The sequence below is a fragment of the Bos grunniens genome, chromosome 18 (assembly GCF_055505025.1).
Source record: "Bos grunniens cultivar Pamir isolate PY7600 chromosome 18, Bosgru_T2T1.0, whole genome shotgun sequence".
NCBI classification, from domain to species: domain Eukaryota; kingdom Metazoa; phylum Chordata; class Mammalia; order Artiodactyla; family Bovidae; genus Bos; species Bos grunniens.
The window spans coordinates 62,312,731-62,374,312 of record NC_141182.1 but is presented as its reverse complement, the minus strand read 5'-3'; the positions used below and the strand labels follow the sequence as shown (position 1 = coordinate 62,374,312).

General features: G+C 58.7%; 5 protein-coding genes, 2 long non-coding RNA genes and 1 pseudogene across 19 annotated transcripts; 6 read left to right on the top strand and 2 right to left on the bottom strand.

Annotated features, from left to right (window-relative positions):
* The first annotated feature begins 8,791 nt into the window (after positions 1-8,791).
* Positions 8,792-14,464, top strand: LOC147354606 (uncharacterized). Of its 3 annotated transcripts, XR_015146499.1 has the most exons (3): positions 8,792-9,121; positions 11,283-11,635; positions 13,145-14,464. It is a non-coding gene; the product is annotated as an uncharacterized LOC147354606 (long non-coding RNA). The 3 variants fall into 3 exon arrangements; XR_015146498.1 differs by lacking the exons at positions 8,792-9,121; positions 13,145-14,464 and adding an exon at positions 9,137-9,208 and having other exon boundaries at positions 11,283-11,906; XR_015146497.1 differs by lacking the exons at positions 8,792-9,121; positions 13,145-14,464 and adding an exon at positions 10,729-10,942 and having other exon boundaries at positions 11,283-11,906.
* A 2,681-nt stretch (positions 14,465-17,145) lies between these two features.
* Positions 17,146-19,827, top strand: ZNF580 (zinc finger protein 580). Of its 2 annotated transcripts, none has more exons than XM_086354400.1 (2): positions 17,146-17,782; positions 19,114-19,827. In XM_086354400.1, the coding sequence occupies exons 1-2, from the start codon at positions 17,375-17,377 to the stop codon at positions 19,642-19,644; spliced, it is 939 nt and encodes a 312-aa protein (XP_086210526.1). In that variant the 5' UTR covers positions 17,146-17,374; the 3' UTR covers positions 19,645-19,827. The 2 variants fall into 2 exon arrangements, with proteins under 2 accessions (XP_086210526.1, XP_086210528.1); XM_086354402.1 differs by lacking the exon at positions 17,146-17,782 and adding an exon at positions 18,833-19,019.
* Positions 19,828-19,917: 90 nt separating this feature from the next.
* Positions 19,918-24,196, top strand: ZNF581 (zinc finger protein 581). The gene is made up of 4 exons (XM_086354403.1): positions 19,918-20,129; positions 20,712-21,350; positions 23,946-24,012; positions 24,128-24,196. Exon 2 carries the CDS (start codon positions 20,731-20,733, stop codon positions 21,325-21,327), a length of 597 nt encoding a protein of 198 aa, XP_086210529.1. The 5' UTR covers positions 19,918-20,129; positions 20,712-20,730; the 3' UTR covers positions 21,328-21,350; positions 23,946-24,012; positions 24,128-24,196.
* CCDC106 (coiled-coil domain containing 106) lies at positions 23,873-26,892 on the top strand. 3 transcript variants are annotated; one of them, XM_086354398.1, is made up of 5 exons: positions 23,873-24,012; positions 24,128-24,235; positions 24,351-24,500; positions 25,492-25,704; positions 26,076-26,892. In XM_086354398.1, exons 1-5 carry the CDS (start codon positions 23,991-23,993, stop codon positions 26,390-26,392), a joined length of 810 nt encoding a protein of 269 aa, XP_086210524.1. In that variant the 5' UTR covers positions 23,873-23,990; the 3' UTR covers positions 26,393-26,892. The 3 variants fall into 3 exon arrangements, with proteins under 3 accessions (XP_086210524.1, XP_086210523.1, XP_086210525.1); XM_086354397.1 differs by having other exon boundaries at positions 23,946-24,012; positions 24,324-24,500; XM_086354399.1 differs by lacking the exon at positions 23,873-24,012 and having other exon boundaries at positions 24,124-24,235; positions 24,308-24,500.
* On the bottom strand, positions 26,848-28,540 carry LOC147354602 (uncharacterized). The gene is made up of 2 exons (XR_015146500.1): positions 27,705-28,540; positions 26,848-26,996 (listed from the first exon to the last, which is right to left on the bottom strand). It is a non-coding gene; the product is annotated as an uncharacterized LOC147354602 (long non-coding RNA).
* Positions 28,400-41,398, top strand: U2AF2 (U2 small nuclear RNA auxiliary factor 2). Of its 6 annotated transcripts, none has more exons than XM_086354394.1 (13): positions 28,400-28,540; positions 31,742-31,860; positions 32,079-32,214; positions 32,680-32,724; positions 32,968-33,071; positions 33,166-33,317; positions 34,413-34,529; positions 34,665-34,803; positions 37,575-37,654; positions 37,778-37,900; positions 38,061-38,147; positions 38,256-38,504; positions 40,658-41,398. In XM_086354394.1, the coding sequence occupies exons 5-13, from the start codon at positions 33,050-33,052 to the stop codon at positions 40,790-40,792; spliced, it is 1,104 nt and encodes a 367-aa protein (XP_086210520.1). In that variant the 5' UTR covers positions 28,400-28,540; positions 31,742-31,860; positions 32,079-32,214; positions 32,680-32,724; positions 32,968-33,049; the 3' UTR covers positions 40,793-41,398. The 6 variants fall into 6 exon arrangements, with proteins under 6 accessions (XP_086210520.1, XP_086210519.1, XP_086210517.1 ...); XM_086354393.1 differs by having other exon boundaries at positions 38,061-38,159; XM_086354391.1 differs by lacking the exon at positions 31,742-31,860.
* A 579-nt stretch (positions 41,399-41,977) lies between these two features.
* Positions 41,978-52,863, top strand: EPN1 (epsin 1). Of its 3 annotated transcripts, none has more exons than XM_086354388.1 (11): positions 41,978-42,221; positions 44,692-45,024; positions 47,932-48,181; positions 48,760-48,884; positions 49,278-49,352; positions 49,777-49,860; positions 50,593-50,896; positions 51,085-51,195; positions 51,304-51,390; positions 51,945-52,202; positions 52,278-52,863. In XM_086354388.1, exons 2-11 carry the CDS (start codon positions 44,797-44,799, stop codon positions 52,484-52,486), a joined length of 1,731 nt encoding a protein of 576 aa, XP_086210514.1. In that variant the 5' UTR covers positions 41,978-42,221; positions 44,692-44,796; the 3' UTR covers positions 52,487-52,863. The 3 variants fall into 3 exon arrangements, with proteins under 3 accessions (XP_086210514.1, XP_086210513.1, XP_086210515.1); XM_086354387.1 differs by having other exon boundaries at positions 48,760-48,890; XM_086354389.1 differs by lacking the exon at positions 49,278-49,352.
* Positions 52,864-55,878: 3,015 nt separating this feature from the next.
* Positions 55,879-57,225, bottom strand: LOC147354599 (vomeronasal type-1 receptor 4-like; annotated as a pseudogene).
* Between the last annotated feature and the right edge of the window lie 4,357 nt (positions 57,226-61,582).

The following is a 61,582-nucleotide window of genomic DNA, read 5'->3' as shown; positions in this document are numbered from 1 at the left end:
TAGATGGACTTTTGTCGGCAAAGTAATGTCTCTGATTTTTAATATGCTGTCTAGGTTGGTCATAGCTTTTCTTCCAAGGAGCAAGGGTCTTTTAATTTCATGGCTGCAGTCACCATCTGCAGTGATTTTGGAGCCCCCCAAAATAAAGTTTGCCACTGTTTCCCCATCTATTTGCCATGAAGTGATGGGACCGGATGCCATGATCTTAGTTGTCTGAATATTGAGTTTTAAGCCAACTTTTTCACTCTCCTCTTTCACTTTCATCAAGAGGCTCTTTAGTTCTTCTTCACTTTCTGCCATAAAGGTGGTGTCATCTGCATATCTGAGGTTATTGATATTTCTCCCGGCAACAGGGGAAGAGATGCTAAACATGACGATCATTCCTAAATTCTGCTTCTCCTTCTGGGAACATGATAAGTTTCCATTTTCCTTTGCAATTAGACGTGGCCTTGTGATTCTGTTTGCCCAATGAAATATAAGTGGAAGAGATGTGTGTCAACTTCGGCACAAGGTAAGAGCCAGCTCAACTATTGATCACTTTCCATTCCTGCTGTTCTGTGCTTGGGGACTTGTAGGGTGAAGTGAAGTGAATTCATCAGCCTGAATTCCAGAATATGTGTCTACAGTGACCAGAACCTGATGCTTATCTTCCTTAGATATATAACATTTAAAATAATCATGTGTTATTACTGCAGAAGGATCTATTGACAGATGAATATAGGGAGTCTTTTATTAATATTAATTTTATCTGGAACCATTTCTCTATACAAAAAAATATCCAGAATCATAAATAGCTCCCTGTTCTCACTAATAAACAAAGACTGTACAACTTTACAGAAGCAGTCTAAGCCCTCTGTGTACCCCTCCCCATCGATTTCCTCCTTCCCTTCCCTGAGAGAGGTTATTAGATTCTGCATCTTTTGTTTACCATTCCTATGCATGTATGTCTTTCTATTTTGCTACATACATGATGCAATGTGATACTGTCCTGCACATTTAACATCTCTAGGATAAATGGTGTCTTTCAGTGTAATCTTTTCTCCCCTCAACATTGCTTTTTTTGTATTTGTAAACATCCATAGTGTAGTGTAGTCTAGTCATTCATTGTCAATGCTGTTTTGATAGCTGACTGATGATGCCAGATTACCTTTATTCATTCTCCTGGTGGTGGACATTGGGTTGGTTCCAATTTTTTTCCTTTTTACTGAAGTATAGTTGATTTACAATATTGTGGTAGTTTCACTACAGCGAAGTGGTTCATATATATATATACACACACACACACACACATATATATATATATTCTTTTTTGGATGTATATATTTTTTGCTTCTTTTCTGTTATAATTTATTACAAGATATTGAATATAGCTACCTATCATATACAGTAGGTTCTTTTTGGTTATCTCTCTCTTTTTTATTTTGTTGTTGCAAAAACCTGTATTATTTCCCTTTGATGGAAGGCTCCAGAGAGGTCTCCAAAGTGGTTAACAAGTTGCCTAGTGGAGCTTCCCTGGTGGTCCAGAGTCTGTCTGCCAACACAAGGGACACAGGTTTGATCCCTGGTCTGGGAAGATTTCACACCCTGGGGCAACTAAACCCCTGCGCCACAATTTCTGAGCCTGAGCTCTAGATCCTGTGCTTGCCACAGAATAGCCCCCGACTCGGCAACTAAAGAAATCCCTTGAGCAGCAATGAAGACCTAGCACAGCCAAAAATAAATAAAATACAACCAACCAAACAAACAAAAAAAATAAACTGCCTAGTGGCAGAGAGAGGCTTCAGGCAGAAGCCCTGCCACCAGAAGGGCTCCTCAAAGGCCGCTGGGCTCCAGAGGCTCCTGCTGCTGCTGCTGCTAAGTCACTTCAGGCGTGTCCGGCTCTGTACGACCCCATAGACGGCAGCCCACCAGGCTCCTCTGTCCCTGGGATTCTCCAAGCAAGAATACTGGAGTGGGTTGCCATTTCCTTCGCCAGTGCATGAAAGTGAAAAGTGAAAGTAAAGTCGCTCAGTCATGTCCGACTCTTAGCGACCCCATGGACTGCAGCCTACCAAGCTCCTCTGTCCATAGGATTTTCCAGGCAAGAGTACTGGAATGGGTTGCCATTGCCTTCTCCCCCAGAGGCTCCTAGCGGTGCTTTGGAGGCTGAACCTTTGCAGGAGAAAGCGGTCCAGCCCGGCCGGGGACCAGGCGGCCTGCTGCGCTGGTCAGGTGGGCGCCCACCGTCGTGATGAGTTTCACCCGTTTGTCCAGGGCGTGACTGCAGGAAGTCACGGAGGTGGAGTCGGGCGGGGAGGACCCGGGGCCTGCGGGTCCACGAAGGCCTGGCTCGGGTTCTTCTCTGCGAGCAGGGCGGCCCCAAGGCTTCCGGGGTCTGAGCCCCTCGTCCTGCCCTGGACGGACGTCCTGGAAGAGCGCGCGGCCACAGCGCTGGCTCTGCAGGTTCCATGGAGCTCGACGCCCTCCCCCGCCTCCCGTCCCCCGTTTCTCCCCCAATCCGTGGGGAGATGGCCCGCCCTCCAGAGCCGCCTGGTCCTAGTGGTCTGGGAAGCCCAGAGAGAGGTCGGGGCGGGAGGCGGAGGCTGCACGTGGACCGGGTGGCTGGGGCGCCTCCGCCTGTGGGAATAATTCTCGGGAATCTGGGAGCTCACGGGTAGCCGGAGACAAGGAGCCAAACTCTGCAAATGGCGTTGGCTGGTCCTGGGGGCCGAGGACATCTGGTTGGTTCCAAGGTTGCCACTGGAAAAATGGTTGGAAGGTGGTCGGAGGCTGGAGGAAGGGGCGTCCCTGGGCCTGTTCTGTCCGAGCACCGTGGAAGGAGAGACACGTTCGCAGTGCTGCCCAGCGCTCTGACGGTTATCTATATACAGTACTATGATTCTGTTAGTCACATCCTCCCAATTTATCCCCTCCCCTACTTTTCCCCTTTGGTAACCATAAATTTGTTTTCTACTTCTGTGGGTCTATTTCTGTTTTTTATATGTATGTATAAAAAGTTCGTATGTATCATATTTTAGATTCCATATATAAGTGGTATCATATAATTTGTATTTCTCTGACTTACTTCATTTAGCACAATAATCTCTCCTCCATTCATGTTGCTTCAAACGGCATCATTTCATTCTTTCTTAATGGCTGCGTAATACTCCATTGCTGGAGGAAGAGATGGGAACTCACTCCAGTACTCTTGTCTGGAGAATCCCCATGGACAGAGGAGCCTGGTGGGCTACAGTCCATGGGGTCGCAAAGAGACACCACTGAAGCGACTTAGCACAAATGCAATACTCCATTGCATATTGATATATGCCACTTTTTATCCATTCATCTGTCACTGGACATCCTGGTGCAAGTTTTTTGTTGTTTTTTGTTTTGCTTTCTTTTGAGCAGTGACTAATCTAACGACTCTTTGAATTGTCAGTACTTACTACTCAGGAAATATCTTGTGCAAGTGAGGAACCCCTGAAGCTTAAGGTTCATTAGATTCATGGTAAACCCACCTCTGCAGTTATGCTTAACTAATTTTATAGCAAAGAATTCTATGTGCTTTGCTACGTATGAAGAAGAATCCTTGTAGATGGGGCAGAATATCAGATGGAACTTGACTGTGAAGGCCCTGCATTCCTCCTTTAGGAGCCGTGCTGTTACTATTTACTTCACCTATTTTCTTTCTTTTTAAAAAAATTATTTTTAAATTGAAGGATAATTGCTTTACAGAATTTTGTTTTCTGTCAAACCTCAACATGAATCAGCCACAGGTATACATATGTTCCCTCCCTGTTGAACCTCCCTCCCACCTCCACCCTGCCCCATCCCACCCCTCTAGGTTGATACAGAGCCCCTGTTTGAGTTCCCTGAGACATACAGCAAATTCCCATTGGCTATCTATTTTACATATGGGAATGTAAGTTTCCATGTTACTCTCTCCATACATCTCACCCTCTCCCCAAGTCCGTAAGTCTGTTCTCTATTGTCTGTTTCTCCACTGCTGCCCGCAAATATATCCTTTGGTACCACATTTTTAGATTCTATATATATATATACATTAGTATACGATATTTATCTTTCTTTTTCTGACTTACTTCACTCAGTATAATAGGCTCTAGGTTCATCCACCTCATTAGAACTGACTCAAATGCATTCCTTTTTATAGCTGAGTAATATTCCGTTGTGTATATGTACCAGCACTTTTTATCCATTCATCTGTTGATGGACATCTAGGTTGCTTCCATGTTCTAGCTATTGCAAATAGTGCTGCAATGAACACTGAGGTGCATGTGTCTTTTTAAATTTTGCTTTCCTCATGGTATATATATACCCAAGAGTGGGTTTGCTGGGTTATAAGAAGGCAATGGCACCCCAGTCCAGTACTCTTGCCTGGAAAATCCCATGGACGGAGGAGCCTGGTAGGCTGCAGTCCATGGGGTCGCTAAGAGTCGGACATGACTGAGCGACTTCACTTTCACGTTTTACTTTCATGCATTGGAGAAGGAAATGGCAACCCACTCCAGTGTTCTTGCCTGGAGAATCCCAGGGACAGAGGAGCCTAGTGGGCTGCCGTCTATGGGGTCGCAGAGAGTCGGACACGACTGAAGCGACTTAGCAGCAGCAGCAGGGAAGCTCCACATGTCAGGTGCAGATGAAGGGGGGAAATTATAAAGAAAGAAAAATCAAGTTTGCAAACTTAAAGAAAAAAAAAGAAGAAACGAGGAGCAGGGAACTCCCCTAGAGAGTGATCCTTTTGGGATCCCTCTTATTAGAGCCTAAGCGCAAAGCGGAATCTTCCTTTCTGGGCTTCGTGTTTGCAGCCCGAGCATTTTTGCAAAGGGCCTGAATCGCGCAGCTTCTAGCAGGGGTCTCCCCTTAGAAGTCCGGGTCGCTCCCCGCCGGGCCTCCCGTAAAAGCACCACCCCACTGTCCGCCGTTCCCGCTCGACCTGAGCAGAAAGGGAGCTCAGAGGACGGATCTGATGGGTGCGGGAGGCTGATGGCCAATACTGAGGAGTTTAGACTCTAAACTTTAGAAGAGGAGCGGATAAATGAAGGAGTGAGAAGGAGGACCATAGAGAGGTTGGCGGCAGATAGAGGGGTCCAGGGTGGGAGGGAAACGAGAGAAAGCGTCTGGCAAGAGCGGTAGGAGGGGAAACCGTAGAGAGGCGCTAGAGGGAGGACTAGAGGGGCCATGCTGGGCGGGGAGGTGGGTAGGTATGAGGGTAATTGGCTTCTAATGCGGACAGCCGAAAGGACCATTTCCTTCGGTGTTTTGGGGTGGTTGGGGGCGCGGTGGGGGCTTGCCTGGTGGCTCAGTGGTAAAGAATCCGCCTGCCAATACAGGAGTTCCATCCCTGGGTGGGGAAGATCCCCTGGAGAAGGGAATAGCAACCCCCTCCAGTGCTCATGCCTGGGAAATCCCATGGACTGAGGAGCCTGGCGGGCTACAGTCCATGGGGTCACTAAGAGTCGGACACGACTGAGCGACTAAGCGCGCGCGCGCACACACACACACACACACACATTATCTCTCTAGAACTCTCAGCCCCACCACCCCTTCTGTAGCTCAAATCTCGTTTGTTTCTCAGCTAGATTTCGGCCCCAGCCTCCTCCCTACTCTCTGAACTTTCACTCTCTAGCCCGACAACATAGGCAGAGAGACCTTTCTAAACTCTCATCCTTTCCTAGCTCAAAATCCTTCTGCACTCCCTCTTGACTCAAGACAGAAATCTCAACTCCTTTTGCCCTGCGTTGGAAGGCCTTCATAACGAAGTTCCCGCCAAGCTCGCTGACCTCCTCTCACCCCTTTGTGCATCTTTCAAACACAGCATGTCATAACCCCCAGTGAAACCCTCATGCTTTCATTGCTCCAGGTGCCAGGTCTTGGACTCTTCTCACTACCCAGAATAACCTTTCCTGGGGGATCCTGGCCATTTCATCAGGCCTTAATTCCTCCAGAAAGCAACCTCTGACTCCTGCCTAGTTCCAGATCCCAGGCTGACTGAGGCACTCCTTCAGGCTACCGGTTTTACTGGAATGCTTGTAAAGCCCTCATATGACAGTTCCCTCATTAACTCCCAGCTCGCCCCGATGCCTGCGACACGAACTCCAAGTTCTTCAAGCTGGTCCCTGTTGATGTCTCAGCTAGCATTGTCCCTGGCTGTGCACATGATGCTCGAAGCTGCTGCTGTGCTTGTGATGTGCTGTGCTTAGTTGCTGAGTCATGTAGACCACCAGAAACCTCTGTCTATGGGGATTCTTCAGGCAAGAATACTGCAGTGGGTTGCCATCCCCTCCTCCGGGGATCTTCCCAACCCAGAGATCGAACTCAGGTCTCCTGTGTTGCAGGCAGATTCTTTACTGTCTGAATCACCAGGAAAGCTCAAGAATACTGAAGTGGGTAGCTGTGGTTCTTAAATGTGTCCAACTCTTTGTGACTCCATGGACTGTAGATTGCCAGACTCCTCTGTCCATGGGATTCTCCAGCCAAGATTTCTGGAGAAGTCATTCCCTTCTTCAGGAGATCTTGCCAACCCAGGAATCAAACCTGCATCTCTTGCATTGACAGGCAGGTTCTTTACAACTGAGCCACCAGGGATGTTTCATCACCCTGAAAGAAGAATGGTTCTTTAGGCTGTTTGCGGTCCTGGCCTTTGCCTCCACTTCACTGCACTTGTAACTGCATTCACGATTCCCAAAGGCGGGCTAACTCTTTTGTCCACATCTGAGCTCAGATGTTTCCTCCAGGAAAACTTTCTAATTCTGCACCCCTCCCCCCACCCCAGTTGGGTCATGTGCCCCTTCTGACCCCCTGGAATGCCTCATCACCGCACTTGTGACCCTACTTTGTAGTTGCCTGTTTGTTAGTTGGCCTCCCGTAGATTAGTGTCTCCAATATGGAGGCCACCAGCCATGCATCGGTATTGAGCACTTGAAACAGGATTAGTCCAGGTTAAGGTCTAAGGTGGCAGCTGCTAGCAGATACTGTTTTGAGAATGGCAGGTGCTGGCCTTGAGTCTGATACAGTTCAGAAAATTCAAGTTCTCAGTAATGGAACAGTGCATCTGAGACCACGTCTACAATGACTACCCAGCTCCATTAACAAAAAAATATGTATTTTTTGGCTGCACTGAGTTCTTCTTGCTGCACAGGCTTTCTCCAGTTGCAGCAAGCAGGGGCTACTCTTTGTTGAAGTGTGGGACCTCTCATTGCCGTGGCTTCTCTTCTTGTGGAGCACGGGCTCTAGGTGCTCCAGCTTCAGGAGTTGCAGCGCATGAGCTCATTAGTTTCGGCGCACAAGCTTAACTGCTCCTTGGCATTTAGGCTCTTTCTGGACCAGGGGTCGAACCTGTGTCTCCTACATTGGCAGGTGGGTTCCTATTGACTGTGCCACCAGGGAAATCCTCCAGCTCCATTTTTGATGCCTAAGCCACAGTGACTCCATTTTTATTTTACTTACATTCTTTACTGGTTATAGAAGATGTACGAAGACAATGTATGCTTGACAGGCCATAAAACAGGCTGTTCTGGTCAGCATAAAGTTCAAGACAGACCATGTATCAGCCAGAAGGACTTCCCCATACATCAACATCTGAAAATTTCTTCTTAATCTACATCTGAATATAGAAAAGTAAGATTAAAAGGAAAAGCAAAGAGTGTCTAACAGTGCATGACAGATGAGGAAACTGAGTCATCACATGCTTTTCAGATTTGCCTAGAGACAGGAGTTCCCTGGCGGTTCAGTAATTAGGACTTGGTGCTTTCACTGCAGTGGATCTGGGTTCAATCCCTGGTGTTGGACAACTAAGATCCCATAAGCCAAGCAGCCTGGAGAGCGGAGGGGTGGGGAGGTTGGCCTGGAGAAATTTGAGGTCTGATTGATTTGAAACGAGAATTGGAATCCTGCTGTTTCTAAGCTCCTCATTACAATCTGATCTTTGCCAGGAAACATGGAATGCCCACTCTTTCAAGACAGTGGGTACTGAGGCAAGAAGGCGGCCGTTTGTGAATTCCCAGCGCTCTGCGTGGGTAGGAGCTAGAAAGCCCAGCCTTCTGGTTTTTCCTGGCCAGCACCCACAGCCAGCCTTGAGGGCTGTGTCACATTCGGACAGCTCTTTCCCTAACCATCTTTCAGCTGCACCCCTCTAACTCTCAGGAACCATAGGACACGTTCCCGAAAATGACGGTCTGGGGATGAGAAAGTGTAAAGACCTCCCGGATTTAGGATGTAACCCTGGCTCCGGCACCCACTTGCTGTGGGACCATCAGCCTCTCACTTAAACTTGCGCGTCAGTTCCCTCATCTGTAAAATGCTAGGACTGAATCTGACACCTTCTTGTTCAAGGTCTCTTTTCGGCATATATCCGATTCTTTAGTGATGCTGACTCGTCGTTGTTGAATTTGTCTCTTGATTGTCATCCCTACCTGCTTCTCCTAGGTGCTCGGGTTCCTGGGAAGATGTCAATATTTTGGTCTCTGTCGCCCCCAGGAGGCTTAGGAGAGTTCCTTGTTGCAGCAGGTGTCCAATGCAGATAACATGTGTCGCCTCTTAAGGTAGAGGAAGGCGGGGACTACCTAGGTCTGGTTGGCTCACGCTTTTACCCCCATAAGCTGGTATCTAAGAGCCATTTGTGTTGAACAATATACAACAGATATGTGTTGAACAAAATAACTCCGCTTCAAGCCAACGGAACTAAAGGTCCTTGGAACCATTCCTTTGAGGGGTATGTTTCCGGGCGGAAGGCTTTTCGTGACCCCCCCCTCCCCCACCCCGCCCCTCTGCTCGGTGGTCGGAGCCCGTGTGTCCCCACTTAGGGCTCCCGGGTAGGGGGTTAATGTTTTCGCCTCCTGCACTCCGGGATCGGGCTTTCGGGAGGCCATTCCTCATAACGGACGAACAGAAGGGTCACGCCCGGAGTAAGGGCCCTGGAGCACGAGACCAGGTCACCAAGACCGGACCTGCTGACCCACTGAGGGGACATGGTGCTTGCAGCTGCTGCTGTGCTAGTGATGTGCTGTGCTTAGTTGCTGAGTCATGTCCGACTCTTTGTGACCCCATGGACTGTAGCCCTCCAGAAACCTCTGTCTATGGTTTGTGCCGAGCCTCTTGGGAACAGAGAAGAGGCGGAAACCAGGCAGGTCTTGGGGCGGGGAGCGGGGGAGGTGGCTTTGGAAAGAGACGGTGGGGAGGTGATGGGATCGACCGAATACAGACTCTGGAGGTGAGAGGCTTCATTGGCGGCCGCGGTGGGGATGGTGGGGGTGGGGGGCAGTGGAAACACTTAATTGGTGTCGCAGGACCTGCATGAAAGGAAGAGACCTTGGAGCTGGAGAGAAAGATACTCCAAGGGTATTTAACCGTCTGCTTTGCCCCTTCGCTCTGTCCTTATCAATCCCTGCTCACTGACTGGACGGGCACAGACGCCGTGAGTGGGGAAGCCCAGTAACACGGCCCCACCCAGCGCGCGGCTGTCCCAGCTGCCCGCCGGCTTCCAGGAACGCGGCCTGTCTCAAGGCCCACGCCCTCGCCCGTCCGGACGTCCTGTGCTTCATTTGTGAAGCTTGTGGCAAGGCCTGCAAAGGACCCCGCTGTCTCTGCCCGCCCCGTCTCACCCACCGAGCTTCCTGCCGCTGCTCCTGCTGCTCCTGGCAGGTCAGCCTTACCAGGGAGCCGGTCAGCACGCCCTGGTGTATCAGGGCAGACTGGGTCTCCTGCTAATGTGGGCACAAAAAGGGAAAGATACAGTGAAAGTCTCTCAGGCGTGTCTGACTCTTTGCGACCCTATGGACTGTAGTTCATGGGATTCTCCAGGCCAGAATACTGGAGTGGGTAGCTGTTCCCATCGCCAAGGGATCTTCCCAACCGAGGGATTGAATACTTGTCTCCCGAATTGCAGGCGGATTCTTTACCAGCTGAGCCATCAGGGAAGCCCATGGTGGATGCATAGGGAGGGAAGGGCACAACAGGCATGCCTTTAGGGGGCCACGTCCTGGGAATCCTGCCCCAGGCCGCCAGCATCCAGCTCGAGGGCTGTCAGTTGCAGAGCTAGGCCCTGGCATCTCTGAAGGACAAGGCAGCATCCTTTTCTGTGCTGAGTCTTTCTAACACTGAATGATCTTCAGCCTTCGGGTGTGCTGCGAGTCCGTGGGTGGCAGGGGAAGCAGGAGACAGTATCATGAAAGATGCATTCACCTCCCAGGGCGATTTCTGGTCTCCTTGGCTCAGATGGCAAAGAATCTGCCTGCAATGCTGGAGATCCCTGGGTCAGGAAGGTCTCCAGGACTGGGAAATGGCAACCCACTCCAGTTTTCTTGTCTGGAGAATCCCCATGGACAGAGGAGCCCGACGGACTGCAGTCCATGGGGTCATAAAGAGTTGGACACGACTGAGCGACTAACAACACTTTTTCCTATTGTAGAATGACTGGTTCCTTCTCCAGCCTAGAACGATAAAGTGACTTTTATTTTTTATTTTTATTTTTGTTGATAAAGTGACTTTTAAAGGCAAGTCACTTTTCGGACAAAAGCTATCTCTTTTGTCTTCCCTCCCTCCGCATCTGCCGCGTCTCCGAATAGTGACTTTATACTGGCTAGGTATTTTCTTTTTTTCAACCCTCCGATGGCAGAGGTGAGGCGCGCAGGCACCCGGAACTGTGGTTCGCGGGTGTTTGTTTCCCGCCGGGACGGATGCCTCGGGCCCCGCCCGGCCGCAATGGGAGCCGGAAGAGGGCTTCGGGCTCTTAGAGTCCATCTCCACCGCGCCGCGGACAGACGTCCCGGGGCCGCGTCTCGGGCCATTTCCCGCCGCGCTCGGACCCGAGAGGCTCCCGCACCGCCAGCCGGCGCCGGGAGGCAGGGCCTGAGCTCCGCACGGCCGGAGAGGCCCGAGCGGCGCGGTGCGTCCGCTGGGGCGCCCGCTCAGACGCAGGCACGCGGGGCGGAACGACTCGGAGCTGGTGGGTTCCGTGGAAAGAGCTAATTTAGAGGATCCTGCGTTTGTCCGCCCCTCAGGCTCTCAGAGGGCTCCTCGACCCCGAGCCTCTTCGGGGGCCATGGGCCCTCCTTCCCTAGGATGGACCCTGCCCACCTCGGGAGGCCCGTCACCCGCTCACCGCCGGGGATGGTGTTGGCCCGGTGTGGCCGGAGCCCAGGCGCTCCTCCTGTCCCCGTCCCTCCCCGGGAGCTCCCCGCATCGCCGGAGCCACAGCACTTCCCGCTCGGAGGTCTTCAAGCACGCCAGCGAGGATTCGGAGGCGTCGCTTCATACACCTGCCCGCTGTGCTCTTGTGTTCTCAGGAGGCCCGGCGGCTGGCCCAGCACGTCCAGGACCGCTCGGCTGGAAGGGATTTCCTGGACGGTGGAGGGACCGCAGGGGCCCCGTAGAGGCTCCCGTTTCTGGTACAGAGGGTAGAGTGCAGGGTCTGGGCCCCCTGCTTACTTGCCCTGTGATCTGAGGCTGCCTCGCTGGGCCAGTTTCCTCCTCCTGAAATTACTTGTGACCTCCAGCTATCCTGGCCAGCGGGGAGAAGCAGGAGTCTCTTGTTGGACCCCTGACTCTCCCACAGTCTCTCTTCATAGCCTGGGATCGATCACCACCCATCCTGGACTCAGTTTCTGTGAGATGGGACAGAATGAAGCGTCCTTATCAGGTGAGCTGCAAACTCACCTAATATGAAGGTAGCACACAGTGTGGCATAACTTTTCTTTTTTCCCTTTGACCGAGCAGAACAACTCGCGGAGTCTTAGTAGCGCCTTGGCGGATCTTAGTATTAGTTCCCAACCAGGGATGGAACCTGCGCCCTTGGCAGTGAAAGCCAGGAGTCCTAAGCACTGGACTGCCAGGGCGTTACCTTCATCACTTCTTTCTAGTAACTCACGGTGCCTGCCGAGGCAGATGAAAATAAACGTTCGTTAGTTTGAGTCCTTTTTAAATTGCAGTGGTAGGGCTGGAACCCAACCAAGGTGGGAACCTTTCCTTTGTGGGTGTGGATTGTAGGCTGGAGTGCTGTCCTAGGAGTAGGTCCCTCAGTTGGGTCGGAGCTGGGTGATGCCACATGTGGCTGGGCCACCTCAAGAAGGTCCTCAGATCCCAGGCGGAGGAACTTGGGGACTTGGTCCTGAGGGTCACAGGGGATGTGCATATGAGGCAGCTGTGAGATGAGTATCGGGCCAGGGTGGGAGGAGTTCTGGGGGCCAGGGTACCAGGGAGAAGGCTGGTGCAAGGGCCCAGGTGGGAGGAAGGAGCCAGAGCTGGAGCTTGGGGGGTGGAGGAGGAGGGAGGGAGCACTCGGTGCCTGCCCGGCTTTGGGGAATGGGGGTGGGGTGGGATGGGGACCTATGGGTGGATGTAGGGTGTTACCGTGACCCTGTCCCAGGAGAGAAGCAGGGCATTTTGTTTGGGTGGGGGAGATGAGCTTTACCTTCGGGCAGGGTGACTGAATTCCATTCATTCAATCATTTAACCAGTATTGAATTCAGCTGCTCCTGGCTCCCCAGACCTTTTCTAGAGTCTGAGGATAGACTTGCCCAGGACAGAGCAGGAAAGGCAGGCAGGAAAATAGCAAATCCGTTAAGGAGCAAGACCCTCACTGACCATAAATCGAGATGCAGAGGAGATGGCCCGAGGGGCAGAGGGGGGCTTCCCCTCCCCTCCTTGGCTCTGATATCACCTGCAGCGCTCCAGTGATGAAGGGTTACTTGAGTTCCCACCTGGCCAGAAAGGATGCATCCTTGTAAGGGGTTGGGAGGAACATTACAGAGGGAGGAACAGCACATACAAGGCCCAGGAGGTGGGAGAGGTTGGCAAGGGGGCACCATGGTGCTAGGGGCCAGTCCACACAGGGCTGGGGCGCTTCTGGGGTTTAGTCTAAAGTGCAGCAAGAAGGGTTTGGGGTTAGGGAGTGACATGTTTTGGTGGGTTTACAAAATTGCTTCAGTGTTGCCATAGGGAGAGGGGGCCAGAGGAGGCACAGGGGTGGGAGGGGAGGCTGTTACCATGGCAGCAGTGGGCTGGGGACAAGCCCGAGGTGCCCGCAGACAGTGGCCATGACCTCTGACTTGGGTCAGGTAGAGGCAGTGCCATCCTGGCTCCCCCACCTGAGGATGCATGGCTTCCGGCCCATCACGTGACGTCTCTGAGCTTCTGTTTCATCTATAAGGTTGGGATCCTCAAGACACTTCCCGTCTGGGTCTGCTCTGAGGACTTGGTGCATCTAACGACCACAACCACTGGCACCCTGCTGTTCAGTCCTGTCCGACTCTGCGACCCCATGGACTGCAGCATGCCAGATCTCCCTGTCCATCACCATCTCCCAGAGTTTGTTCAAACTCATGTCCATTGAGTCTGTGATGCTGTCCAACCATCTCATCCTCTGTCGTCCCCTTGTCCTCCTGCCCTCAGTCTTTCCCAGCATCAGTGTGTTTTCCAGGGAGTCAGTTCTTATTGGGTGGTCAAAGTATTGGAGCTTCAGCTTCGGCATCAGTCCTTCCAATGAATATTCAGGGTTGATTTCCTTTAGGATGGACTGGTTGGATCTCCTTGGAGTCCAAGGGCACCATAGGAAAGGCCCAATAAATGGTAGTCATTGTTACTATTTCGAGATGGGTGTGGTTCTCACCTACAAAGCTAGTTTTCTGGATCTGAAACTTAAGAAAGGGATCCAGGGGAGAGATTCACGGGGGTGTCTCTGTAGCCCAGGATCTGTGTTGTTCCCTCCAGGGACATTTGGCCAGACCTGTTGTCACAGCCGGGTGTGAGGTTTGGGTGGGGGCGGGGCTGACGGTGCTTCCGGCATCTGAAGGGTGGCACCACAGATGCTGGTCAACCTCCCATAGTGTGCAGGACAGCTCCACAGCAAAGAATGGCCCAGCCCCCAGAGGTCAGCAGCGCCAAAGCTGAGATGCCTGGTGTAGACAGAGGGGTGTTGGCCCCTTAAGCCGGTCTGCTGCTGCCACTGCTAAGTCGCTTCAGTCGTATCCAACTGTGCGACCCCGTGGACTGCAGCCTACCAGGCTCCTCCATCCATGGGATTTTCCAGGCAACAGTACTGGAGTGGGGTGCCACTGCTGGGCACACTCTCTCAATCCACCAGTTTCCATCCATTTTCCCTACCACCTGCCATGAAACTAGAGGAGGAAGAACTTGTAGGACCAACGATGTACAGTAGGGAGCCACACTTTAAAAAGTGAAAAGGAACAGCTGAAATAATTTTAAGGACTCATTTAATACTTAACCCACTCAGTTTACCCAGAGTATCCTTTCTCAGTGGAATCCACACAGACATCATTCACGATGTACTTTACACTCTTTGTACTCAGTCTTCAGAATCTGAGGGGTGTCTGCATGGCAGCCCACCTCAGGTCAGCCTGGACACGTGCCAAGTGCTCTAGAGCCACGTGGTGGCCAGTGGTTGCCCTTCAGGACTGTACAATTCTGGAGGATCTTTGTTTTTCTAATAAAACTTTTATTGAATAAAAAATTAAGACAAACACCAAAGTTATTCTCCAAATCACGTAAGATATAGTGATGCCATACAGTAGGCCCTTGTTGGTTATCCATTTGAAATATAGCAGTGTGAACATGTCCATCCTAAACTCACTATCCTTCCCTCCCCATCCTCTCCCGCTTCCAGAACCTAAGAGCCTTCTTTTAAGTTGGTGAGTCTGTTTGTTTATTTTTTTGGGTTGCATCAAGTTTTAATTGTTGCATGTGGGATCTAGCTCCCTGGCCAGGGATTGAACCCCGGCCTCCGCGTTGGGAGTGTGGAGTCTGTCACTGGACCACCAGGGAAGTCCCTGTGAGTCTGCTTCTGTCTTGTACGTAAGTTCATCACTATCATTTAAGATTCTGCATATAAGGGATGTCATACAATGTTTCAGTTTTCCTGACCACTCAGTATGACAATCTCTAGGGCCATCCATATTGCTGCAAAAGACATGATTTTGTTCTTTTGCTGGTGGAGTAATATTCCATTGTATCTGTGAATGACATCTTGATCCATTCATTTGTTGATGGGCCTTTAGGCTGCTTCCATGTCTCCTCTATTTTAAACATAGCTGCAGGGGAGGATCTTTAGCCTGATACCACAATTGTTTGGTCACTTGCAGGTTTCTTGAAGGTTTTCTGAAGAATGTTTCATCAGTTCCAGCTTACTGTTGCCCCACCTAGAGACTTTTTTCTATTTCTGGGGATTTGTGTGTGCATTTTCTGGCATTTAGATTCAGTTCAGTTCAGTCACTCAGTCATGTCTGTCTCTTTGCAACCCCATGAATTGCAGCATGCAAGGCCTCCCTGTCCATCACCAACTCCCAGAGTTCACTCAAACTCACGTCCATCGAGTCGGTGATGCCATCCAGCCATCTCATCCTCTGTCCTCCCCTTCTCCTCCTGCCCCCAATCCCTCCCAGCATCAGAGTCTTTTCCAAGGAGTCAACTCTTCACATGAGGTGGCCAAAGTACTGGAGCTTCAGCTTTAGCATCATTCCTTCCAAAGAAGACCCAGGGCTGATCTCCTTCAGAATGGACTGGTTGGATCTCCTTTCAGTCCAAGGGACTCTCAAAGAGTCTTCTCCAACACCACAGTTCAAAAGCATCAATTCTTTGGTGCTCAGCTTTCTTCACAGTCCAACTCTCACATCCATACATGACCACTGGAAAAACCATAGCCTTGACTAGATGGACCTTTGTTGGCAAAGTAATGTCTCTGCTTTTGAATATGCTATCTAGGTTGGTCATAACTTTCCTTCCAAGGAGTAAGCGTCTTATGGCTGCGGCACCATCTGCAGTGATTTTGGAGCCCCCCAAAATAAAGTCTGACACTGTTTCCACTGTTTCCCCATCTATTTCCCATGAAGTGATGGGGCTAGATCCCATGATCTTAGTTTTCTAAATGTTAAGCTTTAAGCCAACTTTTTCACTCTTTCATCAAGAGGTTTTTTAGTTCCTCTTCACTTTCTGCCATAAGGGTGGTGTTATCTGCATATCTGAGGTTATTGATATTTCTCCCGGCAATCTTGATTCCAGCTTGTGCTTCTTCCAGCCCAGCGTTTCTCATGATGTACTCTGCATAGAAGTTAAATAAGCAGGTGACAATATACAGCCTTGATGTACTCCTTTTCCTATTTGGAACCAGTCTGTTGTTCCATGTCCAGTTCTAACTGTTGCTTCCTGACCTGCATATGGGTTTCTCAAAAGGCAGGTCAGGTGGTATGGTATTCCCATCCCTTTCAAAAGGGAATGGGAAACCACTTCAGTATTCTTGCCTTGAGAACCCCATGAACAGAATGAAAAGGCAAAATGATAGGATACTGAAAGAGGAACTCCCCGGGTCGGTAGGCATTTAGATTATTGCCCAGTAAAACATATTTGCGATCCAAGCCAAATATAACTGAACCCTCTGTGGCCCGCGGGTCTCCGGTTTGCAACTGGCTGAGTGTGGTTAAGGAGCTGTACCTCAAGGTGGGTAGCCACTAGCCACCTATTTATTTAAAAAAGAGAAAGAAACGTTTTAAAGTCAGGTCCTCAACCACGAGCCACCTTTCAGATATGCGGCAGTTCCCCTGCACAAAGAGCAGGTCAGAGGATTTTTTCCATCACTGCAGAAAGTTCTTGTTGGCAGTTCTCTCAGAGGGAGCTCTGGCCCAAGCCGGGTCCTTGGTCGGGGCGCGAGCTTAGTGCCGGTTCTCTCCGCTCTGTGCCCCCAGCTACCACGCTGGCCCCACGCAGCTCTGGTGCCGGCGGCGCGTGGCGTTCGCTCCCGGATCATCGCGCAACCGGAGGACGAGCTGCGGGCGCGCGGAGTGGGGCCTTGCGCGCGGCTCCCAGCGCTGCTCTCCGGGTTCCAACTCCTCGCGTGCTCCGCCTGCGCCCGCCTTGCAGCGCTGCGGCCACCTGGCTGCCCGGAGCCGACCCCCGCTCTAGGTCCCGGGCCGGCCTGGATGCCCTGCCACCCTCTGGTCATCGGCACCCCCCCCCCCCAATCCTAATCTCCCCACCTGGGGACTCTGGTTCTCTCCGGTCCTCTGTCCCCTTCCCCATCCCCCCATGAGAAGCGCCCCCCCCCCATCTCCCCATCTCGGGACTCTGGTCCTTTGGACCACCCCCCCCCGTCCCCCGCCCCAACCCACCCAATGAGAAGCCCACCCCTCCGCATCTGGGGGCTCTGGTCCTCGGCTCCCCCGATATAACAAGCCCACCCCTCCCCATCTGCCCATCTGGCAGGCTTTGGGCTTCTCTGGGCCTCGGTTTCCTCACTTTGTGGGCGGGAGGATCCCGGCGGGGACACGTTGGCGCCCAGGCTGGCCTCTGGACCTGGGACCTGCATCAGCCCCGCGGGCAGAAATGTCGGTCCTCCCGCCCTCGGCCTCGCCGGGCAGCGGACGCAGGCGGGATGGCCGGGGCGAGGGGACGGCCTGGGCGACCCCGCTCCGGCGGGACTTCGGGCAGACGCAGCCCCGCCCACCTTCGTTTACCCTCCGACCTTGGTTCCAGGCCCCGAGCAGTTCCCGGCGCGGGCGGTTGCTGCGGTTCCCGCGCTCTGGCCCCCCTCCCCGCTCCCGACCCCCAGAAGCTCAAGAGCGGCGGAACCTTCGCTGCAGCGCGCGCTTCCGGCCGGCGCCGTTTCCCAGGGACGCCGCCGCCCCTCGCGCCCCCGCGCCCCCCGCGCCTGCGTTCCCGGCGCCGCCGGCCCGGAGCTCCCCGAAGCTTCGGCCCCGCCGCCGCCGGCCCTCGCGAGGGGAAGCCCGGGCCGCACGGGACCTCGGCCCGCTGCTCCGGACCCGAGAGGCCGCTGCACCGGGTACAGGGGTCGGGATGGAGGGAGGAGCCGCGCCGGGTCGGCCGTGACCGGGATGGGGGTGGGGCCGACCACGGCGGGGACGGAGCGGCAGGGGCAACGCGGGTCCTGGGGGAGCGCGGGAAGCTGAGCGGGGCGGCGGGGTGGCGGCGCTGAGCCGGGCACAGCGCGGGGAGGGATGGGGAAGTAAACGTGCTGCATCCCGCGAAAGGGAGGTGCTTGGGAGGGGGGCTCCGACAGCTATGGAGAGGGTCGGAACGATGTCACGGCCTATGGGTAGGGGTCGGGCCAGAGAAGGACCCCCGGGAACGGGGGAGGTGGGGATGTAGCAGGTGTGAAAGTTCACAAGGCGACGCCTGCGCAGAAGGCTGGCAGTTGAGGTGTCCTAGCGATGCGTACCTGAAATTCGGAGGTTAGATGATGGAGTGAAAGTCGCTGAGTCGTCTCCGACTCTGTGCGACCCCAGGGACTGTAGCCTGCCAGGCTCCGCTGTCCATAGGATTCTCCAGGCCAGAATACTGGAGTGGGTAGCCGATCCCTCCTCCAGGGGATCTTCCCACCCCAGGGATCGAAACCAGGTCCCCCACGTTGCAGGCGGATTCTTTACCGTCTGAGCCATCAGGGAAGCCCCTAGGTGATGGAGGAGTATGTTGAATCCTTAAGGTGCCAAGTGGAGGAACAACTTAGAGGAGCTCCGGGTGGAAAAGTGGGGAACTGGATTAGTGGGACTCTGGGGACGTACCTTGGGAGGAAATTAAGAGCAGCCATAGACGTATCCAGGTTTGGGAGGCCTTCCAGGGAACTAGTGGGCATGGAGGTCTAGGAGGTCTGGAGGCCAAAGAGAGGCCTCTGCGGTGGTCCTGGGGGTGGGGTGAGGGGTGGGGAGAGGATGCATCCTAAGTTGTGGCCGAGGAAGCGACACGTTAGACAAATTCTGGAGGCAAGACTCCTGGCGAGACTCGGAAGAAGCCATGAAGATGTAAAAGACAAAATAGGCTTGGGATTTGATTGGCTGTCGAGGAGTGAGGGAGGCGGGAAGCAGAAGGAAGGCGAGGAGGAGGAGGAGGAGGGAAGAGGCCGGGTGATGCCCTCGGGTCCCCTGGGGGAGGAGAGGAGGACTCGCGAGGAAAGGCAGGTGGAGTCTCTGAGCTGCTGAGCTTAGCCGGAGAAGCCGTCGAGGCTGCCTGGTGCGGCCGAGCGACTCGGCCTGGAGGCAGCCCCCTTTCCCGTCAGGGAGGAGGTCAGTGGGACAGAGGGCCGCGAGCGCTGAGACGGCGGGGACACTGTCCCCGGGCAGCGGCTCTGTTGACCTGTCTCCCCTCCGCCGCTCCCAGCTGCCGCTCCGGATGCTGCTGTTGCCGCCGCGGCCCCCCCACCCTCGGGCCTCCTCTCCCGAGGCCATGGACCCGCCGCCCCCCAAGGCGCCCCCTTTCCCCCCGGCGGAGGGCCCTGCCTCCACTGCGTCCTCGGCGGCGGGGCCCCGGCCCCCGCGGCTGGGCCGCCACCTGCTCATCGACGCCAACGGGGTCCCCTACACGTACACGGCGCCGCTGGAAGAGGAGCCGCGCGGCCCAACCCCGCGCGAGGCGCCGCCTGGAGAGCCCGGGCCGCGCAAGGGCTACAGCTGCCCCGAGTGCGCCCGCGTCTTCGCCAGCCCCCTGCGGCTGCAGAGCCACCGTGTGTCGCACTCGGACCTCAAGCCCTTCACGTGCGGCGCCTGCGGCAAGGCCTTCAAGCGCTCCAGCCACCTGTCGAGGCACCGCGCCACGCACCGCGCCCGTGCCGGGCCGCCGCACGCCTGCCCGCTCTGCCCGCGCCGCTTCCAGGACGCCGCGGAGCTGGCGCAGCACGTGCGGCTGCACTGAGCCGGCGGGCGGCCCTGGCTCCCCTCCTCGCGCCCGGCGCCCCAGGTGCCGCTCCCGCGTGGTGAACACCTGCTGTCTGCGCGGGAGGGTCGACGAAAGGCTGCGTCTGCAGCCTGGTTCGCTCCTGCGTCTCCCCTCGCACCCGCCACCCTCACCCTCTCTTAATAAACATTCCGCACTTCGCTTCAGGGCTCTTATTTGCGGCGCTGGGGCGGGCGCGGGTGGTGAAGCCAGACCGTGAGCACGTGGGAACCACCGTCCCGGCGCGCGTTTCCGGCCGGAGCCGTTTCCTGGTTGCCCGGGCGCCCCGCCCCCACCGCTTTGCCCTGGACCCTCTCCTCCGTCCCCCGGTCCTCTCCGCCCCTCCTAGGCGCCGCCAGCTCCCGGGGGACGCCCCGAGCGCTCCGGCCTGCCGCCGTCTGCACCCACGCGGGGAGCCCGGAGCCGATCAGGATCCACCCGGATCCGAGAAGCTGCTGCACCGGGTACGGGGGCCGGGAGGCGGGCGGGAGCTGAAACGGGCCGTGGGGCGGGGCGGGGCCGGGCGCGCGGGCCCCCGAGCGCGGGGCGGGGCGGGGCTCGTGGAGAGGCCGGGGCAGAGGCCTGCGGAGCGCGGGCAGGCTGCCGGGAGTGGGGGCGGGTGGGCGTGCCCCGGACGGAACGCACAGGGGCCCCGGGGCGGGGGAGGACACAGGGCTCGCGACGCGGCCGCCCACCCGAGAGGGCTCGGGCACAGGCCGAGGGGGCGCCCGGGGCGGGCACTGACCCCCACGGCCGGGTCAGCGGCCTGGAGGCCTGATGGGTGGGGCCTCCGGGCGACTTGTGAGCTGAGGGAGGGCACACAGGGGGCAGACAGCCACAAAGACATCCCGCGCCTGCGGTCGGCGGTGGGAAGGAACGGAGAGGTGTCTCGAGGAGGGGGCGCCTGGGAACCTCAGAGGGTCACGGAGTCAGGGTAGCGCTGCAGAGCGGTCCGGAGCAGGGCACGCAGAGCGGGAAGGACGGAGCTCGTGGGGCCGAGCTTCCCGCCTCCGCGTGACCTCCTCGTCCTGTCTCCCACCCCCCAGGCCTCAGCCACCCCTCCGGATGCTGGTGCTGCCGGCCCCCGGCCCCCGGCCCCCGGCGTTTCCCTCCGCTGAGGCCATGCAGGCCCCTCCCCCTCGGACAGGCGGGTCCCCAGAGCCCGGACCTTCCTGCTCCACAGGATGTCCCCAGACCTCGCCCTCTTCTTCCAGGCCCAACCACTACCTGCTCATAGACACCCAGGGCGTCCCGTACACCGTGCTGGTGGACGAGGAGTCGCAGAGGGAGTCCGGGCCCGATGGGGCGTCGGCCCAGAAAAAATGCTACAGCTGCCCCGTGTGCTCCCGGGTCTTCGAGTACATGTCCTACCTGCAGCGACACAGCATCACCCACTCGGAGGTGAAGCCCTTCGAGTGCGACACCTGCGGGAAGGCATTCAAGCGGGCCAGCCATCTGGCGCGCCACCACTCCATTCACCGGGCAGGCGGCGGGCGGCCCCACGGCTGCCCGCTCTGCCCTCGCCGCTTCCGAGAGGCGGGCGAGTTGGCCCAGCACAGCCGGGTCCACTCCGGGGAGCGCCCTTACCAGTGCCCGCACTGCCCGCGCCGGTTCATGGAGCAGAACACCCTGCAGAAGCACACGCGGTGGAAGCACCCCTGAGCCAGGCTGCGGGGCCCCCCCAGGTACCGCGGGATTCTCGGGGGGGGGGGGGGGCGGTGCACATGGACACCTGTTGTCCTCAGACAGCCGGCGAGCACCAGGGGGCCCTGGACACAAACAGACCCACAGCTGTGGGGAGGCTGATCTCGGCCTTAAGGAGAAGTCCTGCAGTCATCTCCGGGTGTTTGGGAGATAGGATGAGAGCAACACCCCACGTTTCCTGAATGGAACCCTCTAACCTCAGAGACACCAGCGATTCCACGACTGATCCCTGACTGCCGGGGTTGGGCCGGGTTAGTCTGGGCCCGATGGGGCGCAAGAGTGCCATGTGTTACCGATCTCGGGCCTGAAAACTGTGCCTGGGGGCCATCAGGAATCTGCACTGTCTTCCTGAGACCCGCCCCCCTTCCCCCACAACGTGCAATGCTGGGGGAAAGGGCCCCAGACTTGCCTCCCACTCCCCAGCCAGAGGTGGAGACTGGACACTCACTCAGTAAACACGTGGTCCACTTTCAGCACCCGAGGTCGGTTCTGGGAGACTATCTCTGCCCACTGCCTGGCAGGGAGACTTTGCAAGTGCCTGGCCCACCTGGCTGGGGAACGGGAAGGTTGGCCTGTGATGGGGCTCATCCGAGCTTGGCTCCTGACCACCTGTGTCATTGAGGCAGAATGTTTTTAATCTTTCTAAAAACCACGACCCATTGTAAGAAACACATTTTATACGGCAACCCGGTATACAGGTACACAAAATACATGCAAAACAAAGGTTTAACAATAGTTACTTCTGCGTGCAGGCCTCTCATATTTTTTTTCCATCTATTTCATATCTGCTGTTACAAATTTCATTCTACCATATTAAATTTTCTGCGCATGAATATGTAGTTTGAAAGACACCGAACTAGGGCAGGTGCCTCCCCCTGCACGTTTTGACACCGGTAGTGAAGTGAGGGGCGTGTGGCCAAGACGGTTCGACTCTCCAAATGTAGGGTTAAAAAGCACTGCTCTCTTAAGGGCCGGTAGGAATTCTGGAGCACGGAAGCTACCGGAGAGAGGGAGGAGAGGCAGGTGGCCCTGGGGCAGAAGCCGAATAAACACCTGTCCTCTCACCGAGTTTTCTTTGCGTGTCGGAGTTGTGTCAGGCACTGTGCGGGGCCTCATCTCTTCCAACCTCTTGTTGGGTGGAGGAGAAAACCAGTTGTCTCTACTCCCTAGAGAGGGAGCATCCCATAATCTGACTCCAGATAACATTCATAGGGTCCCGAGCTTGAGTTCTGGCCCCGGCCAGGCGCTGGGCTGAGCGTCGTATCATTTTATCCCCACAACAGACCTAAAAGGGATTATAATCGCCCCACTTTACAGGTGAGAAAACCGAGGCTGCGAAGGAGCGGCCAGGACTGGGATCTAGGTCCCGAAAGTTGCAAAGCCAGCTCTTAATAACACGTGGGCAGGGACTGGTTTTTAGGCCTTTATTTTCGGGGAGAGGTAACTCACTACTCTAAGGGCCCCGGGAAGCCTGGGGTCCTGCGTGCTCAGCCCAGGGGAGATACAGGAACGGGTCGCGGGGGTCCACTCCGGCCAGTTCTCAGCATCTCTCTTAAGGGGATCCTCAACCTTCCCGGCTGTTCCCTACGTCTCCCTGCCTCTCCCAAACCCGACCCGGCGCCTCCTCACCCATTCGGGTGACCCCGGGCGCCGCCAGCTCTCCAGGAATTAGGAATTTCGTGACGTTCCCTGACCAGGCTTCGCCGAGGGCGGGGGGGAGTGCTGCAAGGGGCCATCGCGCAAGTGCGGCCCGAGTCTCCGCCGCAAACGGCCGGCTTAACGGGGACCCGGGACTCCGAGAGGAGGCAGGCCACCTGCGCACCGGGAGGCCCCGGCTGCCGGCTCTCTTCGTCGCCCGTCTCCGAGACTCACCGCCGCCTCCGCCCCGCCCGCGGGTGGGTGGTCGCTTCCTTTCGCTCCCTGTCACACTTTGCAGACGCTCCCCGGCGCCGGGCATGGGCGCCGCCGCCGTCGGTCCCCGGGCCGGATTCCGCGCGCGGGTGGGTGAGCGGGGGGCCCCGGACAGCCCGGCCCCGGGCACTGGGGGGTGGTGGCAGCGTCCGCACCTGCGGCCAGGCTTATTCCCCGCGGGGACCACTCGCCGCCGCCCGCCCTCCCGCCCGCGGGACAAAGGGCGGGGGCGGCGCATCCCCACGCGTGACCTTCTCCCGCGTCGCGCGCGCCCAGCCCCCCGCGGGCGACAGGCCGGTGCTCGCCCGCACGAGCCTGGGGGGTTACCCGTGGGCGGGGAGGCCCGCCCGTGGTTGGGGTCTCCACCCAGCGCCTGGAAGTTGGGGCACTCTCCTAGGCCAGTGACCTGTGTCGAGACCCTGTTGGCCTACTTCGACCAGGAGAACCCTGCTCCGTCGGCCCCACGGGTCCTCCTTCCTCCAGCTCCCCACTCCCTAGAGCCTGGGAGTTTGTAACCCCAGGTGTCCTCAGTCTGCCCGCCTCCGTCAAACCCACGAGTCCCGGCCTTCAAACAGCCCTCCCCACGTCGAGAGCCCCAGGTCCCCCGGAATGCCCCCTAGAAGCCCGTCTGTGTTCCTCCATCTGTGGCTGCCCTTTTTGTCCAGTGGCCCTGAGGCGCTCAGCTGCCGGGGTCTGCTGAAGGCCGCACCATGAACAGCCGGAGGAGGCCAGGTGAGGAACCCGGGCCCTGCTCCACCCACCCCGGTCCCTGCCCTTTCCTCCCTGGCTGGGGTCTGGTCCGAGGCCCCAGGACCTCCCTTGGGTGAGCTTAGGCTCTCTTCTCCAGTGAAGAAGGACAGCGAGGCCTTGGAGATTTCCATCCCCTTCGATGAGACGCCCCACCTGGACCCGCAGATCTTTTACAGCCTGAGCCCCTCTAGGGGGAACTTCGAGGGTGAGTGGACTGGAGGGGGACTGAGTCCCGAGGGGGTTCAGCCAGGGTCACTGAGTCCTGGGGTGTGACCAGGGCCGACCGCCCCTAGAGCCGTCGGAGGCTGCCTCCCCTACAGCGGCCCTGATGAACGGCGTCCGGGCCCAGCTGCACCTGGCCCTGGAGAGGAACTCCTGGCTGCAGAAGCGCATTGAGGACCTGGAGGAGGAGCGGGACTTCCTGCGGTGCCAGCTGGACAAGTTCATTTCCTCTGCCCGCCTGGACGCAGGTGAGGGTGTCCCCCCCTCCCCAGGGGGCCCAGCTCCACCCTTCTCAGGGACATGTGAATGCTCTTGCATTCACACTCCTTTGGTGGCTCTCCGTGGGCTCCAAGCCCAGCCTCCTTCCTGCTTGAATTCTTCTGCTGATGGGCGGGACTATGGCCTGCTTGTCTGGGTCCTGAGCACTGCCCCGACCCCTCCCCACGGGGGCTTTCCTGCCCTGCATCTTTAGCAGTGGCCTGGAGGATCCAGTCTCTCCTCTCCCTCACTGGTGGTCAACCCCTGGCTGGCTCCCTCGAAAGCTTCCCTCTCTGGGAAGTCATCTGAGAGTTAGGGCGAGGGCCCTGCGGTTTTTCTCAACACCTACCTCATTGGGGACCCCTGTGCTCTGGCGCCACCTCTAGCCTGGGTTGCTGGGGCCTACCACCATCCGTTCCGGATGCTGGGGAAACCCACACAGGATGGTCAGGGGCAGGGGCCCCTGGACTTTCTTCGTGGGAAGACCAGCACCGGGCTCCGAACCCGCTGTCAAGAGGGAGGGCCTGCATCAGAACCTGGGCAGCTTCCTGGTCTGGGTAAGGGCGGGGGCATGCCCTTCCCAGGTAACTAGACCCAGAGACTATTTCTTTTGGGGTATGAACCCCACACCCTCAGCGAGGCCTTGCCTGCCTCCACTTTTCTGGAGGCCTCACTGGGTCCCCAGAAACCTCCTCCACTGTGAGAACCCCACAAAATCACTCTCTCCTGAGGTCCCCGTGGTACTGGCCTGGTCCACTGGGCCCCTCCCCCAGACCTCTTGCACCAAGTCTGAGCATCCTCAGGCCACGCCCCACCCAGGACCCCCAAATCCCGGCCTAGTGTACTGTGTTCAGCTGGGCGTCTGTGCTGCACTTCCTCCTGGGAGACCCCCTTTCCTGGGGACTCTGTGACCTGCCACCCGCCCCTCGCTGTCCTGTTCCCGCAGTTCATGCGTGTGCGTGTCTTCCCGCCTCTCTCCAGACGACCACTGCCGGGGGAAGCCCGGGCCTCGGCGGGCCGAGGGGGACGGCCGAGGGGGGACCGGGGGCGAGGCCTCAGACCCCGAGTCAGCTGCCTCCTCCCTCAGCGGAGCATCTGAAGAAGGCAGCACCGTGGAGAGGAAGAGGCAGAAGCAGAAAGGAGGCCCAGGCCGGCGGCGCTTCGGGAAGCCCAAGGCCCGGGAGAGGCAGCGGGGTGAGTGGGGGACGCGCGGGGCTGGGGGTCTGTGTGAGCTTCCCTCTCCCCGCCCCTCCATCGGCAAACAGACCAGATCAGACCTGGTTGACTGACTGGGCCTCCGTGGGTGGTCCTGGTTTATAGTCCTGGAGTTACGGCCCACCCTCCTGAGCCTCAGGCTCCAGGGGAGGCGGCAGTAGCCCAGGAGGACTGGGAGGAACGCAGCCCTTCCCCGCACTCGAGCCCTCCCCGGGCCTGCTTGTCTCCCCTTCTCCCATCTTCTGTAACTCACAGCTAGCCTCCTGGGATTCCTGCTTCCCCTTTCTGCCTCCCACTCCCCCCGCCCCGTCTCTGTACCCCCAACTCTCTCCCCTGCCCTCGGCTTGCAGTGAAGGACGCAGATGGGGTCCTCTGCCGCTACAAGAAGATCCTGGGCACCTTCCAGAAGTTGAAGAGCATGTCTCGGGCCTTCGAGCACCACCGAGTGGACCGCAACACGGTGGCGCTGACCACGCCCATCGCGGAGCTGCTCATCGTGGCCCCGGAGAAGCTGGCCGAGGTGGGCGAGTTCGACCCCTCCAAGGAGCGCCTGCTCGAGTACTCGCGCCGCTGCTTCCTGGCCCTGGACGAGGAGACCCTCAAGAAGGTGCAGGCCCTCAAGAAGAGCAAGCTGCTGCTTCCCATCACGTACCGCTTCAAGCGGTGATCCCACCCCACCTGGCCTGGCGCCCGCCCTCCAGCTCCTGCTTCCCTCGCCCGGCGCTCGGGGCCCGCGTGTGCACGGGCGGTGGGCCCCCACGAGGGCGGCTCGTTTCCGCTCGGACCGCCACCCCCTCCCCAGGCCCCCTGTATATAGGTCTGTCCCCTGGGCCTCTCACAGCCCTAGAGTCCACCCTGCCCTCCGCCTTCCCTGGGTTGGGGGCGGTCCTCGCCTAGTCCCGCTTCCAAGAGAACCACCATCCAGGGCCCGGTTCTGTCTTCCCTGACCACTGGCACCCCCGCATCTGAGCGGCACCATCCTGCCCTCGCTGGGCCCTCCCTCCTGGGAAGCTGCGGGACCCTGCGGGGCGAGGCCACTGTACATACCCCGTCCGCACCCCAGCCCCGCAGCGAGCTTCCCACCCGCCTTCCGAGACCGCCCGAGTCCACGTGAGACAGAGCTATTAAGATAATTTAAATTAAAAAGATGATAAAATTTGGAATAAACTAGGCCCCGGCCTTTTCCTGGGCAGGGGGTGGCCGTTGCCGCGGAGACGGTGACGGGGGCTCTGGAGGATTCGGAGCGCGGACCGTCAGGCGGAGCCGGGGAACTGGGCGAGACAGGGTGTAATTAGCCCCCCGCAAGGCAGGGGTGGGAGGGGAGGCAGCTGTGCCCTGGGGAACTCGGGGGCGGGGCAGCACTCCAGGGAAAGTGCGTGAGCACTACCCGCTGGGCTACTGGGACCAGAGGCGCGGCGGCAGGAGGAGGGACTCCATGACCTCCAACGGAGGTGGCCGGCCCGGGCAGCCGGAAACCTCCGAGCTGACGACTCCGTTAGGAGGCGGTATCGCGAGATTATCCATCTCCCGGAAGTGTCCGCTGCGTCGCTCGCGGCGCCTGCGCGGTCGCCACGGCAACTAGTAGAGGGGCGGTCTTGCTTAACGGTCGGGAAAGCGGGGCCCTCCCCGGGGGAAGGGGAAAACTCGCGCACGCGCGCTGAGGGCTCTGGAAGCGGGGGTGGGGGTGCCTTTCTGGAGCAGCTGAGAAACCTCGCCTCAGACCGACGTCTACGCAGGCGCAGAAGCCCATCTGTCCCCCCCCCCCGCCCTCTTTCACCCTGCGCAGGCGCACAAAGCCGCGCTGGCAACCTCCGCAGCGGCCGCGCGCACCCTTTACCCCGCTGGCTGCTTTTGTCTCGCGCAGCCTTCTTAGGCCCTCCGCAGGAGCGGCCCTTTTTTTCCTCCCCTTTCCCCACCCGGAGAGTCAGGTGCCGAGAGCTGGGACGCTGCCCTTCTCCGTTTCCTCTCCCCTGACCCACCTCGCCTCCGTCCTCCCTCCCTTTTCGGTTCCCGGAGCCGGAAGGAGCCGAAGCACTGACGGAAAAAGCCGAAGCTGTCACCCGTGAGTCGGGGGTGGGGGTCATCCCGAAGTGGTGGCGGAAGGAGCCGAAGTTCTCCGGGAGGGGAGGAGGGTGCCACTGGAATCTCCGGAAGGAGCCGAAGTTTGGAAACAGCTTGATCTCTGACTGGGTCCGAAGGCGAGCGCTGGAAACCTTCGGAAAGTGCCGAATCCGGGACGGTTAGGACTGTCGGAAGTAGCCGATTCGCTTGGACTGGGCCGGCGGAGAAGAGCGGGGAGAATCAGCGCAGTCAAAGGGACGGTTTGAATTTTCAGAAGAAGCCGGATCCTCAGAGGGGCCTGGGTGCAGAGGAACGCGAGGACCTCCGAAAACATCCGAACGTGGAAGAGCTAATATCCGAAAAGTTACGAAAACTTGGGAGAGTCCGTGAAACCCTCACTTCGGGTGTTTTCGGAAGCAGCCGTAGTCCCCGCTCCAGACGCTTTCCTCTACGGTCCGGAAATAGCCGACGCGTTTCGGAGCCAGACCCTGGGGGGAGGGACACCTTGCGGGCGCGCAGGCGGGGAGGGGCGGAGCCGGGGCGGGGCGGGGCGGGCAGCCAGGCCTTGATTAGGTAGGAGGTGGCGGAGCGCCGGCGGCGGCCGGAAGTAGCCGAAGCTAGCGGCGGAAGTAGCCGAAGCGGCCGGAGCGGGCGCGCGGCAAGGCGAAGCGAAAGCTGCACAGCGCCCTACGCGGCCGCCTCAGTATGTCGGACTTCGACGAGTTCGAGCGGCAGCTCAACGAGAATAAGCAAGGTGAGAGCGCCGGGGGAGAGGGGTAGCGGGCGGGGCGGCTCTTGGCTTCCCTCCGTGTCCCCCGCCATTTTCCCCGTCGCTTCTCCCTCTTCTCAGGGCCGCGCGGCGCACCCCCCCTCCCCCCCGTCCCGCAGCGCGCGCCTCGCTCACGTGACCGCGCGGCGAGCCACGCGCGGCGGGGAGGGGGCGGCGGGCGCCGACCCGGACGCATGCGCACCGCGCTCCGCTCAGCGCCCAGAGTGGTCCGCTTTGGAGGCGGCGCTGGCGCGGCGGGCTCGCCTGGTGTCATCTCATGGATTTATGCGTTTTTTAATTTGGAAAGGAGATTGTATAGATGAGCCCCGCAACTCCTTTTCGCCCGACGCCCTGGCACTTCCGCTTCCGGCTGGTTCTCCGGCCTGGTTCTCCACGCCCCCTTTGTTCCAAAATGGCGGTTGTGGGTCCCCCTTCACGTGGGCGCTGGCAGTGCCGCGTGGGGAGCACCTCTCACCCCGGCCCCTTTGCCCCTCGTCCTGTTCACCGGCCGCCGGGGCCCCGCGGGCCGCTGGGGTCGGGCGCCAGGGTCGGCGCCGGTGGAAGAGGCCGCATTGTCCGTGCTCCGTGCCCCTCACGCACCCCTTCTCGGGGCCCTGGCTCCCCCGGCGGTCGCAGTGCGGAGTGTTTGCCTGTCATCGCTCCCCACGGCCTGCACTATCGCGCCAGCCTCCTAAATCTTAGCGTGGAGCGGACTCTTGGGCACTGAGCGAGGAGAGGGCTCGTTTCACTTGGGGGGGGGGGTGGGAGGAGCGTCCCCCTCGGGAGACGCCGAATCCAAGCACGGGGCTGTGATTAGTTTGGGGACCCCAAGAACGTTAGCGCTGGAGAGGTGTAGGACAGTTAGCAGGTTTCCTTGCCTTAATCCGGTTTGAGAGTGAACAAACTTAAATTTAGGTCGAGGGAAAGTGGCGGGCTTGAGGTTTACTCTGCTTGTGTCTGGAACGCCGAGTGAGGGGCGCTGGGATTCACCTTTCCGCCCAGCCTGAAGTTGGGAGGGGGAGGTGGCTGGATCAGTAGTCTGTGCCTGGGGAAGCGTACCCACAGATTGTCTGTCACATACATGATGCACTGCTTAACAGCATGGGCTTTGGAGGGGAGCAGACGTGGGTTCTAGTACCTAATTAGTTACTATTTGTGGGCCTGTTTTTTCCTCATGTAGTTAGTAGACTGCCCTTTTTTTTCTTTTTTTGGTCACTAGAACTTTGGTCAATTAACAGATGATAGTAATAATAGTTAAGTTTACAGCACCCACCACAATGTGTCACGCACACTGCTAAGCTCTTCTGCAGTTTTCCTAAGTGGGTTTTTGTAACAGCTCCGTGAGGCTGAAGTGATTTCCTGCCCTTCGCAGAGGAGGAAACAGCTCAAGAATAAAAGCTTTCCCAGATTTCAGCTGATCAGAGGCAGAGCTGAGATTCAGCGGGGCAATATGCCGACAGTGTGTGGCATGTGGCTTGGCCTCCTTTAAGTGCCGAATAAGTGATACCCTTTCAACGGTGAAATCGTTCGTAGTGTGAGGGCTCACTCGGAGGAAATGTGGAGTCGCGTTTCCAGCAGATGTCCCCAAGCCGTACACCTGGGGGTGCCCACGAGCCTCATTTAAATAAGAGGAGAAAACAGATTTAGAGGTTTGGTTGCTATTGCACGGTTTTGTGCAGGATAGCTGAAACAGCCCCTGAGTCTGCGGGCCTGCAGAGCCGCGTCCTGCCAGGCTGGACAGCCAGAGCTGATGGAGCTGCCCTGGGGCACTGACACCCGCGCTCTGGTCTCTGCCTGGGTGTCCCCTCTGCCCTGGGAGGCCAGGCCCTCAGCCTGGGCATGTCCCTGGGGTTGGCGAGTTGTTCCCATAACGACGTGGCTGTGGCATTTAGAGCATCCATAACTCCCTTCCTGTTCTGATGTGTGCTGGATCATTGGTTTTTTATTTTCCTCTGGGGTGGGGGCAGGGGTTACCCTTGCCTTATGGGGCAGCTTTGCCCACATGCTGCTCTGCCCGAGTCTGTCTTGGCGGTCCTGCCTCCTCCAGGCCTCAGCCCCTGAGACCTGGGTTCCATGTCTGTGTCCACGACACCCCGGCGGGCGCCAGTGCTTCCTGTGTGACCACCTCTCTCTGCCTGTGTGTCTGTTTCTGAGCCTCAGCTGCAGGGAAGGGTCTCTGCCCATCTTAGCAGTGGGGAGCCAGAGGCCCAGAACCGTTGTCGTCCATCCCCTTCCCAGGGCCAGGATGCTCCTCACACTGCCCGTTCCTCCTGTTTCCTCCTGGTGCAAGTCTTGGATATATTTTTCATGTTTAGTCTTTTCATCTTTGAGGAGGCAATTCCACCATCGCTAGTGGTTCCAGCCAGGTCCTAATGGGTCTGCCTGTTTCGTGTTTAGAGGTATTGCCCCCGCCTAGTTGCCCTTGACCTTTCAGGGTTCACATTCAGGCTTCACCTGTATCCAGGCTTTTTGGCCAGGGCAAATCACATGACCTCCCTAAGCCTCAATTTTCTCATCTCTCGTGAGCGATCTCCGCCGCCGCTCCCCCCCTCCCCCCCAAGTGTTTCCCACAGTAACCCTGGGAGTAAAACTAGCAGTGTCTGGTTTTAGACAGCATCTGAATGTTTGCAACGAGGATTTTTTCTTTTCTGGGTGCTTACGTAGCTTGTTTTAGTGTTAAAATTTAAAACTCATTTATAAAAGTTCGCGGGTAGTTGCTTCGGAAGAGCTTGAGAGTTGAAGCAGTACACACGAGGCTTTGACAGCCTCTCCTTATTGCTCCTGCTTCCTTGTAAAATGAGCTGGAGTATGAGGGTTGGTCGAGCATAGTGGAGGAATCAGTGGCCTCTTTGAACCGAGGGACTGGACTACAGACTGCGTGGGGCAGGAGCCACGCGCCTCGGAGGGTGGCGGGCTGCTGGGGAGGTTGAAGGCCTCGGCTGTAGCGGCCGTGGGGCGGTCTGAATGAAGGGCCCACCCAGCTCCTGCGGGCAGGGTCTCCCAGGAGGGGTTCCGCTTGGTGGGCGGGGCGGGACGGGTGGGTGCCCCTGCCCCCGGGGCTGCCCGGCCCCGCCCAGCCTGAGGCGGGCCTGAGGTGGGGCGTGGGGCCGGCTGGTTGAGGAGGACTCTCCTGAGGGGTCGCCGGGTCCCTTCAGGAAAACATCACTGGGTCTCTTGATTCCCCAGCGTCTAGCCCTGCCCCTCTCAGGGACGACCCTGGGTCAGGCCCCTCAGCCCTGGAGGGGGACCAGGAGCCAGCCTCCTCTGTCTTCTCTGGCCCCCCAGCTCCTCCTGAGCAGACTCAGGTACCTTACGCCCCGGGGCCCTGCCAGGCCCTGTCCCCTCAGGTAACTGCTCCCGCCCGGCCCCCAAGGCCCTCGGGCTCCGCGTGCGTGGACAGGAAGCCTGCCGCCCCGCCCTCAGCGAGCCCTTCCCCGTGGGGGTGGCCTCCCGGGCTGGGGCGCGGCCTCGGGGGCGGGCGGGCTGGGCTGCCCCCGCCCAGCTCACGGCCCTGTCCCCGCAGAGCGCGACAAGGAGAATCGGCACCGCAAGCGCAGCCACAGCCGCTCCCGGAGCCGGGACCGCAAGCGCCGCAGCCGGAGCCGCGACCGCCGCAACCGGGACCAGCGCAGCGCCTCCCGGGACAGGCGGCGCCGCAGGTACCAGGGCGGCGGGGCTGCGTCCGGGCCCTCTCCGCGCGGGGCTGGGGGCTCTGCTGTCGAGTCTGACCGCTTTCTTCTCTCTACGGGGGCTTCCGGGGGCGAGTCTGGGTCCCCCTTTCCCCGTCTGGTCTGGGTTCTCTGTCGGCTGCGCTCTGCCTCCCTGGGGCAGGGCGGCGTCTCTCGGGACAGCTCTCTGCTCTGACGCCTCTTCCCTTCCCAGGCTGCCCCCTGTTCTCTCTGCCCCGAGTGGAAGGGCGGGTGGGTGGCGCCCTGCCTCTCCACCTCAGCCTCTCCAGCTGGAAGGTGGTCTGTCCGGCTCTTCTTCCCTTCCTCGTGGCTGGGGGGCTTGGGGGCGATGCCCTGCCCCAGCCCTGGGGCTCAGTGCCCTCGGGGGGGTGCGGCGTGCGGGGGAGACGAGGGTCCCCAGTCACCCCTCCCCACACCTTTCCCTCCCACCCCCAGCAAACCTTTGACCAGAGGCGCTAAAGAGGAGCACGGTGGATTGATGTGAGCTTCTCTTCTGCCCCTTCCCTCCACGCCCTCCCCCGCCTCCCCCGCGCACCTTGCCCTGTCCTCGTCCGTCTGCCCGAGCACCGGGAAGAGTCCCCTGCCCGGAACGGGCCGGCCCTGATCGCGTCCTCTCTCTCCTTGAGAGCCGAGTCGGGGCTGAGGGGAGCCTGGGGGGTCGCAGGCCCACCTTTGGTCAGACTGAGGTCGCCCCGCCCCGCTCTCCCCTCCCGCCTCCCCCAGTCGCTCCCCCCGCCACGAGAAGAAGAAGAAGGTCCGCAAATACTGGGACGTGCCGCCACCGGGCTTCGAGCACATCACCCCCATGCAGTACAAGGCCATGCAAGGTGGGCTCCATGCCTGGGCTGGGGGCGGCGTGGGCGAGGCCCTCAGCAGACCCAGCTCCGCCTCGTCCTCTGACCCCTCCTGTCCCTCTTGAAGCTGCGGGTCAGATTCCAGCCACCGCCCTCCTCCCCACCATGACCCCCGACGGTCTGGCTGTGACACCGACGCCGGTGCCCGTGGTCGGGAGCCAGATGACCAGACAGGCCCGGCGCCTCTACGTGGGCAACATCCCCTTCGGCATCACTGAGGTACTGCCCTCCCCTGCCCCCGCTGCCCCCCCTTCCTATGCCCGCTGTTCCTCCCTCCCTCCGTTCCCTCCCCCAGCCTGCACGGGTCAGACTCTGCGCCTGCAAGGCCCCCCGGCCCCCTCCCCGACGGACGATGGAGTTGAGCCAGCCAGGGGCCGGGCTGGGTGGCCCTCTCCTCCCTCCTCTTCCCTCTCCCGTCTCCCCTCCCCAGCCTCCTCCAGCTGCCCAGGGATCAAGCACACACATAATGTACCCACGAGTCTGTGGTCCGAGTCCGTGTGGAGAGAGACAGAGAGGGAGACATGCACACGCACACACACGCAGACGCACGCCCCCAGCCTCTCTGACACGCCTCTTGTTCTCTGCCGCCTCCCCGTCCTCTCCCCCACCCCTCCATGGTCGCTGCTCTGATTTTGATCGCCCTGACCTCCCTCCCTTCCCCACCGCTCCTGTCCCCTCCCCTCTCCCTACCCCTTCCCGTGGCGCCCCCGAGAATCCCGAGATCAAAGAGTTGTTTCCATTTCTCTTTAAAGTGAAATATTGTGGGGCTGAGATCCCTCGTAGCAACAAAAAGTTTGCTACCATCGGCGAAGGCAAGTAAGGTCCATTCTGACTTTCTCAACCTGCACTTTGCTGCATTTGATAAACCAGCCCCCGACTCCAGGACCAGATCCCTCCACATCACTCTTCTCTCCCCCCTCCCCGCCCCGCGCCCCTCCCCTCCCCCTCTCTCTGACCCTCCGTGTGTTCTGCCTGTTGATGCTCCACTTCATGCCATTTCTCTCCTGCTGTCGCCACTGGATGTTTCTTCTACACTTTCCGTCTCTGTTTTCTCGCCTCTCCCTCTTGTTTCCCGCTTCTTTCTGACGACCTCCCTTCTTCCCCGGTTGGGGCCCCTGGCTGTCTCCTGTGCTGCCCCCCACCCCCATTTCTTTCATCTTTCTCCTGCGTTTGTCCCCACTACTGATCTCTGCCCCCACCCGGACTCCACTGTCCCCCCCCTCCCCCCACCCCTCTGTGTCTCCCTCTCTCACCCTTCCCCTCCTCTCTCCACCTCCCCTCCCCGCCCCTCCCTGTCTCCTCTCTCCTCTGCAGGAGGCCATGATGGATTTCTTCAACGCTCAGATGCGCCTGGGGGGGCTGACACAGGCCCCTGGCAACCCTGTCTTGGCCGTGCAGATTAACCAGGACAAGAACTTTGCCTTCTTAGAGGTGAGCAGGCCTTGTTCCCACCGGGCCCTTCTGCAGCCTGCTCGCCACCCAGCTGCAGTCTTGGCACCCTTGGGTGGGCTCTGCCCGGCCACTCGCCCTGCCCCTCACCACCTCCTTTGCTGTCCTTTCGTTCAGTTCCGCTCAGTGGATGAGACCACCCAGGCCATGGCCTTCGACGGCATCATCTTCCAGGGCCAGTCGCTGAAGATCCGCAGGCCTCACGACTACCAGCCCCTGCCGGGCATGTCGGAGAACCCTTCTGTCTACGTGCCTGGTGAGTGGGCTCTGTGGGGCCTGAGGGGTGCGCAGGCCCAGCCTGGGGCCTCTCAGCCTGTCGGGGGCTAGGGCAGCCCGAGGGTCTTGGGAGAAGTGGGATGCTCTGGGCCTCCAGGTCAGTGCGCGCGTGCTGGAGCCCACGTGGATGCCCGTGTGTCCACTGAGCTCCACGGGCCTGATGGGTGGCTGTCCTCTTCTCTCTTGTCTCGGGGCTTCTGCTGACCCCTTGCTTGAAGCTGGTCTCCCCGCTGTGGTAGGGGAGACAGCGAAGCAGACCTGGGTGGCCAGAGTCTGCTCTCTGATGGGCCGGAGAGTCGCTGTGCTTTGCAGCTGCATTGTCTCTGGTGAAGCTCCTCTGTCACTTGGGCCCAAATGTCCACAGATGCTGGCGTTGGGTGCCGTGTCACACTCACGGTGTAAAAGGCCCTTCTGGAAAGCTCTCAGACCAGGCAGGAGTGGCACGTGGCTGCACTGGACCTGCAGGTTGTGCTGAGGGGTGGACCTGTGTTGTGGGCGTCACCACACCCGGGGGTGGAGAACACGGGCTGTGCTGGCTGAGGTTCACACCGAAGGGCGCCTTTTGGAAGCAGTCCTTGTGCTTGTGAAGCCAGGGGCGTGGGGCCCAGCGAGGGCGGCCCTTGGGGACCACCTGGCTCCTCTCTGGTCCCTGCTGAGAGTGTGGGGAGGCCAGCAGTCTCTGGAACTTGGGGGAGGCCCTGATGTGCCGCTGACTTGCCGTGTTTTCCGTGCACATGTGTCTGGGGGGATCAGGCCACAGGCTGTGCTTCCGTGCCTCCTGGTGACCTGAATGCATCCTAACCATCCTGTTGAGGCAGGCTGGCCCGAGCCCGCCATGCCAGGCACCATCCGGGGGTGCCCTGTGGGTGCGGCGCTGTTGTGACTGTCCTGTGGTACAGGGTTAGAGCTGGTGCCTCATCCCTGCACGCAGGCCTGCCTGTCACCCTTCTCTTGTGGGAGCCTGGCTCTCACTGCGGCCGGTCTCCTCTCCTGGGATTTGCCTCCAGCCTCCATGGAGGGGCTGGGGGTCCAGCCACAGTGACCAGGGAGTGTGCTTCCTGGGCTGTGGAGGGGGTAGGAAGCCAGATTGTGCATGTGGGTGAAGCATTCTCAAACCAGAGAAGTTTCTCTGTAACCATGAGTTTTTTTTTTTTAATTGTATTTTTCACTCTGCGGGTCTTTGTTGCTGCTTGAGGGCTGTTTAGTTGTAATGCTTCTCTTTGCAGTGGCTTCTCTTGTTGTGGGGCTCTCGGGCTCTCGGGCTTCAGTAGTTGTGTTGTGTGGGCTTAGTTGCTCCGAGGCAAGTGGGATCTTCCTGGGCCAGGGATCGAACCCTTGTCTCCTGAGTTGGTGGGTGGATTCTTAACTACTGAACCACCAGGCAAATCTTAAACACAGTATTTTGATTTTCTTTTCTACTCCAACGAAGAAGTCGAGTGTATGATCGAAGAGGTGAAAGTGATAGTCGCTCAGTCATGTCTGACTCTTTGCGAACCCGGGGACTGTAGCCCACCAGGCTCCTTTGTCCGTGGGATTCTCCAGGCAAGAACACTGGAGTGAGTTGCTATTCACTTTTGCAGAGGATACTTGTGACCCAGGGATCAAATCTGGGTCTCCCACATTGCAAGCAGATTCTTGACCACTGAGCCACCTGGGAAGTCCCAGGGAGACGCATTTGATAAAATTCAACAGATGCTTTTGGTTGGAGAAGCAAACAGTTCAGGACCCTGGATGGAAGGGGCACGGCCTGAGGCTGTGCACCTGTGTGGTCCGGAGGCCTCTGCAGGCCAGGCCAGTGCCTGGGCAGCAAGGGCTCCTGCCGAGGAGGTGGTGATGCCGCGGGGACTGGGGAGGCTTCAGAGCCCATGTGTGAGGCCAGAGCTGGGGCCAGCGTGGGAGAGCACCCACGCCGGCCCAGAGCCTCAGTCTGCATTGTGTGATCTGGCGAGGGCCCTCCTGGCAGCCTCGCGTGACCATCATGGGGTGGTGGTGGCCGGGACGTGGCCTGCCGTCCCCTGTGCTGGGCTGCCTGGAGTTCGGCAGCCTGTCGTTCTCATCCGCCCCCCTTCCCCCATGAAGAGCCTCACTCTGGGTGGAGTGCTAGTCCTCTGGGCCACCTGGCACTGGGTCGCAGAGGTGGGCCAGGCCAGGTGGCTGGCTGCAGTGGGCCCTGAACACAGTCAGGAGCTGGCCACGGTGTGGGCCCCAGGAGATGGAGGACAGCACTGCAGAGCCTGGTGGGCTGGGGGGGTCGAGGCCGGGGTCGGGGGGAGGGGGAGGGGGAGGGTGCTCAGCAAGGGGTGTGGCCAGTTGGGTGCCTGGTGGTCCTGAGGCCTGCTCCGCTGAGGGGCCCCCACTGGACGTAGCTCAGTGCTGAGGGGGTGGGTACAGCCCAGCCTCACGTACAGGCCTGAGATCCCATGGGGCCTGGCCCAGAGGCACAGGGGGCAGGCCTGGGGAGGCGGGGCCCCTGGGGAGCCCTGGTTAGGGGATGGGGGCGGGAAATCTGAGCTGGGGCCAGAGGGTGAGGGGAGGCCGTGGCTTGTGACCCTCCCTGGGGGCTGAGAGCTCCTCCAGCTTGGGGTGAGCGTGGTTGCTGACCTGGCCGTGTGCAGCTGTGCCTGCTGGTGTCAGGCGCCGTGAGGAGGGGGCTGGCGGCCAGGCGGGCCCCCCTGGAGACAAACCCCAGGTCCCCGTGATGACCGTGCCAGGAATTGCAACCTGTCTGCTCTACCCCTCCCTCCCCGCCAGGAGTTGTGTCCACCGTGGTCCCAGACTCTGCGCACAAGCTGTTCATCGGGGGCTTACCCAACTACCTGAACGACGACCAGGTAGGCCCCTGCCCACCCCGAAAGCTGACGGCGCCCTGGCCCGCCCCCTGGCCCCCACCCCCCACCCCCCGCCCCCCGCCCCCCGGCCTGCCCTGAAACCTGACGGTGCCCTGGCCCGCGCAGGTGAAAGAGCTGCTGACGTCGTTTGGGCCGCTCAAGGCCTTCAACCTGGTCAAGGACAGCGCCACTGGGCTCTCCAAGGGCTACGCCTTCTGTGAGTACGTGGACATCAACGTCACAGACCAGGTGAGCCCGGCCCCAGCACACCCGGCCCCGCTGTGGTCTCCCTCAGGGTGGGGCGCGGGGCTCGCAGCTCTCCCCCTTTTGCCGTGCCCTGTCTGCCGCTCAGCCCGCTCTGACCCCGACCACCTCTCCCTGCCCCGGCCCCTCCCCCGCCTCACCACAGGCCATCGCGGGGCTGAACGGGATGCAGCTGGGAGATAAGAAGCTGCTGGTCCAGAGGGCGAGTGTGGGCGCCAAGAATGCCACGCTGGTGAGCCCCCTGGCACGTCATCTTCCATTGGCTCGGGGCGGGGAGGGGTACGGGTCCCCCCACGCCAGGGGTGGGCACCCCGTGACTCCCGCCTCCACCCCTCCACAGAGCACCATCAACCAGACCCCCGTGACCTTGCAAGTGCCCGGCCTGATGAGCTCGCAGGTGCAGATGGGCGGGCACCCGACGGAGGTGCTGTGCCTGATGAACATGGTGCTGCCCGAGGAGCTGCTGGATGATGAGGAGTATGAGGAGATCGTGGAGGATGTGCGTGATGAGTGCGGCAAGTACGGGCTCGTCAAGTCCATCGAGATCCCGCGGCCCGTGGACGGCGTGGAGGTGCCCGGCTGCGGGAAGGTGCGTGCCCGCGCATACACACCACGTGCGCCCCCCCACCCCCACCCCCAACGCCACACACACACATGCTGCTCTGACCCTGGCAGTGTGTGAGGCAGCGATGCAATGCTGTGGCCGAGCACTTGTCTCTGCAGTGAAGCAGCTTTCCTGCAAAGCCTGCTCCTGTGTGCCGCTGTGCATGTGGTCGGCTCTCCTGGGGGTGGGGGGCACAGTTGCAGCCCCCGTCCCCAGGCCAGCTCCTCTGCTGCGCTCACCTGGCCTCCCCCAGCTCTTCCTCCCGGTTCGCTTCCTGGTTTCCAGGCTCTGATTCTCAGCCCGCCGAGGTGTGCTGGCCCTGCCACCATTCCAGTCTCAGCACCTCGCTGCACCCTGGGGAGTGTGTGCGCCTCATGACCCCCCAGCCACTCACCTGTGTGTCCGCAGGACACTGTTAGACCTGAGGGGGGCTGGGGGTAGGGCAGGGCCCCCCGGTTTAGCAGAAAGGTTGGCAGGTGGTGAGGCCCACAGAGGGTCCCAGGCAGGCGGCACTGAGGGCGTGGGATTAGCCGGAGCGGGCGCGGGAGACCTCAGTGAGGTCTTCGAGTGGAGGTGGGGGTGGGCGTGCAGCCCTGCGGAGCTGGGAGTTCCCAGGGTCAGGGTGACAGCAGGGTGGTCTTTGGGGCTCTGCAGATGAACCATCTGTTGTTGTCTGGCAGGAGGACGGGGAGAAGGCGTGTCAGCGCCTGGACCCTGTATCTGCTCCATGTGTGTTGGGGACAGGGGTCATCATGTGGTCAGACTTGGGGTGACGGGGCAGAACGGAAGCTGAGAAGGGAGATGAGTGGGTCAGAGGCGAAGGAGCAATGCTGGGGCCTGGGGTCCTAGTGAGGTGCTGTGGGCATGGGGGCAGGACGGACTTGCTTTCTGAGTGTGGGGTCTGGGGTCGCTAGATGTACTGGTAGAGGGGCGGCCCACCCGGGAGGGGCCTCCACGAGGTGTTGGTGGGGAAATGGATACAAAGACCTTGCCTGTGGGTCTCTGGGATTCGCCTGTGAGATTTGTGTCCAGACTGTTATCATTCTTTTCAAACATATGTAGAAGTAGAGAAACCATCAGGGTGATGGTGACTGTATGGAATAATACTTGAGTTGGGTCAGAGCGCCCCATTGGCCAGTGTCAGGATGCTGGGGTGCTTGCTGTCAGTCTTAATTTCCGCCTCAGCTTCCCATCTCCTCCTCTGTGTTTCTTTGCTGAAACAGTGTGTCTTGTGTCACTCAAGCACTTGCTCTCCATCTGAGCCACTGCTGTCTTGGGTCTGGGGGTCTGTGCTGCCACCTGGGCCCCATCCTGCCTCCACACGCCACCATACCTGGCGTGATGGTGAAGAGCACCTTGGGGTGCTCCAGTGCTCCCTGGGGACACATCCACCTTGGCTGAGAACTACTATAAACAGAGGACTAAAACATTTTTATTTTAAAAAACCCACATGATACCGTTCGTACACTAGCAAAATTACCCTTCGTATCTGTCTACCCAGGCATGTTTGAGTTCCCTTTCTGTTTCAAAGATGTCTTTTTACAGTTGGTTTGATCAAAATAAGAACCCTGCAGGTTGGTTTCAGACTTTTCTTTTTTTGGTAAGCCGTTTTTGCTTGTCAAAGCATTAGGGTGTATTTTCTAGGATTCTCTGTTTCCCCTTATTCTGAATTAGGCTGGTTATGTCCACCCCTCCCTCCACTTCTGTCAGCTGCTGGTTCAAGCAAGATGATGATCTTGAGTAGATCAAGGTTCAAGTTTTTTCTTTGGAATTAGCCTGGGTGTGAATACTAATTGCTGAGGCTTCCTTATTTCATCCCTTGTTTCAGGAAGACACCATGGCCGCTGGGGAGCACCCAGGGGTGCCTGGTGCAGGTAGACTGCTCTCCTTGAGCCTGCCTGGTGCCCTGCCTTTTGGGCTCTTGACTCGAGCTTGCCTCCGCTCTCCATGCCCCTGTGTTCTGTGTTTCTTTGATCCTGGGGCGCTGGAGGGTGTTGGGTAAATGTCCCCGCACCTGCAGTGAGGCCGCTGTCCAGCCCTCTTCCTCCCGTGGAGTTCTGGGTTTGAGTGGGTGCTGCTCGTTGCTGAGAGGGAGCTAAGAGGCCTGGGTCTTCACAAGCCTCATCTTGTTCCTACAGATCTTCGTGGAGTTTACCTCTGTGTTTGACTGCCAGAAAGCCATGCAGGGCCTGACGGGTCGCAAGTTCGCCAACAGAGTGGTTGTCACAAAATACTGTGACCCCGACTCTTACCACCGCCGGGACTTCTGGTAGAGGCGGCGGGGGAGGGCAGGGGCGGAGCTGGCTGGGGGCTTCTCCCCCTTCTGCTCCCCCCGTTTTCCCCCTCTGAAGACGATGGGCAGAGGAGTGACAGCCGAATGACAGCCGGCAGCAACTGGAATGGCAGCAATTAAGGGTGGGGGTGGGCTGGGGTTGGGGCGGGGCGGGGACTGGGGAAGTACGCACACAGACCCACACAGACACACGCACCCACAGACACAGAGGGAAGGGCGGGGAGGGGGTGACAGCAGGGCGGGGTCGGACCCCCACAGCCCCTCCCTGAAGCAGTCTTCTCCCGGATACCCCCTTTCTCTTACCCTTCCCCACCGTAGAAACATAGCGTGTTTATATTTTATGGCCAAACTCTTTTGAATCCTGTTGTCCGGCCCGGTACCCTCCCCTCCCTCTCAGGACCACAGCTCCCGTTCTCCTGGCCTCTGGTCCTCACCCCGGTGTCCTGGTTCTTAGGTAGTCGATTCTCTCTAGTCTCCCGGACTTGCCCCCCACCCCGTGGCCCCTGTCCCTCCCCTCCTCTCTGTGGCAGTTTCATATTTGCTAAGACGAATTTGCTCATTAAACATTTTGTTGTATTTTACTTTATGCAGCTGTTAAGTGTCCCGTGTGTGTGAACCCTTCGCTCTCCAGGTCTTAGGGGTTCCCTGGGCCCCAGGCTGAGGCCTGGCTCTGGGAGGCCCAGCTGTCAACCCCGGCGTGGGTGCCCCTGCCCTGTGGCGCAGCGGAGGTGACAACTCGCCTGCGTGGCCTGCCGCGCTGGGACGGGCCGGGGCGTGGCCCTGGGGAGTAGAGGACAGTTAACTGACCCAGCAGACAGCGGGGAGGGGGGTGGGGGGGCAGCCGGCTGGCCTGGTGGGCCCAAGAGCTCAGGTCGCACAAGGCACCGCCGGCGGTGGCGCGTGGCCCGCGGGCCCAGAGCTTGCGCGCGGGCGTGGTCTAGAGACGGTGCTGTTCCCGCTGTTCCCACCCAGACTCTCCCTGCGTCCCGCCCCTATGTCGGCTAGCGGCGGCGGGCGGAAATGAGGCAAAAGGTACCCGGCCATGGCGCCCGCGCGCCGGAAATGACGACACGCGAGGGCGGGGCTAGGAAGTGGCGATTGCGCAGACTCGCCGCAGGCAGGACGGCCGGGTGGGTCGGGGGGTCACTTCCGCTTCCGGTCCGTCGCCTTCTTCTGTTGCTTCCCGTCCGCTCGGCGGCTCCCCTCCCCCGCCCGGCTCTCCGCGCCCCTCCCGGGCGGCGGGGCGGCGGGGCCGTCGACGTGCGGCCCTCCGTGCGTCCGCGCGTGCGCCCGAGCGCGGCTCCGCGTCCGCCGCCCGAGGCCCGGCACGCGCCCCGTGACACCGAGGCCGAGCGGGGGCAGGGGGCTGCCCGCCATGAGCCCCCAGAGCGCGGCGTGAGTGGCCCGAGGTGAGCGCGGGCGGGGAGCGGGGGGCGGGCGGTCGCGCTCTGGCAGCTCCGCGGCTTTCGTGTGTCTGCGCCCGCCCGGCCTGGACCGCCCGCGGCTCTCCGCCCTCCCGCGTTTGCCTCCCGCGGGCCCCGCCTGGGCCTCGCCGGTGCTCGTGTCCGTGTGTGTCTCGGCGTTTCTACAGAGCGCTCGTCCCTGTGTGTCTGTACCGGTCTTGTGCTTTTCTGTCACGTGTCGGCGTCGGAGGGTCAGAACTAATGCCAGTGTCTCCGGTCTGTGCCTCTCTCCCCGCCGTCCTCCCGTGTCATGTTTGTCCTGGTGCTCGTCTCTTCCAGCCCCGAGTCCCTCTCGGCGGGTCTGTCGCTTGGTCTGGGATCTGGCCTTCCTTCCAGGTTAATGAGTGAGGCGTGAAGAGCCCGACTCTGCAGTGAGAGGCCCACTTTGTGCCACCCTGTAATATTTATAAGCTGACCAGACAGTTCCTTAGTCTTTAAAATAGTAGGGCAGCCCTGCCTCATAACGGAGGTGATGCTGCTCCTCGCCCATAGCCTGTCCTTAGCTGCTGGGAGCTCTGGTTCCCATTAGTACTTGTAGATTTTCTGTTCCACACGGTTAAGGTTTGATATCGTTTGATATCTGAGTAACTTTTGGAGAATTTTGCCATATCATTTGTCTTTTATTTAATCTCGTAATTTTGTTTGGGTCAGCCAATTGTGAAAAACCTAGTCTCCTTAGACGTACCCATGAAGTCTTAGTTGTGCTGTGTTGAGTTTTTCTTCTAACGTCCTTTAGTATAAACACTGTGTTAAGATAGCACATCTTCTTTCGAAAATGTTTTTTTTCTGATGATGAAAACCAGCCAGTGTTATTGAGCTCTTATTATCTGTGGATCTGGGAGTTGAGTACTTTATGTTCCCATTGTATTTAATCAACAAACCCGGCAGCTGGAAATCCTTTCCTTTATTTCACAGTTGAGCAAACTGAATCCCAGGGAGGCCAGAATTTGGACCCAAGTTTCGTTGTTCTTTCCCTTTTCTTGTCTGATTTCCCAGTCCCAGCTTAGCCTGTTTCTGGGCCTCTGTGTTCTCTCTTTGCCTCCCTGCTTCACTCCGCTCTCGTTTCTTTATCTGTCGCTGTGTCTTTGCCCAGGTTTCTCTGTGTTTCTCTCCTCTCTCTCTCCTTTCCTCTCAAAGGCCCCTGCTCTGTGTCGCACACAAGCGCTGTGTCTTCGTGTGTCTGGCTGGGCCTATCTCTAGCCCTGGCCATCTCTCTCCAGCCGTTCACAGCCGTCTCCGCGTGTCTGGCTCCCCTGCGTTTGGGGCAGGGACTCAGGTGGTAGGAGGCCTCCACAGGAGAGGCTGCGGGCGATGGTCAGAGCCTGCTCTGGGACCCGGCTGCCCCGGGGGAGGCCCGGGCCTGGCTTCCTCCCTGTGAGGCGTCTGCAAGTCATGCATGGTCTGTGCGGTGGAGCAGAGGCGCAGGCGTGACCCGGTGCGAGGCTGCGGAGGGTTCACGGATCCCCGTCCCCTCTTCTGTTTCTTCTCGTCACCCTCCCCTCAGCAGAGGTTAAGTTAAAGGGACCTGTTTTGGAGCCTGAGGTGGCCTGGGACGGAGCCTGCACCGCCTGCCTAGTGTGTGACCTTGGCCGGGCGCTTAAGCTCTGTGACCCGTCTCCTCCTGTTAGAACCCAGTGTCGGTGTCAGATGAGATCACGCGTGTCCCGTGCTCCCTGAGTGCCGGGCACACCTCCGGGGCCCAGCCAGGGGGCTGCACTCTTCCTTATCTCCCCCCGGCGGGACACCACGTCCCCCTCCCCACCTCCTGGCCCTCTCCCTTTCTCGGCCTCCTCCGTGTGCCCCGTTTCTGCCCCCACCTGCGCTGGAGGTCTCTCCTGCCTGCCCCCTCTTCCCTTCCTTCCTGCTCCGTTTACTGAGTGGCTCTTCCGGGCCAGCTCTTCTGCCGGGAAAAGCCTTGTCCGTCCAGAGCTACATGGTTGCTGCCCCCACGGGCTCTGGGGGCGGCCAGCCCGAGTCAGACATGCTTAGGAAATCACGAGGACAAGCCCTGGTGTGGGGGTGGGTCGGGCTGGAGGTTCCTGCTGAGCCTAGTGGAGGACGGGAGGAGGAACGGGGTGGCTGTCTCAGGACCCACCCACGGGGACAGCGCGCGTCCTGACCCCCAGCTTCCCTTTCGGTGTCTAGACTCCGGATAGAGGCCCCATCTTACAGAGGAGAAAACTGAGGCTCCAGAGGTGCCAGCTAGGAAGTGTTAGCTGGGGTGTGCCCCAAGGGCCCTTGGCCCCCTGCACGCTCTGCCACCAGAGCAGGAAGGTGCTGGGCATGATTGAGGAACTGAGAGACAGTGGGGTGACTCAGGCAGAGACTGGTTGCGGCAGGAACCCCGTCCTGCGCCTCAAGGGCCAGGCGGCTGCAGGCCCCACGCCTGGTTCTGAAGGTCCTCTCCACCCCCCAGATGCGGTGACCCGCCAGTTGCTGCCACGCTGCCTCCCCCGTCCTGTTGCCCGGCTCTGCTCGCCCGGGGGCCCGTCCCCACCCCCCGCCACCACCCCCCGCCACCATGTCGACCTCCTCGCTGCGGCGCCAGGTGAAGAACATCGTCCACAACTACTCGGAGGCCGAGATCAAGGTGCGTGAGGCCACGAGCAACGACCCCTGGGGCCCGTCCAGCTCGCTCATGTCCGAGATCGCTGACCTCACCTACAATGTGGTCGCCTTCTCCGAGATCATGAGCATGATCTGGAAGCGGCTCAATGACCACGGCAAGAACTGGCGGCACGTCTACAAGGTCAGTGTGTGGGGGGGGCCCGCTGGGCAAGGGGGGCGGCTGACCGGGGGGCACCTGGAGGCAGGCCCACTTTCCCAGTTTCCGGGAGGAACTGGAGTTCTGTGTCTTTTCAGTGAAGGCAACAAACATAACGATTTTAAGAATTCTTAGTTCCGTGGTGTTTTCTCCTTGTGGAGTTAGGGCCATTGTTTGAGGTAGTGCTGGGCCGCAGTGGCTGCTTTTGTCGCGGAGCATGGGCTCTGGGACATTTAGGCTCGTGCTTGTGGCGCTTGGGCTTAGTTGCTCTGCAGCGTGTGGGATGGACCACATGCCACCTGGACCAGGGATGGAACCGTGTCTCCTGCATTGGCAGCTGGATTCTTATCCCCTGTGCCATCAGGGGAGCCCCAAGTCTTGTGAACTTTGAAGAAGGGGCAGGTTCTAGGCTGGTCTGCTCTCAAGGCCTACGTGGATGTTCCATGTCCACTCTCATGTGCCGCGAGCCCAGCCCCCTCCGCACCTCCTGTCATCCCCGGGGTCCTCTGTGCATGGGGCTCCAGGCAGGGGTAGTAGCCCCAGGGAGAGTGGGGGTCGTGGGACGGCTCCGTTTCTTTGCTGCGGTGGTGCTCACGCAGCTACGTCTGATTTCCAGAACTCAGAGCTGCATGAGAGTTTTACTGTAAGTCATTTCCTGCTTTTAAAAAGGAAAACGAGTCTGGGTTTTAGGGATCATTCCCTATTAAGAGAACAAAGATTTGTTACTTTTAAAAACCCCACACTCCCAAGTGTTTAAGTTCGGGCTGATGACGGGGGACATAACTGGCTACCTGATGGTGATTTTTAAGTGGCTTGCACCGTCTGCTCTTGCACACATGGCGGGGATGACTGTCCAGTTGCGCTTGCCATTTTCCAGAACCGGGATTTCTGGGCCCACGCTCGTGCCCTGACCCTGTGCTGTGCACGCGCGCCCCTATTCAGTGCACAGAGAGACGGACAGACCCCAGGCTTCGGGGGAGGGGGACTCGGTTGCACACGGCCGTCTCCCGTCTCGCTGCTGCTCTGGGGGCCTGGGGCCTGGTGTCCCAGGGCGGGTCCAGGAGTGGCCAGGGCTGGGCTGAGGCCAACTCTGGATAGTGGACTCCTGGGCCCAGGAGTGCCGAGGAGTCCCATCCGTGAACTTGAGTGGTCAAGGTTCTGCTCTATGTGGGGTGGGCAGCACAGGGAGGCGCTGGTCTCATGGCCCGGAGCCCGCGCTGGCCCGGCCACCCGGCCCAGGGAGGCTGCGGGGCTGCTGGCTCCCTGCCATGCCCCGATCGGCTCACTGATCGCCTGAGGCACTTGTTGGGGAGGGACGGGAGGGACGTGGCCTGGTGACTGAGCTGTGGGTGAGGGCGGTGGAGGCACTTTCTCCAGGGCTGCCCCCGCACCGGGTGGAGGCGTGCAGGTTTGCAGCGAAGCCCACCAGCTGTGGCTCCAGCCGCGCTTGGTGTGAGGGAAGCGCTGTCGGCGTGTGGCCTGCGTGGGCTGCACTCAGGATGGGACCCTGGCCCCTGCGGGGCGACCTGCTGAGCCCTGTTGGCGTGTGCCCATGGCTGGGACCCCTGGGGCAGCCCGCTGGCCCCTCTGTGTGCCCGGGGTGGGGATAGGTAGCTCGTCTCCCAGGGACACGGCACCTGAGGTAGTGACGGAGACTCCCGGGGCTGCGGTCACTGATGCCCGCTTCCTGTGCGGAGGGTGAGGTGTGGCGGCTGCATGGAGCTCACACATGTCCCTCCCCTAGGGGTTAGGTCGTTCCTGTGCTCACACACGCAATTCTCAAGTGCTCAGAGCCCTGAGATGCGCGTTTTGAGGCTGATGCCAGGGCTGCTTCTGGACTGGGCTGCGGTGGTTGCCTGGTGTGCGGGCCCCCGGAGCATGGTGTTGGCATCCCCTTCCCTCGGGGACTGTTGTCATGTGTGGGTGTGACCTCGGGAAGCCGCTGAACCCCAGGGTGCGGCTGGCCCAGGGGGTCAGGAGCCTGTGGTCCCCATGCGGTGCGAGGTGTAAACACCTCTGGGTCAGTTAAAGACTAACCTCCGGCAACCTGGTAACCATATCGACACACCTCTGGGAGCCGTGCCAGACCTTAGCTGGGCTCCCGGGAAGGCAGTGGAGACGTGACCTGGGTGAATTCCAGCGTGGCCCTGGGCTGGCCCCTCTGCTGACGTGGTAGCCCAGGGCAGTGCAGTGGGTCTGGGAGGCCCGGGCGTCACCTGCAGACTGCGTGTGCCCTCTGCCTGAGGACTGTGGCTGGGGCCTCCTGCAGGGCCTGGACGGACCCAGCCCTCTCTCGCTCTCAGAGGCCTCGCCCAGGGTGTGGGCTGCAGGGTATTCCCATCTGACTTGTTGGGAAGGAAGTGTGTCCCCATGTCATAAAATGAGAAGATCCCAAAGGCTGTTTCTCCCTCCCTCTGAGGCCGTGGTCCTCCAGTCGTGCCAGGCGGGTGTGGAGTCCCTGCTTCAGACGACACTTGCTAGGCTCCTGGTATGCACTGAGCACCTGAGTGTGACCTTCCGGGTCCAGCCATGTGGCCTTTGTCTTCGTTTTTTCGAAACAGCAGGTCTGTGCTGTGCAGGGACACCTGCGTGGGCTGCGGGCCAGGCCTGCATTTCCGCCCGCTGTGCCTTGAGACAGACGGAGGTCGCACGCACTGCGGTTCGTCCTTGTCACCCAGGGGCGCCGTGCTGTGCCGTCATCACCCACCTTGTTCACAGCATCTTCGTCCCCCAAGTCCGGGCTCTGGGTTTGCCTGCTTCGATGCTTCTGTGGGCTAGCTGGTGCGCTCTGTTCTTGGGGCTCGGCTCCTGCTGCCCGGGGGGCTGTTCTCCAGGTCCCGCTGGGGGCACTGGTGCTGCTGGGCCCTGGGTGACGAGGCGATGCCCCTGCAGGCCATGACACTGATGGAGTACCTCATCAAGACGGGCTCGGAGCGCGTGTCACAGCAGTGCAAGGAGAACATGTACGCTGTGCAGACGCTGAAGGACTTCCAGTACGTGGACCGCGATGGCAAGGACCAGGGTGTGAATGTGCGTGAGAAGGCCAGGCAGCTGGTGGCCCTGCTGCGTGACGAGGACCGGCTGCGGGAGGAGCGTGCTCACGCACTCAAAACCAAGGAGAAGCTGGCGCAGACTGCCACAGGTGAGCGGGGGTCACTGCGGGCTGGGATCACAGCGAGACGCCAGCGGACGGCCAGGGGTTTCTCTGCTGACCATGGTCAGAGTGGAGCAGTGCAATGCTGGGGGCAGGGGCTGCAGGGGAAGGCTGCTGCTCCCTTTGGTCTTCACCCGCGTTTTCTCTCCAGCCTTTGCTCACTCACCCCTGGTGCCTAGAGCGGGGTGGGGGCCAGCTGTGCAGGCTGTCCCCTCCCAGCATCTAGCCCCGGGCCCAGCCCTGGAGCCCGAGACCCCTGGCTCCCCAGTGGGAGCCATCGGGAGCTTTCCAGCCCTGGAGAAGGGGGAGGAGGCCATTCATCCCTCAACCGAGAGCAGGAGCTTAGGCCTCTGGCTCAGAGGTCCTCAGGGCCCTGCCCCTCACCAGCTGACTTTTGCCCAGGCCCTCAGGGCCGTCCCTCCGCGCCCCGGTCGTTCCTCCAGGTGGGGTCGCCTCACTGTTCCTCAGCCACGGAGTCTGCATCCCACTGGGGCACGGGAGCGTCTCAGACTCTGCCCTCTGTTGGGTCCCATCTTCTCGGGGTCTCAGCGGCTATGTTCCCTCAGCTTCCTCCGCAGCCGTGGGCTCCGGGCCCCCGCCCGAGGCGGAGCAGGCCTGGCCACAGAGCAGCGGGGAGGAGGAGCTGCAGCTGCAGCTGGCGCTGGCCATGAGCAAGGAGGAGGCCGACCAGGTACCGGTGCGCTGCTGTGGGGTCGCAGGCGCGGGTCTGAGTCCGCTCTGTTTCCATCTCCACGCCTCGCCTCCACCCCTCCAGCTCTCCCTCTCCACCCTCCTCCTCTCTGGAGGACTGGCCCCACCCCAGCTTGTCTCTGCTGTTCTTCACCAGGTCGGGGCCCTGACTCTGTGTCTCGTGCTCGGTCTGGCCCGGCTGTCTTCCCTCCTCCTGTGTGTGCATGTTCAGGCTCTCTCCCCGCCTCCCCGGCCCCGCCTACCACCTGACCCCGCCCCTCACACTTCCCGGCCCCGCCCTTCACACGGTTTCCGCGGCTCCGCCTCCTCTCTGACCCCGCCCCCTCACGCTCTCTCTCCCTGGCCCCGCCCCCTCACGCTCTCTCTCCCCCAGCCCCCGTCCTGCGGCCCCGAGGATGACGCCCAGCTCCAGCTGGCCCTTAGTTTGAGCCGCGAGGAGCACGATAAGGTCAGAGCAGCTTCCCCGACCACCAGGCTCACCTAAGACCCTTCCTAGGTCCCCGCCCCCACACTCCCACTGCAGCTTCTGTGGGACCCCTTGTCAGACCGGCTCAGACCGTGCCCCACCCCCACCCCACGGCGTGTGTAGCTGCTCTGGGCTGAGGGTGCCCTGCTCGCCACCGCCAGCACCCACCCCGTGGGAGGAGACCCCTGTGTCAGGCGCCCCTGTCCCCGCACAGCACCCTGACTCCGACCTCGCTCCGCCCCCGTGTCCCTTCACATCGCACCTTTGTCCACATCCCATTGTAATTTTCAGTCGCCTTGTCTGGGTGGGGGCTTCTGGGGCCATGCATTTCTGGGGGAGGGGGTGCAGTGAGAGTCCAGTCACCCAGAGTCTGACCCCTCCCCGCCTGCCGCTCCGGGTGGATCAGGAGGAGCGGATCCGCCGTGGGGACGACCTGCGCCTGCAGATGGCCATAGAGGAGAGCAAGAGGGAGACGGCAGGCCAGGAGGAGGTGAGTGTGGCCCTAGGCCAGCTTTGGCCAAAGGTGACTTCAGTGTGCACACAGCTCCCTGCTCCTGGGAGGGGGGGCATAACTAGGGGCCCCCTCCGCATCCAGGGGGATCTGGCTCAGCCCAGGGACAGCCCGGGATCGGGATTGGTGTGTGCACTGCTATGCTGCCCGGAGCCCATGAACTGGGGCGGGGCAAGGGGGCCTGGGTCGGCCCGGCGAGGACATGGCCCAGGGCGGCTTTGGCCTTGGTCCTCAGTTCTGCAGGGCTGGTTGGCGGTCTGGGTTGGTGGGGAACGGTGTGTCTGTGTGGGGGCCTGCTGACGGCTGTGACGAGAGCGATGGCGGGGCCCCGAGGAAGGAGGGCTGGGGGCCGTGTGGGGTGGGGAGGCGGCGGGCAGAGCAGAGCCTGTCAGAGCAGCCGGCGGCGGCGTCCGCCCCCACTTCCCTCTAGTCCGCGGAAGCTCAGCCTCCTGGTGGGCCGCCTCCCTCCCCCCTTCTCCTCCTGCTAAAGAGAAAGGGTGTCCTTTATTTTTAGGTCTGATCTGGGGTCATCTCCACCCCTCTTCTTGTTCTGGGCACTTCTCTCTACCTCCGGATCCCCTCTCTATCCCCCAGGGTCCCCTCTCGAAGTCTGGGGTCCCCTCCTCCTTCTGGGTACTTTTTTCTACCCTCCCCACGGGGTGCCCTCTGGGTCCGGAGTCCCCTCACCCCTCGCTTTCTTTTCTCCTGCAGTCATCCCTCATGGATCTTGCTGACGTCTTCACGGCCCCGGCTGCTGCTCCTGCCACTGATCCCTGGGGGGCCCCTGTGTCCATGGCTGCTGCCCTCCCCACAGCTGCCCCCGCCTCGGACCCTTGGGGGGGACCTCCTGTCCCTCAGGCTGCTGATCCTTGGGGGGGTCCAGCCCCTACCCCGGCCTCTGGGGACCCTTGGAGGCCTGCTGCCCCTGCAGGGCCCCCAGCTGACCCTTGGGGGGGGACCCAGGCCCCTGCGGCTGGAGAAGGACCAGCACCCGACCCGTGGGGGGGCTCTGATGGTGAGACCCCCTGCCCCCAGTATGCAGCCCTGGGGGTGGGGGACTGGTAGCTGTGGGGGTGGAGGTGGCCTCTGGGATGGGGTAATGGGGGCTAGGTGGGAGGGGCCGGGCCCGCGGCCGCAGGGACGCCTGGCTTAGGGTGGGCAGAGGGGAGTGCCGGCGCCTCACACGCCTCCTTCTGACCCCAGGTGGGGCCCCAGTTAGCGGACCCCCGGCCTCTGACCCCTGGGCCCCAGCTCCGGCCTTCTCAGACCCCTGGGGGGGGTCCCCTGCCAAGCCCAGCACCAATGGCACTGCAGGTAAGTGGAGGGGGGCTTCGGGGGGGGCGGGGGCAGACCCCTGGGTGTGTGAGGGGTCCGGTGTCCTGGGTCCTAGGGAAGCTGAGTGCCATCTTGACCCCCACGCAGTGGTTGGGGGCTTTGACACGGAGGCCGACGAGTTCTCTGACTTCGACCGCCTGCGCACGGCCCTGCCGGCCTCTGGGAGCAGCACAGGTGAGCCCCCACCCCGCCCGCGCTGGGCGTCCATTGCACGGTCACCCGCCGGTGTTCAGAGACGAGCACGTGTCCTTTGACGTGATGGCAGGTTTGGTGGGGAACCGCGCCCCCCTCCTCACCTGCCTGCTGGGGTTTCTGCGTACGGCGGGCGTGCTGCCCACTGGCCTGGCCTGTGGGCCTCGCTCCTGGGAGACCCCTGTGCTCTGTCCACGTCCGAGCAACGCTCACTTGGAGGCAGCAGGCCCAGGGCTCGTCCTTCCGCCTCTCTGCAGCTTTTTTTGTGCCTTTTCCCCAACATAGCTGGGGTTCTGCTATCTTTAAAAAAACAAAACCAGGCCCCGTGAAGGGTAGTCTGTCCACCTGGCCCCACCCCGGTGGTCCCCACGTGTGTGCCGGTCTCCTGGGAGCTGTCCGCGCTGCTGGGCCTGCACCTCCTCGCCCCTGAGGGGGAGGCCTGGCCCCTGGGCCACGCCCACCGCGGGTGGCTCGGGGCCCCTCTCCCGGGCCCTGCGTCTCAGGGTCTCCCCTGAGCCCTTCTGCGGCCCCTTCAGGGGAGCTGGAGCTGCTTGCCGGAGAGGTGCCCGCCCGCAGCCCTGGCGCCTTCGACATGAGCGGGGTCGGGGGCTCTCTGGCTGAGGCTGTGGGGAGCCCCCCGCCCGCGGCCGCTCCGACCCCCACGCCGCCCACGCGCAAGACGCCAGAGTCTTTTCTGGGCCCCAACGCGGCTCTGGTGGACCTGGACTCGCTGGTGAGCCGGCCGGGCCCCGCGGTGCCCGGGGCCAAGGCCTCCAATCCTTTCTTGCCAAGCGGTGAGTGTAGCTGCGGGGACTGGGGGGCGCGGGGGCGCGGGCAGACCCCTGACTGCCTCGCCCTCCTCCCCGCAGGAGCCCCGGCCACCGGCCCCTCCATCACCAACCCCTTCCAGCCTGCGCCCCCCGCGACGCTCACCCTGAACCAGCTACGGATCAGCCCCGTGCCCCCAGTCGCCGGAGCGCCGTCCACGTACATCTCTCCCCTCGGCGGGGGCCCTGGCCTGCCCCCTATGATGCCTCCGGGACCCCCGGCCCCCAACACTAACCCCTTCCTCCTATAATCCGGGGCGGGAGGGGCCTCCCCCATTCTGCTCCCTGGGAGACCAGTGTTGTGAGTGCATGTGAATCGGGGGACCCTGCCCCCCCCCCCAGCGCCCTTCCCCCTCCTGGGGCCCACTCACACTACAGCCTCTTCCTGTGTCCCCCGCCCGCCTCCCTGAGAGAAACTGGACGCGGCTGGGGAGGGTGCTGGCCGGAGGAGGACCCTTCCCACGGCATTAGAAGGGGGAGGGGCAGCGGGGGGCCCCCGCCAGTTCCCCTCCCCCAGCCTCTGGCCCTCAATCAGTGTTTGAGCCGCCTCCTCCCCTCACGCACCCCTCGGTGAATCCTCGGTGATGATTTTGGCAACTTCGGGAATAAATGGCGATTCTCACGGGCATGGAGCCCCCCAGTCCCACTCATGGGTCCTGTGGCCCCTTCCCCCAGGGGCCCGGGGCTTGCAGTCCATCTGCCTCTTAGGGGCAGGGGGGAGCCTCGATTTCCCTGACTCCGGGTGCCGTGGGGGGGGGTTCTGTGTCGGGGGTGGGAGGGGCTCCGTGGGTCGTTGGGCTGCGGCCCCCTGGCCGTCTGGAGAGCTGATGGAGGTGGGGCGTGGACGGTGTCGAGAGCGGGGCTGGACTTGTGGGTTGTTGGTGAGGACTCCGTGTGTGCACACATGCACACCCGCCACGTGGGGCGCAGGGCCCTGGGCCCCCAGAAAGAGCGCCCGGGTGACTGGGCTTCAGGGAGAACCCCACCGCACTCGAGGGGCTAGGTCCCACTGTGGGGTGCTCCTGCAGCTGTTCTCTCAACTGGCTCTGGCTTCGGGGACCCGTGGGCCGGGTGCCCCGAGATCAGCTGGCCCACGTCCTTTCCCAGGAGGTGCCTCCCCTCTGGGTGAGGGCAGGACAGACCTCCAGGGTTCCGGAGGGCCTGCACGGACGCCCGGGCTGCCCCGCTGGACCACCCTCTGACGTCTGGGGGACTGGCGGGTCCTCGACACTACAGCTATCTCCGCGCCCGGTGCCGGGACGGATGGAAGAGGGGCCACCCCGCTGCCCCAGGGAGGGTGGAGACCCAGGGAACTTGCTCCGGGAGGTTGGCCGGAGGTGGTCTGCGGGGGAGCGGGGCGGGGTTCCGGTGAGTGTAGACTGGCAGGACACGCTTCCTGTCCCCAGGGCCCCCACATCAACACCGCCCATACTCACCTGCCCTCCCCTGAACCTGCCATGGTCCCTAACCACACCCCCCCCCCCCACAGGCCCTGGACCCCACACATGAAGCCCCTTGGTCCCCCCAAACCCCGATGGTAGGATGAAGGTAGGTATCCCAGAGGCTTTTCACCAAAAACACGTTTCTTTTGCCGTCTTCAAATTCCCTATTGAGCGTGTCTTCTTACTTTATTCTCCTCTGGTCAGTTGTCCAGTCGTGTCTGACCGTTTGCGACCCCACAGGCTGTAGCCCACCAGGCTAGTCTGTCCATGGGATTCTCATCCAGGCAAGGATACTGGAGTGGGTTGCCATGCCTTCCTCCAGGGTATCTTCCTGACACAGGGATTGAACCTGCATCTCTTGCGTCGCCTGCATTCGTGGGCGGATTTTTTACTGCTGAGCACCAGGGAGGCCCCCTGGGCTAATTCTTTATTTCTTCCAGCTTATTTTACTTTTGTTTGATCACTTAAGAGTTTCCCTGAGTACTGTTTAATGTGTTCCTTAAAATACAGTTTTAACTGACGCTTTCCAGCACAGGAAACTGTAGAGAGGAGGACCCGCCCCCTACTGTCTCTGCTCAACGTTTGTCCAACCTCCCCCAGATCCAGTTTCCTCACAAACCCCTCCACTGGAGAATTTTGGAGATTGCACTCTGGCTAGGAACCATTTGGTGCTAGTTCGTATGTGGTGGGGGGACCCTACAGATGTCCCTGTAGCTCAGGCAAAGAATCTGCCTGTGATGCAGGGGGCCAGGGTTTGATCCCTAGGTGGGGAAGATCCTCTGGAGAAGGGAATGGCAGCCCATTCCAGTGTTCTTGTCTGGAGAAGTCCATGGACACAGGAGCCTGGTGGGCTATGGTCCAGGGGGTTGCAAAGAGTTGGACACTACTGAGCGACCGAGCACACATAACTTCAATCATTATAAAGACAAAAAATGATTGTTTAAAAAATGAGAATTAAGCGAGGTGCTAGAAATGGATGGATGTAGTTGGAGCTCCAGTCAGACCCCCTTTACCTGTAGCATGCCACACAGCCCCAGCTGCAGACTAACTTGCGGGTCTCCAAGAGCTGCCCCCTGCGGAGAGCAGCAACCTAACACTGCAGACTGGGAGAAAATACTTGCCAATCTGACACTGGAAAGGATTCAACATTCAGAATGTATAAAATACTCCCCCAAACGAACAACAAAAACAACCCCATACAAAAATGTGCAAGGACTTGAAAAATGACATTTCTCCAAAGACAGACAAACAGCCAGCAAATACTTGAAAAGGTGCTCGGCATCATTAGCTGTTGGGGAAGAGCTGATGAAAACCACAGATAGCACCTCACAGCTGCTAGGGTGGCTACAGTCAACTGGGAAATGGCACATACTGGAGAAGATGTGGAGAAACTGGGACGCCTGTGCATTGCTGGTAGGACTAAGAAATCGAGCAGTAGCTGTGGAAATGTTTGGTGATTTCTCCAAAGGTCACACACACAGATAGCCAGGACCCAGCTGTGTCTCCCAGGTGTACATGAAACTAAGCTGAAACCAGGGACGCGACAGACCTACACACCCATGTTAACTATTCACAACAGCCAGCAGACAAGACCGCACAAGTGTCCATCAGTGACTGAGTAGGTCGATGAAACGTGTGTACGTAGAACAGACTAGATTCCAGCCATAAAATGTGGAAGTTTGGTATCTGCCACAAGGTGGAACGACCTTGAGAACATTATGCTTAGGGAGACACGGCACCTACAGAAGGACAAACAGCACTATGACTCGGCGTACATGGAGTACCTGGAGCAGGCAAATCTGTAGAGACAGAGTAGAACAGAGGACGGTCTGGGCTGAGAGAAGGGCCAGTGATTGTTTTAATGATACCAAGCGTCTAGGTGGTGGTGATGGCTGCCCGCATTGCGAGTGTGTTGATTGCCGCTGCATTATACACTTGAGGATGGTTAAAGTCGTAAGTATGGTGTTAGGCATGTTTAATAACAAAAAAATATAAAAACGGTAAGTGGTAGATGACTAAATACAGCAATCATGGATGGTACAGAAACTGACTTCTATACATTTAATCTTCGACAGCAAGGAGATCAAACCCGTCAGTCCTAAAGGAGATCAGTCCTGAATATTCACTGAAATGACTGATGCTGAAGCTCCAATACTTTAGCCATCTGATGTGAAGACGTGACTCATTAGAAAAGACCCTGATGCTGGGAAAGATTGAGGGCAGGAGAAGGGGACGACAGGATGAGGTGGTTGGATGGCATCACTGACTCAATGGACGTGAGTTTGAGCAAACTCTGGGAGATAGTGAAGGACAAGGAAGGCTGGCATGCTGCAGTCTGTGGGGTCTTAAAGAGACAGAGTCACCACTTAGTGACTGAACAACAGCAGCAAACCTTTCAACAGTGATTTCAACAACTCACGAGCAGAAATGAGGAGATGCAGAGTCCTTAAGGATCAAGAGGAAGGGGCTAAAAGTGGGGAAGCAAAGCCAGAATAAGAGTGGCCTGCATCAATCACAGACAAGACTCCAGAAGAATAGTGGTGTAAAACTTGAAAGTGGAATTCAGTTTGTAAAAGTTGACCAAGGTGACCACCAGCATCAGGATGGTGTGGGCGGCTCTGGTCTCTGGGCGGCATCTGTGGTGCCCAGTGCGGGTGTGAATATACTGCACCCTCTGGCGGTGTCTGAGCAGGAGAAGCACCATGGAGCCACTGGACCAGCCCATGAGGGTAAGAAACACGGCATCCGAGGTGGACCACTGGAGGCCAATGGCTGCTTTGGGACTTGATGAACAGAACCACTTCCCTTGATTGTCGGTATCATTTCCTGTGTCCTGTGGACCAGTGACTGCCACAGGAACAGAGTTAGTCATTAAGAGACTGAGCATCCAGCAGACCCAACAGGAAGGGCCAGTGACCTTGAGGGCCCTTCCTCTGAGCATCACCCACTCCGCTCTCCTGGGGGTGAGAGTGAAGGACCGATAGGTGCTTAGGACACAGGTGGAGCACAGGGTGGTGCCTCGAGCCACTCTCTGTATATAATACACAAGCTTACACCCGAGACTGGACAGGGGCTTCCTCAAAACAAAAACTGCAATGGCAGTGTGAGGAATGCCAGGGGAGAGAACCAGGAGGCTGGCCAGGGCCAAGTGTGTGAGAATCACATCTGTGCCTCCTTTTCCGGTCAAGCAAGACTGGAGACATGCTGTGGAAGAAAAGGAAGACATTACCCAGAGCCCCCAACCACCACCTGAAACAAAGATGGTTTTCACAGCCGCCTCCCCTAGTGTTCTCAGGGCATCTCTGTAAAAAGACATGGAGGGGACGTCAAAGTGGCCTGGAGCGGAAAGGGGGCTGAACTGGTGCTGACACCAGCAGTCTTCACATAGAACCAACAGTGGACAAGAATTCTTCATCTTTTCCTCTCCTGAGAAGGGAGACACTGTCATGCTCCACAGGAGGAGCTCAACCTGGAGAATATATACATGACACCACTTACACTTTTCGCTATGATTACTTTGTATTTATTTCTATTTACCTGTATATCCTGATCCTCCACCTGAAGGTAAGGTCCATGCACTTAGGAACCAGGTCTGTCCTGTTCAATAACACGGTTGACCAATAATAAGTGTTAAATAACATGTACTGAGTATATGAATGTGTTACAGGACACATATGCAAGGATGTTCTCCACACCCCTTAGTTGAGCTAATAAGACGGTCTAATTTTAACAGAGTGTGCAAGTGAGTTATAGCAAGCTCCTATTTCATCAGACTTACTGGACACTAAATAACTTTTAAAAATGAGTCTTCAGGACTTCATGGACTTCAGCTTTCCAGGTCCTCACTCAAGGAGCTCATTCAAGTCATCACTCCATCCCAACAGGACTGAATAGGAAGAAAATTCTTGCATCATGAAGAGAGGAGAGACAACGGGCACCACTGCCTCCAAGACTGGAGAGACGGACAGTGACTAGCGGGGCTCAAGATTCTGGAGCAGACTCATGATGGAGACACCTTGCGAATAAGGCCTGCCAGGACGAGAAATGCTGCAACATAACTGATGGGGAAAAAACTCCCTTTGTGCTTTCAGTGGGGAATGGAGGAAGAAACCATTTTCAAATACACCAGAGTGTGGGGTTCTTCTTACAAGGTCTGCCTTCAGGAGAGACTTAACTGGAGCCTAAGCAGCCGGGGTCTTCTCAGAGCCTGACTGACCTGGGAAGGGAAATCCCCAGCATCCAGCCCACTCTAGCCATGCTGTCCCATCCATGGGGGAGAAAAACATGGAGAAACAGGTTCACAGTCCAGAGGCACAGGCTCACGGACTGACTGAGACCTCATCGTAGGAGGTGGACGCTGCCCTCTCCCCACACCTCACCACCACATCGCTAAAGGTTTATTAACAGTTCCTTTAACCCAGTACACTATGTCCAGATATCAAGAAAACATTCCTAGGCATACTACAAGGCAAAGAACAGTTTGAAGACACAGAGCGAGCATCAGACGCAGACACGGCAGGAATGTTGGGATGGTCAGACCTGGAAGGTGAATCAACTATGATCACTGTGCTGAGGGCTCTAGTGGATAAAGCAGACACGTGCGGGAACAGCTGGGCAATGAGAGCAGGAGAGGGGAATTCTAAGGAAGAACTAGGAAGAAATGCCGGAGACCAAAGCACTGTCTCAGAAATGAAGGATGCCTTTGATGGGCTTGTTAGTAGGTTGGAGGGAATGTTAGTAGATGTGGAAAGAGTGTCTGAGCTTGAGGGTCTATCAGTAGAAATCTGCAAACTGCAAGGCCAGGACAGAGACTTAACACAAAATGGAGTATCCAACGGCTGTGGGAGAAGTACCAAGGGTGGAACACGTGCACAGTGGGACTATCAGAAGGCAGGATAGAGAAAAAGAAATATTTGAAGCAACAATGAGAATTTCCCCCCAAAACAATGTCAACACCAAACCACCGATCCAGGAAGCCCACAGAACCCCAAAGAGGATAAATGCCTTCTCCCCAAACCATATTTGCAGGCATGTCATATTCAAAATAATATACCCAAATGTTCAAATACCCAGTATTCTTGCCTGGAGAATCCCATGGACAGAGGAGCCTGGTGGGCTCACAAAGAGTGGGTCACAGAGTCCGACATGACCGAGCAACTGAACAGCAATGCAGCCTGTCAAGCTCTGGTGACTGAAGAAAGTGGAGACTCCGCTGTCCTGCCTGTGTAGAGACTCAAACATCCCTCTGCTCTGGGGCACACATGTCCCTAAGTGCACACATACTGCCGGGCACCAGGCTGACCTCACATGACACTTGCTGAATTCACAAATGCCTCCGTGCTGTGGACCCTGCTCTCTCAACTCTGCCTTCTGGAGAAATCTGAGATGTGAAGAAGACATTCCATAAACTGGACCCACCTCCAGGCCACTAGGTTCTCCTGTGGCCTCCACTGACCGCTCAGCTGTGGAGTGAGGCCCCTGTGGGGGCTTTTATGGGGGACGGTCCCTCCTCCCTCCTTACTTACATCCCACCTCTCCTCCTCAATCCCATCAGAATTTATTTCTGGAATAAGTGAGATTTTATTGAGGACACACGGAGTTCACCACAAGGAAAGGTGAACAATTTATCCTGGCAGCAGTTTTATTTTTGTTAATGTTGAAATAATTGTCCAGGTCTGTGATGGCGCTTTTCCTACCCAGGGTGACCTGTCAGCAAAGCAAAACTTAGGTAAATGTATTCTTTTTAATACATTTGAAGCAGTTCTAATGAGGTGGATGAAACTGGAGCCTATTATACAGAGTGAAGTAAGCCAGAAAGAAAAACACCAATACAGTATACTAACGCATATATATGGAATTTAGAAAGATGGTAACAATAACCCTGTATACGAGACAGCAAAAGAGACACTGATGTATAGAACAGTCTTATGGACTCTGTTGCAGAGGGAGAGGGTGGGAAGATTTGGGAGAATGGCATTGAAACATGTATAATATCATGTATGAAACGAGTTGCCAGTCCAGGTTCGATGCATGATACTGGATGCTTGGGGCTGGTGCACTGGGACGACCCAGAGGGATGGTATGGGGAGGGAGGAGGGAGGAGGGTTCAGGATGGGGAACACATGTATACCTGTGGCGGATTCATTTTGATATTTGGCAAAACTAATACAATTTGTAAAGTTTAAAAAAAAAAAAAACTTAGATAAATCTCATCCCTGTAAGTGTTTCCCTGGACCAGAAATGCAGTGTGTCCAGTCAGCCAACCCCTGAGCACTGTACACATTTCTTGGTTTCTCCTCACACCAAACGAGTTCCACCATGTGGTCCCAGACCATCAAATGTTTTTCATCTTACAGGCTGGTTCTTTATTCTTTATTCTATAAAAGTCTCCTTTTCCTTCAGCTGTATTTTGCAGTGTTTTGAATGGGGGGGCTATTTCATGACATGTTAAAGTTTATCACCTAAAATGCTTCCTTTCGTCACTTTGAACAACATCAAGTATTATTTTAATACATGCACCCCAGTGTTCATAGCAGCACCATTTGTAATAACCAAGCAACCTAAATGTCAATTGACAGATGAGTGGATGAAAAAGAGGTGGTACATATATAATGGAATATTACTCAGCCATAAAAAAGAAAAAAAATTGGGTCATTTGTAGAGATGTGGATGGACCTAGAGTCTGTCATACAGGGTGAAGTGAGTCAGAAAGAGAAAAACAAACACTGTACATTAATGCTGGTTGATTGTTAAATAAAAATTTACTGGAATTCAGGGACGCCTTACAATGATCCCACACTACAATGACAACAGAAAGTATGTGTGATGCAGAACGTGGGACTCAACAGCCCAAAACAGTTACATTCTGACTCTGCTGCTGCAGCTCGGTGAAGGTGGTGGGGCTTCCAGCTCCACCTCCCACTCTGCCTCAAAGCCCCTGGTGCAGCCGGCCCTGGGACAGCCACACACTGCCCACTGGATCCCAAACACTCCTGCTGTCTTTGGTTTCCTGCTGAGTAGGTGTCAGGCTTTAAAATCTAATCTTACGGATAATTCTTTCACACTGTGCTTCACCAGATAACTTGTTTTATTTTATTCTGAATATGCAGATTTCAAAGACACTACTTGATCCCTAAAAATACAATTGGAACCCACGTTTTCAAGCACACAAAACTACAGCCAATAGTAAGAAAACCCCACTCACATACACCTTGGGAACACCCTGTCTGATTTCAACTGTCATTTACACGGAGATGGATCTAGTTTTTTGACAGCCCCCTCATATGTCCTTTCCCTGGAGAATTTAAAATAATTGTCCTCTAAGCTGGAACTTTGATGCTGCCGTTGAGAAATACACCGTGACATATTCAGCGGGAAACTGCTGCATGCAGTCAATATGTTCAGAGGCGAATGAACTTAGGGGGAGACTCATGATATAATGGGTTTCCCCGGTGGCTCAGCGGTAAAGAACTCGCCTGCTGATGTAGGAGACGTGGATTTGATCTCTGGGTTAGGAACATCCCCTGGAGGAGGAAATGGCACCCACTCCAGTATTCTTGCCTGGGAAATCCCATGGACAGAGGAGCCTGACGGGCTACAGCCATAGGGTGGCAAGAGTCGGGCAGGACTGAGCGACTGATGACAACAAGATACGAGTGTGGCAGGACCTCCTCCGTGCTGTCTTGAATGCTCCAGTTGACTGCCTCACAGCTCCTTGCCCCAGTGCACACCTAAACCTGGCCAGGCATCACTGACTCTGAGCATATCAAAGAAAACAGTGAGCAACCAAACACAACTGTTACAAACTGTGCCCTGGTTGGACCTACACATGGATTCCCTCTCCCTGGATGGCAAACGAAGCCCCACCTGCAGGGACTGGCTCAGGAGACTCTGGAGACCTGCCCA

Coding starts and splice junctions, on each gene's coding strand:
- ZNF580 (XM_086354400.1), top strand. CDS start 17,375: ATGGCCGGGGCGAGGGGACGGCCTGGGCGACCCCGCTCCGGCGGGACT. Junction 17,783..19,113: donor CCGAGAGGCCGCTGCACCGG/GTACAGGGGTCG, acceptor CGCCGCTCCCAG/CTGCCGCTCCGGATGCTGCT.
- ZNF581 (XM_086354403.1), top strand. CDS start 20,731: ATGCTGGTGCTGCCGGCCCCCGGCCCCCGGCCCCCGGCGTTTCCCTCC.
- CCDC106 (XM_086354397.1), top strand. CDS start 23,991: ATGAACAGCCGGAGGAGGCCAG. Junction 24,501..25,491: donor CTCTGCCCGCCTGGACGCAG/GTGAGGGTGTCC, acceptor GCCTCTCTCCAG/ACGACCACTGCCGGGGGAAG. Junction 25,705..26,075: donor GGCCCGGGAGAGGCAGCGGG/GTGAGTGGGGGA, acceptor CTCGGCTTGCAG/TGAAGGACGCAGATGGGGTC.
- U2AF2 (XM_086354390.1), top strand. CDS start 28,492: ATGTCGGACTTCGACGAGTTCGAGCGGCAGCTCAACGAGAATAAGCAA. Junction 33,318..34,412: donor TCCCCTTCGGCATCACTGAG/GTACTGCCCTCC, acceptor TCTCCTCTGCAG/GAGGCCATGATGGATTTCTT. Junction 38,160..38,255: donor CCACGCTGGTGAGCCCCCTG/GCACGTCATCTT, acceptor ACCCCTCCACAG/AGCACCATCAACCAGACCCC.
- EPN1 (XM_086354387.1), top strand. CDS start 44,797: ATGTCGACCTCCTCGCTGCGGCGCCAGGTGAAGAACATCGTCCACAAC. Junction 48,182..48,759: donor GCTGGCGCAGACTGCCACAG/GTGAGCGGGGGT, acceptor ATGTTCCCTCAG/CTTCCTCCGCAGCCGTGGGC. Junction 51,391..51,944: donor GGCCTCTGGGAGCAGCACAG/GTGAGCCCCCAC, acceptor CGGCCCCTTCAG/GGGAGCTGGAGCTGCTTGCC.